At 47.4% G+C, this 69,482-nt stretch overlaps 1 protein-coding gene across 1 annotated transcript; it reads left to right on the forward strand.

Moving 5' to 3' along the window:
* The first annotated feature begins 28,009 nt into the window (after positions 1-28,009).
* LOC130266460 (TOG array regulator of axonemal microtubules protein 2-like) lies at positions 28,010-60,168 on the forward strand. The gene is made up of 22 exons (XM_056515727.1): positions 28,010-28,240; positions 29,430-29,644; positions 31,178-31,338; positions 32,554-32,600; positions 34,894-35,102; positions 36,633-36,793; positions 38,004-38,050; positions 39,971-40,255; positions 41,607-41,701; positions 42,661-42,811; positions 43,914-44,072; positions 45,791-45,923; positions 47,601-47,706; positions 48,459-48,694; positions 50,192-50,344; positions 51,458-51,575; positions 52,530-52,633; positions 53,984-54,182; positions 55,543-55,759; positions 56,835-56,921; positions 59,045-59,493; positions 59,949-60,168. The coding sequence occupies exons 1-21, from the start codon at positions 28,201-28,203 to the stop codon at positions 59,314-59,316; spliced, it is 3,195 nt and encodes a 1,064-aa protein (XP_056371702.1). The 5' UTR covers positions 28,010-28,200; the 3' UTR covers positions 59,317-59,493; positions 59,949-60,168.
* Positions 60,169-69,482: the final 9,314 nt, after the last annotated feature.

The raw sequence follows: 69,482 nt of genomic DNA on the forward strand, positions 1-69,482 counted from the left end.
GCGCGGGGCCGTTCCCTTCCCACGGCGCCCCCAGCGGCAGCCGCCCCTCACTGCAGGCGCGGAGCAGCGATCGGGCCCGGCTGCTCCTCCTGCCTCTCGCCTCCCTTCTTTTCCCACACACGGAGGCTGCAAAGGAACCGTTTTCCTGCCGTCTGCCGCTGCTTTACTTTGTGGGGGCCGAAGCTGTGTCCTGAAGGCGGCCCTAGTGCGTCCATAACTGCTGGTGCAGGAAAAGGCCCCCTCGTTCTCCCGCCAGTTGTCATTCCTGGCTCCAAAGCATCGCCCGGCTCTGGCAGGAGGAACAGCCCACGGCACAGTGGGTGCCATCCCTGCCCAGCCGCGGCTCTCTGGCAGAGCAGCAGCGTTTGCTTTGGCTTCACCTGGAAAGCCAGAAGTCTCTGTAACACTTCAGTGTCCACATCAGTAGGAGTAAAGGGATCACGGTGTATTTTCAAACTTTGCATTTCAGAGGCTTTAATCAGATAAACGTTGAAAACTTCAGACAGAAGGCTCATTGTTTATTTCAGCCAGTTTAGAATATCTCCTTCAGAACCATACTAATTCAGAACATTGTATTGTCTAATGGTCTCATTAATACATTTGAGGTTTGTTTTAAAGAGTTAGATTTCAATTGCCTTCAAAATTTATTATTTCTCCTTACGACAGCTGGGGATGTGGTTCAGAAGAAATATGGTTCAAATTACATGTAAATCCCTGTCCCTCACACTGCTGTCTGTCTGTCTGTCTGTCTGTCTGTCTGTCTGTCGAGCACCACACCAGCAGCACACCTCTGGCTCGCTCTCTTCCTCCAGAGGCCAAAGGGGAGGCAAAGGACAACAAACTGATTTACCAGAATGTGAGGGCTGCTCTAATACCCATATTCAACTCTGACAGACAAAAGACTCTCTAACAGTTCAAAGTTAGAAAGTGTATGTTTGTTCAGCAGCTGGGCAGCAGCGTGAGGTAATCCTCTAATACACACTGCAAAATCACAGGTGATCACAGAGTTTGTTGACAAAGGATTCAAACAAATACATATTCATAATTAGAGTCCCTCCCAGCACCCGCTTCCTATGGTAATTAGCAGAATAGCTATTAAGCATGCATGACTGACTTCTTAAACTAAGTCTGGGTCATTTTCATGGGGAGGGGTCTCAAAAAGAGGAAGAAATGCGAGTCTTCCTCACCCTAAACTCTCCACCTTTTCTATCAATGACAATACAAACGATTTCTGGGGATAGTCCAATTTTTCAAAGAATGGGCTTCTCGTTGCATTGTCTATGTTTCTTTGGGTCTGCTCACTAGTTTTGTCTTTTCCTATTGTAAGCACAGCTGAGCAAACATAAAATGACAGACAATGAATTATTTAAGTTTCGAAGAACTACTCTCTTCTAACTTCAACTTTTAATAAAGGTAACTAAAGGTAACTAAAGGTTACTAAAGGTAACTAAAATCCTAATTTTCTAAGATTAGTGTTTCAAACTGGGGCTGCAAAACAAATTTGTTATATTAATTGCAGAGTCAAATAGTACATACCAAGCTCTGGATTCCCAAAAATCTTCTTAGCAGGAGAAAGAGATGGAGTGTGGTGCTCAGCAGGAGGGACAAGTGGGCAGTGAACTTTCAGGACATTGCCTAGATCAAACCAGTATGCATCTTGTCCTTCTCACCCCTCCACCCCTGAACAAGGCCTTTTGTCTCCTGCTCAGGACTGGAATTTTCCCAGTTACAGCTCAGCTCACACATGGCCATCGCGTGAGATGAGGCCACGATGGCTCATGATACTGACTCCATGCCAGCAATGGCTCCATCAGGCATTGTTCCTTTTCCAAAGGTGAAACGCCCACTGATTCACCAATACATTGTTTCCCTTTCAAGGGTACAGTTCCCACCCGTTCAACAATAATGTTTTCTTCATTCTCTTGTCAACCTGCTCAAATATGGATCAAGTATGGCAGGGCCTCAGCCACGACTCTGGTCCCTGACACAGTGGTTTAAGTAACATCCCATTCCTCAAATTCTCCTTTGGTGGTCAAGAGCTTCCTAAAACCACTTTCATCCCTTGAATGCATTTCATCTACCTTCTTAACAGGACCACTGTCTTTATTCTCAAGGCAAAAACAGCCACTCGCACAGAATAATCACTGCAATGAGAAATACAGGACTAAGCACTCTGTGTTAAAGCTAAAGGAATTCATAAAATTAAGCCATATTTGTTACACTTGAACATTTGCCCAAAGCCTCTCCTCTATTCTCTAGGAGTTTATGACTAGACTTTGGTTAATATACCATGCAAGTGCTGTGGTTGAATGAAGCCACATTGCATCTTTCCTTCAGGAAGGAATAAAGCAATTACAGATTGCCTGCCAATACCCTTCTGCTTCCTTCCAAACCAGTTGACTACTCAAGCCTAAACCTCAGGCAGATGCCAGTATTCCTTCTCTCCCAGAAGCTCTGAGCTGCCTTGCACAGTGCTTGCTGTGCTCCAGAGAGCACAAAGCAGGCTGGCCTGGTGCCCCTGACTATTTCTGCACAACACTCTGCATTTCACACCTTTGCTCTGGCTCAGTGCACAAGTGCAGGATTGCAGGCGCCTCCTGCCAGAGCTGTGTGAGGCACTGTCTGCTGCAGATGTGAGCTGACAAGCTGTCGGTGCCTCCCGCTGGCCTCGGTTCCCTGGCACAAGTGCCGTGCCCGAAGGACGCTGCCCTGTGCTGGAGCCTGCGGAGCAGCCCGGCTCCCTCCCGCTGTGCCAGAGTGCTGCACACACTGCTGGCCCTGCCCAGGAGTGACAGGGCAGCCGGCACAAGAGCAGCAATGCTCAGCCAGGCCAGCAGCCCTGGGCTGCTGTTTGCCTTTCTCTCCTGCTGGGCAGCCTGCAGACGGCCAATGCCAGCAGTGTGTGCTGTGCCCAGCACGGCTGCGCTTCCCCTGGCACCAGCCAGCTGCCAGTTTGGCTCTGAGAGCAGAGGATTCGCCCGGTGCCAGCAGGAGGCACCCAGGGCCGGGCTGCTGCCTCTGGCAGCTACAAGGGCCTCCTTCCAGCCTGCCTCTGCACAGGCACCACTCAAGGCCTGCACCTGCCCTGCATGTTTGGGCTGGCCCACTCCTTTGGTTTTGCCTGCAAATTTCAGTGCCTTTTCTGCCTTAAAAAGAAGCACCATGGCTGGGCAAAACCTGCCAATAGGCCATATTCCAAAGGCAGTGTGGTTTGGAGACAATGAATGAAGGAGAGCCTTCCCCACTTTCAAAGCACACCAAGGAAGCCAGAAATGTCACTTTGCTGCATTAAGAAACAACTGACAATTCAGAAGGAAATGTTGAGCTTTCTTACAGGGTCAGAAAGAGGGGAATCTTCCAAATGAGTTGAGGTTTCAGAAACTTTATTTCTTTTCAATCCTAGTCTATATTCCTTCTCTGGAATCCTTTTCAACAATCCTACAGTAAGCTGATTGTGGAGTTAATGGTCCTGATTTGATTCTCACAGTCTTCTCTCTTCCTTTCTCTTCTTCACTGAAATTTTGATTAGAACGAGGATGGAAGGAGGTTTAGATAATGTTACAGGTGTCCAATCAAAAAACGCTCCTGGATTTCTTCAAGTACACAGTGTCAACATCATTGGCGTGAAGACAAGTGAGAAAATTCTAAAATGCTGTTCAAGGAAGAAATGGGCATTCACAGCCCCTTTGAATGTTCCCAAATATTGTCCTTCCTAAGTCCCCAGAAAAAGCTTATGGCATTGCTGGCCACACCTCTACTCTACTCAGTTGAATAAATAAACAGCAGGAAACTCAGGGTAAGGATTAGACATCAATAGATGGTCGCATAGGTCTGTGTAGGGATCAACATCTATGTCACTCTGGAAAGACAGACTGGAACAAATTATTTAGGAGAAAAATACCAAACTGCTAGAGTTTCCATATGCACACATTCAACCAATTTCTCTTTAAAATCTGCTGAAATACCTTGCCTCCAACACTTTTCTATGTGTTTTACAAAACACTTACAAATATCTGGATATTCCTTGGCTCACTGACAAGGAGAAACCAAGGTCTACAAGCAGTCCTGGGAGGTGCTCCAGCTGACATCTTGGAGCAGCCCATATGCATTTCTCTGTAACCCTCCAAAACAAGGTGATTTGGGGATGGGGTTGTCCAAACTTCTACACCTTTGACAGCATGAGGCAAAGAGTTTAAATTAACAAGACAGTTCAGAAAACACCCCTATACTTAACATAAGATTTTGAGCTTGCCACTCACTTTTCTTAAAATGTGTACAATTTTATAGTAGAGGTACTGGGCTTCCACCGTCTACTGAAAAAGTTTATTTCAGTGGACAAACCTAAGGCTTCAAGAAAAGAATTGACCAGAACAGCACCACTCCAAATGCTGTATAAACAACAATGAGAGAAGGAGTTATCAACAGTGAAATTTCTGTATTGTTAAAGGTCAAAACTAACTTCTTTCAACTCTTTCAACGTACTAATCTTCTTTGAACTAATCGTACATTTTAAAGAAACAATCAACTTCTCAGTGCAAATGTAATCTACTATAAATGCTAACTTAAGTAATCCTAAAAAAAAAATCTTAAAATTTGAAATAAAAATCCAAAGTTCAGAGATTTCATCAGGCTGAAGCAGATGTGTGTTTCCAGGACTCCACGTATTCCTTGTCAAATTCAGATATTCGTTTCTGAATATGGGACAGTTTTTGTGGAGGTACTGGCACCTGCCCTTCATTTCAGAGTAGCTGGGGCTACCCTGTGAAGGAGAAAGCAAAAGAAAATTAGACCATGCAAACATCTCTGCAGAGTTTAGAATCGGATGTACTTTACTTTAAAAAACCCTTGAGCCAGACTCAGCAGTACCCACGGCCCTGCAGGTCTGGTGCCACACATACCTGTTGTAACTGCTGATAATCTGCTAGGATTCAATGAAGCAGCATCTTCAAGAAAAAAACCGTGAAGAATGTTTCATTACCACTATAAAATGCAAACCTAGGTAAAACACTAAAAATACCCTCATTTTGACTTTGGAGATTTTCTTCTTTGTGAGCCACCACTCTCCTGGAGGTTTGCAAAAACAAATCCCCAAATCCCAGCATCAGCCAAGATCTGCAATTAAGCCTCTCAAAAAGGAATAGAAGGAGCACATGCTCTAAGACAGTGCTTGGGGCACACCTCACCTTAATGTTTGTTCATAGACCCCTCAAACTGGGTTTTTTTTTGAGCAGGGTCTTGCAAAAATCAGACCTAGCCCAAGCAGTGTCTGAGCATATATGCCAATTCTGCAGTTTCCATTTGTCCCACTGAGCAGCTCCAGGGAATCCAAAACAAGATTTGATGAGGCACAGCCTTCATGGTTTTATCCTTCTTTACCAGGCTTTGGAGCCTGGAATCAGAGACTTCCTCTGTCCCTGAAACATAAAATATAAAATCCTTGTTGATCTTGTCAATCTTAGAATGTAAATTGCTGTATTGAAGTCATCCTTGTAGTGGTAGTGTTGCTCCAAGGGGACTATGACTATGTATTTTCAAATGGAAAAAATTAGACCATTTTTCTGTGAGTGAACTCTAAAGAACACTCTAATGTGTTTCTCTTCCATAAAGCACATGTGTAGTGTTACACCAAGCCTGTCATATCCTGTCCAAGTTTAGGACAAAATTGGGGGAGAAAACCTCCAAAGGAGCCCCCCAGAGAATAAGCCCCCCTCACAATTCCTCCCCCCACTGGGCTTGGAAAGAATTTTACTCGGGGGGAAAAGTGGAAAAAACCTAATTATTAACAAACACAAGAAAAACACTTCCCAGCAACAGGAAAATACAATCTCAGATGACAAAAAACGTTTTCACCAAAGTGAGAGACAGTCGCTGCTGGGAAGGGCGAAAAAGCCTCTTTGGCAGGCTCCAGAGGCAGTCTCTGATGTTGAGGTCCCATCCGGAGCCGATACAGATCTTCGAGATGAAGGGGAGGGGTGGGGGGGAAGCAGCAGCCGGGGCAGCAGCAGCAGGGCAGCGGCAGCCGGGGCAACAGCAAGCTGGGGCAGAAAACAGCGGGGCAGCAGCAGCAGCAGCGGCAGCCCGGGCAGCCCGGCAAGCCAAGCAGCACAGCCCCGGGGCACCAACCCCCGGGCGGGGGAGAAGGGCACCGGCGGCAGCTCCATGCAGACAGAGAGGTGTGGGGACAGGGAGAGGAGCAGACACAACACCGACCCGGGACAGAGTCCAACTGTTAGTGAAGAACCCTGTTCCAGAGAAATGTCAGCTTTTCTCAAGGAAGTTGAGCAGCAGGATATCATGGCTCATGTAGCTGGCAGGTATGAAGCAGACAAAGGGACATTTGTAGAAATTAACCCTGTGACTCACTGACGACAAGAGGATGAAGAACCCATTTTATCAGACTCTGGATCTTAGTAAGAAATGAAGAGGCCTCTGTTTATTATATTAGGCCAAGTTGTTCCTTGTCAGGTGGTAGCAGCTGCTTGGCAGCAGGCACTGCTGTAACTTCAGCCCATCACATCTGGAGGCAGCCCTAGAAGTGCTCTGCACCTCAGCTGGTGCCAGAGCACAGGGACACCCAGACACCTTCTTTAGACCCATGTGTGCCATAAACTAAAGGCATCTCCCCAAACCAAGCTATCCAATCCAGCACTTAGCACAGAATATGTCACTGCCAGGGATGTCAGCATACAGAGAAAAATACAATTACAAAACCTATTGGGGATTTGATATAATACAGGAAAAATTCAAATGTTGGTGCTAACCTTCATAAATGAGCATATATACTAGCTGTTTTCCTGAAGTGTAGTTAAATAGTGTGTACTTTCCATAGCAGTTAAATTCTTCACTTCATGCATTCACAGCTAGCAGAGCTCTCACACAACTTGTGTAAGGAAGGGCTTAGTTCAAATGAACCGTGCTACTTCCTCTGAAAGATACAAAATTATGGAAACAACAGATGCAAAGTCATAGTGTTAGTGTAGAAACACATAATCACAGGATGATTATATGCAGGTGCATTTATTGAAGAGCTCTGGGAATCAGGGGTACAAACCCAAATCTGACTCTGACATGGATTTGGGATGGACATGTTTTTATACCCTTTTTGTTACATAGCTATGTATTAATTATTGAACCCATATTGTTCTATTGCATACATTGATTTTATCCAAGCATGTATTCTTGCTGTTTTCATCAGGACCCCCAAACATCCTTTCTCATGGTTCTTGTTACAATTCCATTGTTTCTCATGATTCTTATTCTGATTAAACAATAATTATATTCAATTACCAAACAGTCATTATATTTAACAATCATATTATTTATCATATGATGATTTCACAGGTGTAGACAAAGCTCAACGTTCATTCCCAGGGCTGAGTTTCCTTTCCCAGCCCTACCAGACTGCAACTTTTCTTTCCACCCCCTGAATCTATTGTATACAATTCCCATGTTTTAGAAAAATTTTAACCCTTCACTATCACTATTACCAAGAGCACAAATATTAGCTGATAGAATAAATCATACTGCACATGGATAATCAAGAGATTTTATAATGCACTCTAAACAATAACAAATCTTCAATATTGAACTACATTGCTGCTGCATCAGCAACTCTCACATGAATGAGGACAATAATCAACTACATCATACACTGACTTTTTCTGCCTTTCAAAACAGGATATGGTGACATTGCCACTTGTGTTTACCATTCTGCATCATGTGGTTAATTGTCATTTTATGATTTCTTACAGTATCTCTTAATATTTTTTTTTCTAATGGCTCATTTTCTGCTTTATAACCATGACTATTTCAGAGATTTGTTTTGCTCTCAGCAAATCTGCTGACAGACAGCAAATCAGACCTATGTTTACCTGCAATGTTCAGTAGCTCCTGGGAATACCTTACAAAGGCAATTTGTCATTCACAATGCTTTCTGATACTCCAGTGACAAATCAAGTGCTACTGGTTCAATACTGCAAGCTGTAGCAAAATGTGTTTATCTTTTAAATCTGTGGTCTGAGACTAAAATGATCAGCATTAATTATTCAGCAACATAAAAGAAGTGATGAGCTTTCAATCACTATGAATCTAATCCATATAAAACACATTTTAAGTATAAAAAAGATGAGGTAGATAAGTTTTAAATGTTATCAAATGATTTTTTAATCTTCAGGATCAGGGTCTCTTATCTCCATGATTTATGAGGTCTTCACATTAACAGCTATACAATATTCCACAGATACTTTGTGCAACCCTTCAGTTAATAATGTCTGTTGCTCACCATCGATTACATATCAATTTTGTTTTTCTTCGGCGACACAATTAAAATTATTGTTTGCATGCTCCTAAACCAAACTTTATCAAACTAGTAAATTTTTTACCCAATTGATTTTTGAAAGAACAGTAGAATTTCTCTTCCTGATTTATCTAAGAAAGAACAAAACATGAGGCTAGCAAAAAATGTCGATGAGAATTTGTTTCTTTATGAGCATTTATTCAGCTGATACTTCATACCTGTACATATATACATTGTTTATAGATAACAGTGTATTTAACCAAGGGTTTACAAAGTGATGTGAACTAACTATCAGGTCATTGCTTTAAAAGATTTGCTCTCTTCCTTTCCTTTAACCTTTCTGTTCCTGAGAACCATAGGGAGTTGTAAATGATAAAGAAGTTCCATGGTATCAATGAGTCCAGTGGATTACTGAATTAAAATCAAAATCAAAAGTATACACATGCCTTGTTTACTAGAAAAAATGAGAACAAAAGAGAAATCTCAGTTTTCATTCCTGGACATTAATCAGATTTAAAGGAAATATTGCACAGAATGAAATACAATTTGGAATAAATTTTAAACTAGAACTGCAATTTTCACCCTTAATCGTTTTAGCAAAATGTCTTCATATTATAGATACTTTAGAAAATAATTAGAAATAATGTTCTATGGAACCATGCTGTCATAAAACATCTACCCTTTCTTAAGTTCTTCACAGAGAAGAATGAATATTCTATAAATCCAATAAAGGACAGAATGCATGGTTTAAAATGCTAAGCACTACCTTTTGAGACACAGAAGGTACTTAATGCAGAGATAGTCTAAGAAATTCAAAAACCAGTATTAGCAGTGGGGCAACAAGTTCTGAACTCTTAGAATTGGTATCATTTATAATCAGGCCTGCTCTCTGCAGTGGTTTGAGCTCCAAAAGGGCCAAGCAGAGCCTGCAGGACAGGGAGCTGAGCTGTACCTGCAGTTCCAGGAGGGGTCCCGTTGGTGGCTCAGGAGCAGCTCCGGTGTCCATCAGCAATGTGCCCGCTCCTCCCGCCTGCTGCCAGTCCTTCCCTTGCAGTGCAGCAGGAGCTGCTCCCTGCCCCCAGCCAGCTCCTTTGCCTGCAGTCCCTTCCAGTGCTGGCACTACAAGCTTCACTGCCAAATGCCAAATGCCTGCCTGCACCTTGGGCTGCCTTTGCCAGGTCTCTTTTCCCAAGAGAAGACTTCATCGCCAGCCCATTGTTTATTTCCATCACCAAGTAGTTTCACAGGATGAACTGTTTCGCTTTTACCTCAGAGGTGAATCATTGAGATTGTGGTGCTTTCTTGCACCAATGTCCTGCTAGACCAAGAACAAGCTGTTTCTGCAGCTTAGTTTGTGGCTATTTCTACATCATTTTATTCCACACTGAATGACTAAAGAAAATCTATCCTTTTCCTTGCTAAATTGAGGCTGCAGCTTATATGTGTGTGTCCTAGTTTGAAAAGACAGTTCTGCTAGGGAAAAGCAGGGCCTTCCTTCAAAATGGAGCTAATAAACCCTTCCCTCTGAATTAGTATAATTTTGAAATTAAGGGGCTAATCAGGCATAGATATGGGAATAGGAATAACAGTTCTTTACTAGTCTATCTAACAAGACAAACAAAACAACCACAACTATGAAATCAACACCAAAGAGAGCAGTAACCCAGTTCCAGCCCTGCTTGGCCGCAGGCTCCCTTCCCTGTGCTGCAGCTCCCGGTGCTGGGCAGGGGCAGATCCCGCGCAGCTGCAGGAGTGCTGGGGGTGAGAGCGGGGCTGTCCCAGATGGGAAAGGGATGGAGGAGAGACTTTTGTTCACAGTGTCGGTCGTGGTGCTCAGCAGGGTGCTTGGAGACAGCAGGCTGAAGCGAGAAGGCAGCAGTGCGGGCTCCAAGAACAGAAAAGGGGCTCCCGGCGTTGGGATGGCGGGGGTCGGGCAGCAGCAGCGCAGCAGCAGCAGCAGCAGCATCCTCTGACTGCAAGAGCGAGCGAGGGAGCAAATGCCTTCCCCCTTCTTTACCTGCTTCTGATCTTGTCGGTGTTTACCCCTTTCTCCCCATGCCTTCGAGAGAAACTCTGAAAAAACATGAATTGGAGTAACCCCCTCCCCCTAAAACTTACCATCAGTGCTGCTTAGCATGTCAATGGGAAAAAATTCCACAGAGAGGTTAGGAAAACAAACCAATCCCAACAGTGTGAAAAGAGAATAAATATCATAATCCCTTCACATTTTTCTCGTCCCCTGCCATGGTGCTGCCTGGGGGGTTCTAGTAATGGATCACAAATCACAAATAACCTCAGTGAGATTCTATTACCCACAGATTGACAGACCTGTGAGGAATTGGCTGCCACAGCCTGTCACACACTCACCAGAGCTTAAGGATGAGTGAAAAAATAGGGACAAATATTGATGTGGTCGCTCATCATGGAAATGAGAAGTGCCCCAAAGCCAATGTCAGTTTCAAAGGGAAATTTATCACAGATTGTTACAACTGCCCTGCTTATATATGATGACCAATTTCAGTTCACAGATGGCTACAGAATGGCACAACTCTGCTGACTCTATAGATAAAGACAGAAATATCCATTTCAGTTCCCACAATCAAGTGTGTTCCAGGTCACTAAGTACTGCCCACATATATTTCTATAAATGTGTATATATGGATGTTTGTATATAAAGAACCAAATATCAATGGAATGATCTGAAAATCCACAGAGCAGGAGTTCTTCGCTCATTGGAGTCCCGGAGTTTTCTCAGCTGCCTTTGCCTGGCAGTTCTCAGCCAACGTGTGGCTCTGCTGCCATCCCAAATCTGCGCTTCCCTTGCCCAGCCTGAGTGCACGTGGGGCACGAGCTGGGCATGGCTGGAGATTTCCATGGCCAAAATCCCCCAGCACCATCACCTTTACATCTGCTCATTGCTTTGGATGGCACAGAGCACACAACACCCATCTCAGCTGGCAAATGTCATTTCTTGCAGATTGCTACAGCCCCACTGCTGGTTGACAAATACACCAGAATCGATTTCAGTTGAAAAATGTCATTTATTACAAATTGCTACACCTGTGCTGACAATACAGAATATACAAATCTCAGCTCAAGTTAAAAAAAGGAATTTATTACATTAGTATAACAACGCTATGCAAAAATACACAAATATCAACTTCAGTTAACAAAAACTTAATTTATTGCCAAACTCTACAAAAAATTTTACTAATTTTAATTTTTACTATTACACAAAGATCAATTAAGTATTTAACAACTTAATTTATTACATACAAGGGCACAGCCCATATAGAAACACAAAAATATGCATTCCCTCTCTAAATAGCCCTAGACTAATGACCCAAGAGATAGTTATACAACTATACTACTTCATACACGTTTAAATAGAATTTAATACATATGTACTAATACATAAATAAATACATATACAACTATAACAATCTACAAGCGTAAATAAAGGTTAAACATTTCATATATAAATACATATATACATATATACATATACAAATATCACTGTACAAATCTAAATATCCATGCAACTGCATCAATACAAATATACAGCTATACATCTCCACACATATGTAATTGCAGTTACACATGAAACTAGATGAATATACATATTAAAAGGTAAAAAACCTAAGGAAATAACAATATACCCATTTAAAAGAGTCATATACCTATAACTGCATCAGTACAAATGGACACCTACACAACTGAAAACCCAGGAAATAGAACTAAAGTCAGATATAACAACGTAAATGCACACTTAGATGCATATATACATATGCATGTAATTACGCATATATATGTATATATACAAAAATATACATTGCACATTCATAAATATAAGACATGTGGAAACATTTCTATACAAATACCAATTTGCACATGTAAATATCCATTTAACTATCGCTCTATCCATGTGCAAGTTCATGTATCTTTAAAGAGAACTCGAAGCAGAAAACGGGATTCCAACAGTGCCATCTTCAAAGCTTCTCCCTCTGGCTCTTGGTCCTGTGCAGAGCAGCTCTCCTGGACAGGGACAGCAGATGGCACATCTGAGAAGCAAAGGGAACACTGAGTCAGAAGCAGGGCCTTTCCCCTGGCAGCACCTGCACTTCCATCAGCAAAGAGAAAATCTCAGCGCCTCCCCAGGAGGGCAGGAAAGGAAAAGCAGGCCGAGCGGGCCAGGGTGTGGCGAGCGCAGCGCGGCGGGACTGTCCCGCAGCCCCCGGCAGCCCGGCACAGCCGGCACAGCTCCCGGGCCCTGCCGGCACAGCTGCCTTGCCCCAGGACAGCCCCTGTGCCGGCCGGGGCCACAGCCCACGGCACCCTCACCCCACCCTGCCTCACCGGCCCTGGGGCCTCACCCAGGCTCTGTGCCAGCAGCAGCTCCCTGCTCCTGCTCCTGCTCCTGGCCTTCAGCCTCTCCCTGCTGGATCCTGTCAGTCCTCCTGCTGCCTTCAGGACCTTCATTGCAGCTGTGGCAAATCGGAGGCTCAGGAATTGGTTCCAAGGCCTGGCAGAGCTGCAGTCCCGGACCCCTCTGTGCTCCCTGCTGGCCACTCCATCCGCTCAGCCCCGCCATGCTCTTGGCAAACCCCGAGTCCCCTTCAGTTTCTTCAGACCCCGCAGTCCTCTCAGCCCCCTCAGTCCCTACTCACCCATCCCATCTCCTTAGAACCACCACCTCCCTCAGCCTGTGCCACTTCCCTGTCACCTCAGTGCCACCATCGCCCTCAGCTGCCCCACACCCTCAGCCCCAGCAGCACCTCAAGGTCACCGTCCCTTCAGTGCCAGCGCCTCCTCAGCCCCTCAGCCCCCTCAGTCTCACCGTCCCTCAGCAGCTCCTCAGGGGACACTGCCTGCGGCCACCGGCAGCTGCCACCGCTCCAGGGACACCCGGGGCTGGAACTGCTGCTCCGCCCGGCCCGGCCGCCAGCTCGGACCCAGCACAGCAACAGGAGACAGAGGGAAAAACAAGAGGTTAAGAAGGCATCCGTGGAGGGAAAGAGGTAAAGAAAAGGCCTGTAGTTATACAGATATCAATCTTTGCTAAAGATTGATACTTAATTAAACTCCCAGATACAAATACAACTATACCTATTTATAACCTTAACTATGTATATGTAAATATAACTATGCATGTGTATAAACGCATCTAGGCACATCTATAATTTCACATATAAAAGTATAATTATATACATCTATAACTCCATATAAATTAAACTATACAGACTAATCAATACAACTATATAAACGGATAGACATAACAATATAGACATATAATTACACCTATATAAATCTATAAATGTAACTATATAGATAAGTATAACTATGCATATCTATAAATGTGACTATTGACAGAGAGATTTCACCTGCCTGATGGTCACAGGCCCTCCCTCTGTCTCTTCCAGCCACACAGGGCAGCCCTCCTGGAGATGTCCATCAGATGGGATCTGGGAAGCAAAGGGAACACTGAGTCAGTCTTGGCCCTTGTGCGTGTTTCCCTTGGGCACCAGCTGTCCTTCTGACAGGGAATGTTCAAGATGGTCTGAAAGGCAGACTCTCACTTGGAATTTGTAGCCTGATCTTTAGAGAACAGGGACCCCTCTAAATGTTCAAAACACTGTAAAGCATTGAAGTATCTTGATAAAGTCTCAGCACTCGCAGTGCAAACGGCACCCATGAGAGCTTGAAACACAGACAGACCCAGCTCCCACAGAGAAGCCCAGCCTTGTTCTTTCTCTGTGCTGACAGACAGACCTTAGGTCTCACTAATCTGGGGTCATTCAGGCTTCTCCTTTTGTTACTGCATTTGCGATTTTCAACTGCTTGGCCTCTGATCACCTGCTCCTTGTTTTTCTTGTGTCTCATAACATTTACCAGCAGACTGCTACTACATTTAGTCAGTGATTTTTTACATCTACCCTGACTTTCTGCTTTTTTTTCCCTTCCGTTCCTTCATGAGTCACCCAGTCTGGCCTCCCCTGTAACCTTGCAGCAAACTTATCCACAGAACTCAGTAGAAAATTGTGACACCAGGCTTGCTGACACAGCTCCCACAAGGTCAGCTTTATTCCCTGCTCTCTTGCCATAGCACAGGACTCAGTGTCAGAGCCTCTGGAGAAGCGTGGAGGGCAGGGCTCGGGGAGGTTTTGTCAGTGCAGGATCTGAACTAAAGGCACTGGGAAGCACCAACTCTGCAGACAAGAACCCAACTCTTCTGATCTCCCTTCCTGTCAGAGGGAGGCTCAGAGCAGCTGTCTCACACCTCTCTAAACCCATGGGGGCTCTCTCCTTACCAGGCTCCTCACGCTCTGGGGAACTGTTCCCACAGCTCTCGGTCCCGCATGAAGATTCTGCTGCTGCTGCTGCTGCCCTGTTCAGAGCATCCTCTCGTGAACACTCAGGGGCAACATTACCATTTCCCTTTAAAGAAAGAAAGAAATCCAGAAATCACTCACTATTTTCTTGAAATTTTAACAGGGATACAGGAACTCTCCTTCTCCAATCCCAGGGCACATGGAGCACAGGGGTGGAACACTGCCCACACAGTTAACATGACAAGCATTTTAAATTCAGGATTTGAGTGGCCAAGATGAAACTGAAGCTCTTACAAAATGTCCCTTGAGGCAAAATGCAGAAAACCAGAAGACACCAAGTGAGAGGACGTGCCTTCACCTTCTCACCCTGGCTCATCCCACGAGCTGCAAGAAATCAGCCAGCAGAAAGCCACGGGCCCTCCTTGTTGACAACATGGCTGTCAGCAAGGGCAGAGCTGGCTCCCAGCACTGCCCAGGGCTGTGTGCTGCAAACCCACATGAAAAGCACACATTTCATTTCTGTCTGGGAATCTCACCAGCCCCACACAGCCGCTCACACAATCCATCACCAGGTGCTGCTTTCTGGAGCCCTCTGCTGCTGCCTCATGTGTATGACCCTGGCAAACATTAAGGCACCTAGGATATTTCCAGGATCACATTCTCCAGTGCCAAAACTCTGTAAATTTTTATGGTAAAAAATAAAAAACCTAACCCAACCCATCTCTTCTGCAATAGCCCGTCTATCAGAATCCTACAGATTCTAAAGATGGTTCAGAGCCTGCAATGTTTTCTTTTAGCATGAAATAAAATGCTTTTGAAAACTGCTATCTGTGAGTTTACAGAAGACAAAAGACATCCCACTTGAGAATAAAATATAAGTATTTCCAACAAATCCCACTCCCAAACTTGAGTCTGCCCTTCCTCAGTCATGAATGTACTGCAGCCAGTGGGGTCAGCACATCAATAGAAAGAGAGGCATTCTTTGGCCAACATGTATAACTGCTAAAAGGCCTTTGCAACACTTCAGGCAAGTCTGGGAAGAATTTCTTCCAAAGATTGAATCTGTCAAACAAAAGGACAGAAAGCTGCAGCTCCAGCCCATCCCCAGACACGGCTCTGGGAGCGCCTACACGCACGGCACGGCTCACACAGCAGCAGCAGCTGCAGCCCAGCCCTCGCTTTGCCTTGGCCTTCCAGCACAAAAGAGGCAGAGCCCACATCTGCTCCTGGAACTGAGGCACCTCTCACATGCCCCTCTCTGCACAGGACACCTGGCCTTCAGTGGCATTCTCCAAACACTCTTCTTTCCCATCAAACAAAGCCTGTTACAACCTACAAAGCATCACCATAAATGCTCCTGCATGAGGCATTCTTCCCAGGAAAAGGAGGAACCAAAAGTGGCCAACACAGGCTCACATCTTTCAGTAAGGGGGGCAGACTTTTTCACCCCTACTGTTTTAAAGGTCTTACTTTACCAAAAATAATTAGGTAGCTCTGTGAAAATGAAAGAAATTAACTTGAAAATGCCTTTGCTTCTCAGCCACATAACACGGTTCAAAATCTTTCAGTCCAGCCTCTTTTATTCCCATCCAGTGGGGTTACCTGAGCAGAGGGAAACCTTTGAGGCAGGGATCTCCTGATCTCCCGAATCATTTTTTCTACTTCATAGGCTAATGATGATTCCTCTTCCGCAGCAGCAGGATTCCACGCTGAGCTGGAGGCCATCGATGCTGCACAACCAGCACTACCAGTAGGAACATTGGGGGCTGAAGTGCCCGGTGTGGCTGCAGGAATCCAAACACATTGGTCAGCCTCCACAATGTGGCTTTGGGACACAGAGCTCTATTGCTACCTCGGATCAACCATCCCAGGAAGCACACAGGAAGCCCAGCACAGAAACTTTTGGACTTCTAGGTCCCTCTTCCTGGTAGACATGAGAATTTTTGTCTCACAATGACAGAGAATTGTGGAAAAATACTTAAAGCGCTCTCTTTTAATGGCGTCTTGGAAAAGCAGGGCTGGAACTCTTTTCTCACCTGGCGAGTTGTAGCCTGGGGGCAGCAGCTCCCCGTAGAGCTCCTGCAAGCGGCTGGGGGCCCCTTCCTGCCCGAGCGGCAGCGGCCGCTCCCCGCGGGGCCCGAGCCAGTGGCACGGCGGCTCCCGGAGCAGCTCCCGCTCGGCGGGCAGCGGCCGCTCCCCGTAGAGCTCCTGCAAGCGGCTCTGCCCCTCCCGCCGGGCCGGCAGCGGCCGCTCCCTGTGCAGCAGGTGGAAGCCGCAGGGCGGGCGCCGCACGAGCAGCGGCCGCTCCCCGGGGCGCTGCTGGAAGCGGCCGGGCCGGGGGCTGCGCAGCTCCAGCTGGGCCGGCAGCGGCGGCCGCTCCCTGCGCAGCGGCTGGAAGCGACTGCGCCCGTCCCGCCCGGGCGGCAGCGGCCGCGCCCTGGGGAGCTGCTGGGAGCCGCGGGCCGGGCGCCTGCGCCCCTCCCGCCCTGCCGCCAGCCGCTGCCTGTTGGCCGCGCTCCGGCGCTGCAGGCGCAGCAGCAGCTCGGGGCGGTCGCGGCGAAAGCAGGGGCTGGTATAGTGCAGCCAGGCCCCGGCATCGCCCGGCGCGGCTGAGCCGAGCCAGCCCGGCACCTTGCGGAAGCCGTAGCGGTAGAGCTGCCGCACGAAGCTGCGGAACTGCGTGGCCCTGAAGGGGCGCGGGGCCGGAGCCTGGGCGCCGCCCGGGCTGAGCAGCTCCCGCTCGAACAGGGAGCGGTCGATGAGCAGCCCCTGGGCCCGGCTGTCCCAGCGCACGGAGCGGACGCGGGGGCTGTTCGCCAGGCGCCACAGCTTGGCGGGGAAGGTGCCGGCGTTGAGGCCGGCGGGCAGCGGCAGCTCCGCCATGGCGCCGATCGCCGACTGTCGCCACAACGGCCGCGGCTGCGGCGGCGGCGCGCGGCCTGAGGGGGGCGCTGCGCTCGGCCCCGTTCGGGCCCCGCGCGGGCCGGACTCGGCGGGGCCGAGCGCGGCAGAGCCGGGGCTGCGGGCCCAGCGCGGGCGGGGCGGCTGCCGGGGCTGGCCGGGCACCGCGGGCAGCGCGGGGCAGCTGCAAACCCTTCCTTGTGCCTCTGCCTGCAGCCATCCTGCTGCCTCTGCTCTGCGGCGTAACCCAAAGCACGAGGCACGCGCAGGAACTTTCACAAGGGGCTCCGAGCTGAGGAATCCCGTGGGAAACTCTTCCTCTCTGTGCGGTGAAAGCAAAATCACTCCGTGTTCTGCATAGCTGAAGGGAGGAAAACGATGTTCGATTGGGTAGCTTCACTGTTTTTGTTGGGGTTGCAAACAGAGTTCCCCACTTGAAAGCAGACAAGGTCTAATGGGAGAATGGGAAATGAAAGCAGAGAATTGAAGACATTCTTTTTGCCCCTTTTCCTGCCAACTGGCTGGTTCTTTCTCGCTGTCCCTGCCTGTCTTCAGCAAAGTTGACTCTTTTCTCATTCTTTGGAGATAGAAGCAGCAGTAGGAAGGGGCAGCAATTTTGTCAGCATTTTCATCAGAGCCAAGTCCTGCTGACTGGAAGGATGTTGCTTTACCCGAGGGATTAATGGCTTACAGTGATAGTGAACTCACACTGGTGTCTTCGCCAAGGGGTTTTGCCTTCTTCTTTCCTCAGTAGCTATTTATGCTCTTTGTTCTTTTTCTTTTTTTTTTTTTTTTTTTTTTTCCACATTCAGGGCAGAGTTACAATGTAAAATCTCTCCCACAGCCACGTCTTTTCAATAGAAAGTAACAAAAGTGATCTTGCAATGCTCTGTTTAGTGTCACTTGTTTTATTTTATTTTAACTTGTCCCTTGAACTGGAAACAGTTTCCAGAGCAGGGAAAAAAATAGACCTATTTCTTCCATCTCTCTTAAATCCTGCCCCTTTTTAATGTTTTTACCTGGTTTAACTGTGAGGGCTCATGTGAGTATATTGGAGGGCTCATGTGAGTATATTTGGTGACACGGCAGAAGCTCACCCCACACACACAGTGGATATTTTCCTTATATCCAGCTTGTCCTGAGTTCTGGCTTACACTCCCTTCTCTTGCCTCTTTCCAGGTCCCTTTGTGAGGAGCCCAGCTCTGTCCCTTCAGTCACTGCCCTGTGGGTGACGTGCTGACACAAGGATTGTTGGTCTCATCACATTCTGGAGCAGTCTTTTGCAGTGAGTGTTTTCCAGATGCATTGTCACCTTTTCCTCTGTGTGCTGGCTTTCTCAGAGAAACTGAAACCCACTACATATAAAATGTCTTCTTATTTCATCTTAAATAGCTTAAAACAGAACCTGAATTAGGAATGCTCTGCCTCGGTGGGATGGTGTTTGTCTTTCTTTAACGACAGTGTAAGAAACCTGACAGAAATTATCCCAGCAACTGAATTGTAATGAAATTTGTAATGAATAGGCCAAAAGGAGAAGACAGGAGTTTAGATAAGAAGGCACATCTTTCTCCATGTTTCGTGGCCTTCATTTCCCACATATCTGTCTACATGCTGCTTCATCAAGAAAAGCCTTTTTTTTAAGGCCTCCTTGGTAATCTCTGTGGTCATGAGACACACACGAATCCTGGCCCAGTGGACTACTGGAGGATAAAGGAAAAAAAAAGAAGGAACCCTGGAGCTGCTCCTGAGCTGTTTCACAAGAGAACTGCCACAGCTCAAGGGAATTTTGGAGAAGCTTTTCTGGGCAACTCTTTTCTGCAGCCTTATGGGAATTAGTGCATACGATTTATTTGGAACCAAAAGTACATGAAAGAGAAGAGAACAAAAGGTGCTTTATCTGTTGGACAGGAACACTGAGTGTTAAAGAACACTTGGCATTTTTTTCATGAGTTTGCATTAATTTACTGTTAAAACAGGCCAAAGTATAGGCACAACAAAGAATATTGTCCTGTTCTCTTTTTGGCTGTGTGAAAGAGCTGTGTCTCCTGGAGGGATGTTTTGAAATGGAAATGATCTCTCTTTGGTTGACCTGTTCTGTGGGATTCAGCAGCCCAGGCAGTTTTCTCAAATAATCTGGTTCATTTTCTCTTACCCTCTGCAGGTCACCTGAGCCAGGTATTCAGATCCTGAGGTGAGTGAGAACGGAACATTTGATGTTGCTGGTGTTTAAGAATTGTGGAGTAAGCTGTGAGCTTGAGCTGTGGTGGTGCAGGGCCAGCTGGGTAGTTTGATAGAAAATCCACTTCCATTGCAGCAGCAATAGCAAAGGCATCGCTGGCTTTTTCCTAATGTTCCATTTGAGAGCTTTTAGGGAACTAAAAGCCCAGTTTTACAGAGAGAATGTTGCTTCCAGATAGTAGCCGGGGTGGAATACCTAATTCAGAGCATTTTGCATTTCTGTTGAAGAAAAAGAAAAAAACATGTAGATAAAGAAGAAAAAGAAGAAAAAGTAGAAGAAGAAGAAAAAAAAAAGAAAAAGAAAAAGAAAAAGAAAAAGAAAAAGAAAAAGAAAAAGAAAAAGAAAAAGAAAAAGAAAAAGAAAAAGAAAAAGAAAAATGGAAAAGGAAAAAAAGAGAAAGAAAAAGGAAAATAAAAAGGAAAAGAAAAAATGAGAAAGGAAAAGGAAAATAAAAAGAAAAAGAAAAAATGAGGAAAAAAAAGGAAAATAAAAAGAAAAAGAAAAAAGAGAAAGAAAGAGAAAAAACAGAAAGAAAGAAAGAGAAAGAGAAAGAGAAAGAGAAAGAGAAAGAGAAAGAGAAAGAGAAAGAGAAAGAGAAAGAGAGAAGGAGAAAGAGAGAGAAAGAGTGAAAGGAAAAGGGAAAGAAAAAAAAGAAAAAAAAAAAAAAAAGAAATACTTAAGAAAAACTAAGAGAAAAAAAACAAAAATAAAGAAGAAAAAAGAAAAAAAAAGGTAAAGAAAATATAGAACGAGAAGAAAGAGAAAGGGAAAGATAAAGAGAGAAAGAGAAAGAGAAAGAGAAAGAGAAAGAGAAAGAGAAAGAGAAAGAGAAAGAGAAAGAGAAAGAGAAAGAGAAAGAGAAAGAGAAAGAGAAAGAGAAAGAGAAAGAGAAAGAGAAGAACAAGAACAAGGATGAGAACAAGGAAAATGAAAAGGAAAATGGAAAAGGAAAAGGATAACGAAAAGGAAAAGGGAAAAACCAGCAAAGAAATCCTCAAGCAGTGCTGCTTGCCATTTCCTTTACTAACCAGGGCACATCAATTTTCCTGCATACTGTAATGTCTTACCCTTGGCTGTTTCTTGGTACTTTACCAAGTTGATGAGCTGCTGTCAGGTGCCTGTGGCTGGGATCCAAGGGATGTGGTTGATGCCAGTGCTGTGTTCCTTTCCTGCAGGAGCTGGGCCATCCCTGGCTTGCACAATGACAGTGAGGATTTCAGCTCCCCACCATGTCCAGTGGCTGAGCCCAGCTGCAGAGGGACAGGATAAAACCCCCTTTGTAACTTCTGGCTGTGTGGAAGAAGTGAAGGAAATTTTGCTCTGGCTTGAAGAGGAAAGTAACAAAATCTCTGATCACCATCTATTTCAGTAACAGCACTGACCTATTACTATTGGGGCCAGTGTTTTCATGGAGACTCCAGGGCCTCTTTCCATTGCTATTTCTGTCTGTTTTAGATGGATTCCACATCTCGAATTTTTTCAAGAAGAGAACAAAAAAATTGATTTTTGTTGAGTGGAAACAGTGCTAAAGGGACCAACAAGCAGTGCAGAGATTCCTTTCATGTAATAATCCTTGAAAATAGTATAGATAGAGCAAACTCCCCTTCCAAATAGCTTGTACAGCTGGTGTGAATCCTCAGAGCAATAAAACTTACTTTTAGTGATGTACTTCCCACTAACTAGGTCAATGAAATCAGCTCACAAGGCAAGATCTCCTGGATGTTAGAAAAGCTGTGGCTGCTTTGGGGTTTGGGTGTTTTGTTGGTACAGGAAAGTCATCTCTGCCTCTGTGCCAGAGCAGAAAGTGCCAGTGCAGAGTGGAGGTTAAACAATGGGATCTGGGAGAGCAGTTACAGATGGGAAAGAAGCAGGTGGAGCCTAGTGTTTCCTTTTTCTCCAGGCTCAACTCCTGACAGGCACAGGAGGGACCCCAAAGCTGCGGCAGCCCAAGCTCTTCTCGCCTTTGCTGTGGGACTTGCTGAGCTGCTGCCTGCAGACAGACGAGGCGCGGCCCTGCTCTGCCAAGCAGCTCCTGCAGGGAAAATGCAAAGGGGCTGCAGCTGAAACAGTGTCCCAGGGATGGGCTCCTCCTCCACTGAAGTCCAAGGCATCAGATGAGCCCCCCTCCTCCCCACCTCCAATCTTGGTGCTGATCAAGTAAAAAGAGCAAGGAATCCCAGACTGGGCTGGGCTTGTTGCCATTAGGAGCTGGAACAGAGATCACACAGAGTTAGGGGAAATAAATGGGTATTTATTGAAAGGCCTTCAAAGGCCACACCCTGGCAGCAACAGTGCCACAGCGTGGCCCCTGCCCTGCCCAAGTGGCTCCAAGATGGATGCAAAAAAGGGCTTGGTTACATGATTTCACATTTTTATAGACTTCAGTCCATTTACATACAGGAGTCAACCATCTAATTAATAGTCTCAAATTGTAAGGTGTCCTCCTCCTCTTCTCCTGGCTGGCCTGCCCTCGTCACGTTATTTACACTTTGGGCCTGGAGTCTGAAAAAACTGTCCTTGGGCCCATAGCTGGTATCAGACTATTTCGCCTTTATCACCCTAAAGCACAACAGAAAGCATACCCAAGCAGAACAGAAAACTTGGATCTTAAGGCATCACTCCAGCCCTCCCAGACTGGCAGCCCGAGCGGTGCCGTTTCCATGGCATGAGGTGCTGGTAGCCTGGGCAGAGAAACCAGAAAGCCACGGTCAGTCACAGCAGGCTCCTGTCCCCTGTGTCCCACCACGGCCTGTGAGTGGGCCAGGCTGCTGGCTGTGCTCAGAGCCCAAACCTCCCGACCCATGCTCTCATTTTTAGAGGAGAGCCTCAAGGCAGGCCACACTCCACCTCTTCTGCTTAAGCACAGCACAGCAACCTCCTCAGCAGCTGCAAGAGCAAGATTCTCATGTGTCCGCTGCCCTCTGCCCCACGCCCTCCTGCCACCTTTGCTGTGGAACCAGATACCCACCTCTGGAGACCTGCTGCCAAGAGAGGAACTGATCCCACACAAGGTCCTTGTCCTTCCTGAAGGGGATGTCCCTGCATACCGTGGTCCCCCAGGGGTAGCGCTGGCACAGGACGGACTCCATGGACGGTGCCAGCGCTTCCCCACCCTGTCCGGGCATCAGGTGGAATCTTCCTGGAAAAAACAAAAGAACAATTGCATGAAAGTCAATCCCAAACAAGACCTAGAAACAAGAAAAATCGCCAAAGGTTATCACCATTTCACAGCTCTGAAAGGGTCTGACCACTCCATGCGAGAATGAAACCTATCCATGGGTGGGGAAAAGCCCCACCCTTCCCACCCCTAAGCCCATCCCTTCCTCAAGCGCCTGCAAAGCAGAGCAGCTGGGGCCTGGCTTCAGAACTCATCCCCCTCTGCCACTCCCCATCCACACTCATGGATGCTTTGGTCAGGCTGGCTGTCCCCACCCCAGCCCGTGGCAGGCATGCTGGGAGAAGCTCCCAGGGAGGCCAGGAGGCGGTTCCTATTCCACAACACGCGTCCCCTGTCCTGCCAGAAAGCAGCTGGGTGGGCGGCAGAAAGATTAATATTCCCCACTGCTGCCGAGCGGGGAACCTGCAGTGCATGATCTGGCCGAGCCCTGCTGTGCATGGAAGCACGAGCATCCCCCCGCCCCTGCGCCAGCTTGGGACTCATCTTGATTTCCTCGGGGTGCAGAGCGTGTCCTCCAGGAAGGGGCCACAACCAAAGCCCTTTGGCTTTGCCCCGCCAGCAGCCAGCTCCAGGATGGTGTTCTCCAGCTCCGCGTCGTGCTCCACAAGAACACGCCAGCTGTGCCTCACCTTGCAGGGACATCGCGATGCCATTGAGCTGCAAGGGGGATGTTTCCCTTTTTCCAGTCTGGGGCAACTTCACCGCACTGTGCCACAACTTCTCCAACAGGACAGGGAGCCCTGAGCCGCTCCCTCCACAACTCGCCGGGGATGCGCAGAAGCATCTCCTGGGCCGCGCTCCCTGCTCCGCGCCACGGCCGCAGGGAAACGCTCTGGGCATTTCTCTGAGCACCACGAGACACCAGCAGCTGGTGCTTGCTGGGCTCCTGGATCCTACTGTGCACAGGGATGGATTTCTGCTGTCTCCTGTGCCATGTGGGGCGTCTGCAGCCAAGAATGCTCTACAAGGTCTTCCAGGCATGGCCTGTCTGTGGGCTCCATGCATAAACACCACCTGATGAGGTGCTGGCACTCTGCAGAAAGAAACCACAAACCTCTGGTCAGCTCCTGGCCATGCTCCCCCAGATTCCATGGTGCCCACGCCACTCTAGGAATGCTCAGAGCTGCACCCAAAGCTTCCCATCCATCTTCTCTTTCAGAGGTGAGCAGCACAGAGGCACACGTGCCACCTCCTCTTGCTAAGCCCAGGAGATCAACCTCCTCCCTAGCTGCAAGAGCAGGACGCTGATGTGCCAGCTGCCCACTCCCAAACCCGCTCCTGCTCCTGTTCCTTGAAGGCACATCCCCACCTTGAGACACCCGGGGCAGGAAGAAGAGCTGGCCCACATGATGTCCTCTCCAGTTTTGAAAGGAAGGTGCCTCCACACCAGCTGATAGAGCAGGATGCCCAGGGACCAGACGGTGGCTGGCTGGCCGTGGTAGCAGCCCTAGAGGATCCACTCCGGCGGGTAGTACTCTCGCCTTCCTATGGGACACGGGCGCAGCTCATCAGGGCGATGCTGCTCCCACCATCCCAGCCAGCTCCACAACAGCCAGCCCCTGCCCCCGTCCAAAACCAGCTTGGCTGCAGCTGGCTGAAGAAGGATTCCCCCTCTCTCCCTCCTCCCTCCCTCCCTGTGCGAGCGTTACAAATGAGCTCATGTTCCGAGACAGGATTGGGGGTTGTTGGTTAGTTAAATCGGAAACCGTTAATTAGTTGTTAATTTGTAAGTGGTTGGGGAGGTTGCTGTGGGCGGGGCCATGGGATGATTCCCTGTCAGGGGGAGAGTTGCACTGTGGGTGGGTCCATCAAGGGGAGGGACTACAGACTTTTGATTGGCGGTTCAGCTGGAACCTTCTAGAAAAGTGACATCACCAAGTGAGCGCTCCAGCTTCAACTATGATTGGATGGCTTGTCAACCTATCAAAACAGCCAGCAAAGAGGGAGCCAATCCCAGGAGGGATTGAAAGATGCGCCAATCAGCAGAAAGAGAGGGGTATAAAAGGCTGCTCGTGGCTCGGAGCCCCGCCTTCCAATAGTGTTCGGAGCCAGAGGGAACGCCCGGTGTTACACTCTGTTACATTGTTTTTCGGTTACAATTTCTCTGGCTTTCCGCCTGGGAATCAGGCTCATCTTGAGTCCCCGTTTTCGGTTGTTGATTTTAATAAACGAGTTGGTCTTTTTGAAAAGATGCTAGCCTCGTTTATAACACCAGCAAATGGGAGAACCTCTGCTGCCCGGCTGGGCCCCGGCTTTGGGCTCACCTGCCATCCAGGTGTAGAAGGTGTCCTGGAGGATCGTGCCACAGCCCAAGCCCATGAGCTTCGCCTCGCCGCTGGCCAGGTCAACGAGGACGTTCTCGGCCGTGATGTGGCGCTGCAGGACGCCGCGGCTGGTGCGGAGCCGCACGGCCTGCAGCACCTGGCGGAGCAGCCCCCGCGCCACGGGCTCTGGCAGGAACCCGCCCGCCTCCAGCAAGTGCCACAGGTGCCGGCAGCGCTCCGCACGCTCCATGAGCAGCCCGAAGCTGTCGGCAGCTCCAACCAGTCCAGGAGCCGCACGGCGCCGCCCAAGCCAGGGCACGACACCATCCAGTTGGGCACCAGCTCCAGGGCCACAAGGGCGCCGTCGTGCTGCGGGGGGACCGCGATGCCGTCAGCGGGGCCGATGCTGCGCCGCGCCTTTGGCACCCCCTGCCCGGCCCCGCCGCAGCTCGCCACTGCCCGGCCCGGGACGCTGCGCTGGCAGCACCTGGGTGTCCCTGCTGGGCTCCTGCTCCAGCGCGTCGCTGTCCTTGCCGGCCGTGCAGGGGTGTTGATGTGGAATCAGATGAAGCTGCAGAGTGTGCACTGAGCATGCCACACTCGATTTCCTGGCCTTCTTCTGAATTGTTGATAGGGAATTAGAAGTTATAGATCAGGTAAAAAGGACAAAGTGAGTGAGGTGTACACACAGCTTTACAGTCAACCCATCAAATGGGTGGCCACTAGACAGCGGCCCAGCTCCCACCTTACCTCTGTGTGAGGCTGAGCCCTGCTGGCCCTTCCCCTTGTCCTCCTCCCTGGCAGTGACCCTGGGGACAGCACTGCTCTGCTGCCTCTGCTGGGGCTCCTGGGCCAAGGCCCCCTGAGCCAGCCGGGAGCCCAGACCTCCATTCCCAAGGCCAGGGTTCCACACAAAAGTGTCTATGCCAAACAGGGCAGCAAGTTTCCCTGGGAACAGAGGCATCCATGCTGGGTGGGACTGTTGATCTGCTGGAGGGTAGAAAGTGTCTGCAGAGACATCTGGAAAGGTGGATCATGGGCTGGGGCCACCTGTATGAGGTTCAACAAGGTGAAGTGCCCCGTCCTGCACTTTGGCCACAACAGCCATGGGAGGCTACAGGCTGGGGCAGAGTGGCTGGAAAGCCGCCCAGCGGAAAAGGTCATGGTGGTGCTGGTTGGCAGTGGCTGAGCGTGAGCCAGCGAGTGCCCAGGTGGCCAAGAAGGCCAAGAGCATCCTGTCCTGGGATATGCTTTAATGGTGGCCCTGGCAGTGTTAGCTGTCTCAGGTTATTAGGGGGATTCTCTGGCCTTAAAGGGGTTTTCGAATGGAAACAGTTCTGCAATTCTATACTTACATTCCTTGTTTTGAAGGATGCAGTCCCTAACACACCTGCATTTGTACTTTTAAGAAGATCTACCTTTCCTTGAATATAAAAGGATTCAGGCTTTAAGTGCTGCCAAAACACTTTTATTCCTTGATCTTAAGCTGTGTGTTTGAATTGAGCTGCTTTTGTACAGAAAGGTTGGACCACGGGATAAATGCAGGCAATTTAGCTGCAATGGCACTGGTTTTATCTCCTTTTTTGCTTCCTTTCCCTATGGAAGGCAGATTTGGGAGTATTTGTGTTGTGCTTTGACTTCTGCTTCAGACTTGCTCATGGATGCGTTGTGAGATCTTATCTACATTGTTCTCCTGCAAAAATCTTGAGGACTGGTGGGAATTGCTAGAGACAAGGCTTATAAACCAGTTCCCAGTATAATTAGCCCAATGTCCCTGCTTAAATACAGGCACGCACACATGTATTAGAAAGGAGCAAATTACTCAAACTTGCCTACCCACTGTCCTCCTACTTGTTTTTTTTTTTTTTTGGCTCTTGGGCCAAGTCCTGTATGCCATTCCAAGGCTTTGTTATCAAATGTGTGAAGTGATGTTGCTGCTGTAGCAGCAGCCTGAGTTCAGTGGGAGCAACTCCAGAGCACGTGTGCCAGAGCAGTGGGCAGGGTGAGAGACTTGCCTCCTCTGCCATGGCCATCCAGCCATGGGGAGAGCAGCTGCTGGGGCTGCCCCCAGTCTGCCAACAGCATTCTGCCCCAACATGTGGACTGTGTGGCCATTGGTTTTGACAGAATGTGGAAAATCCATTGTTTGAACCTATTTTTATATTGCAGAAAAGCTGCATTCAAAGCACTGATCGTGAGCCCCCAGAGCCACTGGCAAGTGCAGCAGCTCTTCTTCATTGTGTGAAGTGACAGTCCAGCCTTGGAGCCTGTCCCTGGGAACAGGGAAACCAAGATCAGAAATGTTTTGTTGCAGACCTTGTTTACGTTTGGTTTCAGTGTCTTGGCAATAAGGAAAGCAGGGAATAAACCACTAGAACAATAAAGCAGAGCAAAAGTGGAACTTGGATGGCAAATTTGTTCCCTAAAGATATTGGCCAACTGAATTCAGGGGTCATCTACTGCGGAGTGCAAAGCTTCTTTTACTTCCAATGTCTGGCGCCATTTTTTGTGTCTCACCACTTTATTTGTTGTGAAGAGAAATAAACAAAATCCCCAACCTACAAGCTGCAACCCAGAAGTGAGTGAGAATTCCAGAAATCAAGGCCTTGACAAGAAGCTTTGGAAAACGTCAACTTTTTAGACAATGTCAAACCCTCAGGCCTGGCTGGGCCGGGCCCAGGGCTGGCTGCCCTTGGGAAGGGAAGGGAAGGGATGGAGTTGGGGTGGGGGTTCTGTGGCCATGGAAACGAGAGAACCACGGGCGAGCGCGTCACAAAGGGGCCGCCCCGCGCTGGGGCTGGGAAGGTTGTGGGTGACACGGACACAGCAGCGGGAGACGCGTCTGGCTCTGCCTGTCTGTGCCCACTGCTGGCGATTGGAGTCACCCCACCTTGTTCTAGGGCTGGGGACCAGGCTCCTGTCACTGTCTACTCGGAGACCGTTCCCAAATTCAAACCCAGATACTTCTGTGAGACAGAAGCACGGGGTCAAACATGGAGTTTACTGGAAAAGGAAAGACCACTGAAGGAAAAGGTGAGGATAGAAAGGAGCTGAAAGGCCTGAGCCAAATGAAAAAAAACCATCAGATTTCAGGGAAAACTGGTCCATGGTGGTCAGTACTGGCTCTGTATCAGAGTGGGTGGCTGACAGTTACAGGTGATCCTGCAAGGACAGCCATGGCATCACAACATTCTGTCATTAGTTTTCTCTGCTTCCTCCTTTTGGACAGCAGCCAAATCACTCATAGTGTCAGCCGGGAACGGGTCTGTGGCTACAGATGAGCACAAATTGGACATGGTCTGGAGATGCAAGTCCTGTTTCTTTGTTTGCCATCAATGTTGGGTCTCTGTACAGATAAATTTCCTGTTCTTCCTCTGCTTGGTGATTGGGTCCAACCCTGATGATGCTACTGCAGTGCTATAAAAACACCAGCAAGGACTGCCAGCATGCTGAGAGCTCTCTGTGGTTTGCAGAAATCCCAGTCACAGCTGTGGGGGTCTTTTCTGGGTATTCACAAAAGGCCAATGTCAAGAAGGAATCTTTGTTTTCCCCTTATCATTAAGATCCTTCAACATTTCCATTCAGACATGTTAACTCAATAGTGATTAGAGGAATTAGACATGGGCTATTTGAAGAAAAACAAAACTAACCAAATTTTCTTAGGAGTTAAATATCCCTCAAGTGCCTCACCCATTAGATGTGTTGATGGTGGTATAAAGGTGTAAGTTCACCTAAGTCACTTGTTCCCTTGTGAGCATGGCTCAGCCTCACACAGAAATAAGGTGGGAGCTGGGCCGCTCTCTGGCAGGAGGAAGGGTCTTGTGCCAGCCTGGAGAGCCTGTGCACATTGCCAGGGAGCAGTTCTGCCCTGCAGGTGCCCCTGCCATCAGCTGTGCTGCTGCCAGTGCCCCATGGAGCTGTAGGGCTGCTCAGCTGTGGGGCAGGGAGAGGAGCAAGAGGCTGCATGTGCAGCTGAGCCATTGCTGGAAAGCACAGGGCTCTGGGCTCCCTGCTGTCCCAGGGCAGCCCAGAGGCCAGGCTGTTCCCTGGCAGCTCTGTGCAAGTGGCTCAGGGCGTGCCCCTGGCCTGCCTCAAGGGGCTGCTGGCAGGAGCATGTTTCCTTGTGCAGCTATATAGAAGTTTCCAGGAACGGAATTTCCCATGGAATATGGAGTTTCAGATGCCTTAGGTTTGCAACGCAGCGTCTGTTTCTGTTCTGCAGACCTCACTGGCTACCCTCTTGCCAAGAGGTTTTCCATGGCAAATCCCTCTGTGCTCCTTCCCTCCAAGCCGTTGCCTCCCATCAGGAAGAGCTCTCCTACTGCTGGACCAAGCAAGATCTTCAGTGGAGAGCAGGACAGTGGGAAAAATGGCACTGGCTATGATGATAACATCAGAAAACAACAGGAGCTGGATTCAGAGGGAAAACTACATAAGGTGAGGAAATCAAGAAATCAAGTTAAGTCTTGTGTGATAGATTTTCAGATTATGTGTTGTAGGCAGAGATCAGAGGCCATTTCCCTGTGATGTGACACCAGAGAAGCATCTGAGCCAAGGATGAGCTCACCTGGACACTGTGCTTCAGGCTGTCTTGCACAGGGCATATAGTGCAGACTTCACGTCCTCAGCGTGTGTCAATAGCAGGAGAGGTCTTTGAATGATTTCTGGGCTCTGTTGTGCTTCTTCCTCTGTTTTATGGACAAGAAAAAGCAACAGGGAGTCAGAGTAGCTAAAGTTCTGGGCAATCAATCAATCCTTCTACCTTCAGTAACCTATGGATATCTGTGAACCATGTCTATGTCTTGGTGGTGTTTTCTGTCAGCTGTGTCTTCATTAAATAGAAAAGGAGTTCGCTGGAACAGTCAGTCCTGCAAAGTCAGTTCCAGGTTGTCTCAGCTTTTGAGTTGTACAGCCATGGCCTTCTGCACAGCTGTCTCTGATGCTATTTCTAGAGTTCTCAGCTTCTGGGCAGCTGTGTGCTCTGGCATGGCTTTGCCCAGAGGGAAGGGTTTGGAGGTGAGTGTGTAGAGAGCAGCCCAGAGCCCAGCCACACGATTGCCTTTGCAGCAGGACCAGCACCTGCAGTTGTTTTGGGTTTGCCTTGGGGTGCAGGAGGAGGCAGATGAACAACATCTTTGGTAGACAAAATGTCCAATCAAAGGCTTGTGTTCTTGATTTCAGCCTAGCTGACGAAGGGCCCAATGTATCCTTGACAGAAACTGACCTGTTCCCTAGAGTTCATACAGGTCCTGATTTGGCTCTAGACTGTGGCAGAAATGATGGGACACTTAAGGAATGCTGTGCATCTGCCCCAGCTGCCTACACCCCGCTTTGGTTGCCATGGCATAGGGGCCCTGGAGCAACTTGAGCAGACAGAGACCTTGCAGAGAGCAGGAGGGCAGGGAGTTCTGCTGAACTTCCTGAATGCCAGTGAGCCTGAGATTATGGATGTGTTGGAGCTGGACAGCACCAAGCATCCCAAGAACTCAGCAGCTTCTGGGCTCAAAGGCTGTTGGGGAAGTGTAAGAGGGAAGGGCAGCAGCAGAAGAAATGAGGGGCTTGAGAAAAGCCAGTTGTGACATCCTGCAGAGTGGGTTTGTGGGGACTTGGCTGGAGATCAGCACTGGCTGTTTGGTACCTAAAGAGAGACTAGTGATCTAAACCCATTCCCATTCCATCCCAAAGGCCAGTGCAGGCAGTGGCACCTCAGAACATCTTGATGGCAAACGTGTGGATTCCAGCTGGGAATGTAGCCACACTTGCGGAATAATGAGCACTAGGAGAGAGGTGGCAAATGTGTGACAGGATCTCTCCCTCAGCAGTTCCCTTTCCTAGTCCACCTTTCCCCATCCTAGGCCAATCTGCTTCATCAGTTTGACTTTTCCTCTCAGGGCATATCTAAATGTCTTGACCCATGAATGGGGGCAAGGCTGGATGCTTGATGTGAGCACTGTGTTCCTCTCTTTCCAGGCTTCCTTGCTGTATGCCACAGAAGGGGATATGAAGAAGGGCTCATTGGGACTCCCTCTGATCCCCCCTATACGCAAGGCAGTCAGTCCCGTGGTTGGCAGTGCTGCAGGGTCTCTGCACAGCTCTCTGCAGCTGGATGTCCAAGAGTCCCAGGAGATGAGGTAAGCCAAGCTGTCTGCTGCTCCACTGTACTGTTCTGCTCACTCTTCTTGCCTTGTGAGGTTGTTTTGCACAGCCAGCGCTCCCATGCATTTAGTCAAACCTCTGTGTATTCACCATTTTGCCCATCTCTGATGATGCTGCTCAATGTCAAACCCCACACCATATGCCCCAAGAGCAGAGGTGGTGGTGGGGAAGAGGAGGCAGGGCTTAGAAGCACCTCAGGATGAGTCCTCTGATGGGCTGGACTATTGAGTCCCTCTGTAATGTCTGTGGTGTCATTTGGGAACTGTATTGCATGGGTCTGGATCCTGCTGATCTTTGAACACTGTGATCCTTGACTGTACACTTCAGCATCCAAAATAATATGTTTGGGGCAGATACTGACTGCTGGACAGGTGTCTGCAAATTCCAGTGCTGCATCTGTAAACATCAGGAGTAACTTGTCTGTTTCTTGGCCTCCACTGTGAAATGAGATCCCAGATAAATTTTGGGGCACAGATGTATACTCCAATGTTTATTATTTAGGTCTGGGCTTAAAAATCAAAGAGGGCAAGATGCTAGAGAAGATTTATATGACTGTGTTGATGGAAAGATATTGGCTTGGATATGTGTGAGAAAATGTAGCTGTCAAGCTTATCTGACTAATTACAATAAAGAAGGGCTCACAGAAGCATCATTCCAATTGAAACATTTCTGCAAGGTTTTAAAGTGCAATTTGAATATCCTTGCCTAGCAGCTGAGTTGGAAAAAGCCTTTTTCTTCTTGAAAGAATAAGGAGGTGGAATATCCTTCTCAGGACACAGCACTGCTTTTACCAGCAGATGTATCACGAGCCTGGCACCAGTGTAAGGCATGAGCTGGAAGAGTCAAGCTTTGGCAGCAGTACCAAAGCAGCTGCCCTCCATACAGACTCGTGTCTCAGCTTAGCAGCTCTTGCTGCTTCAGAGAGGCTGTAGGAGCCCCTTGGCTCCAAAAGGAGAGACAGCAGGATTGGGGAGTTATGATGCAAGTTGAAGAAGGCCAGCTCTGTCTGACTGCAGCAACTGAAAGCTTAAGGACAATTAATCAGCTTTGCATCTTCTTGGGTTGATGTGTTGCATTCTCCCCTCCATCAGAGTGACCATGCAAAGAGGATTGCCTCCTTTTATGCTACACATCTTCCCTCCCTTCTCCTTCTACCTCCTCATATCTTCTTTTGTCCTCATTTTCTCAAGGCCAAGATCCAGCAGCAGAATCAAAGAGAAGGACTCTGAACATACAGGTAGGTACAGGGCATGTGTGTCCAAAATGATCATTGGAATCTTGATGCAGAGATGGCATTTTGAAAGCTTGGTTAAATCCATTCTTTTCAAAATCTCTTCTCATTTATTTCAATTCCTTGGTGGGCTCCATAGACTCTCCCTGAGCCCAGAGTCGCTTGGAGTGAGCTCTGTTGATGCTGTGCAAATTCCTCTAATGTGAATGTTAGGTGGCAGGAGCTGGAGTGGTATCTTGGGGCCCTGGAAATGCAGTGCAGGAAAAGGAAACATTCCTCTCTATCCTGCACATGCCTTTTATCTCCCTGCTGCCTTTCTAGTGTTACAATTAGCAGTGATATTCCCAATATTTCCTCCTCTCCTTAAAGTGGAAAATATTTCCTTGGGGCAGTTTCTGAGCTGAACCCTTTGAGATCTGAAGGAGATTCTTGGACATTGCCTGGTTTTGCACTGGGAGAAACAGGGAAACCTCCTCTGACACAAAATCCTTGTGAATTTTCCACTTAAGGAGATGGAGACTTCCAAATGAATGCAGCCTATGCATGGCCTGAGTTTGTCATGCTCTGACAGCACAAGCCCAAAGCCACCTATGGCAGGTTCACAGTGACAAATCTCTTGCCCAACTCTCTCTGCCTGTGTCAGTGTTGCAGGCTGAGGCTGGGGGAGGAGGTGCTTTCTGCCTTGTCCCCTGGACCTGCCCTGCCTGATCCCTGACAAATAGAATTGTGCCAGACAAAATGCAGTCTCTGGTGCATCTGTGGCAGCCAATGCCTTCAACCTGAAAGCCTCAATCAAAGCCTGTTGCTCCTTTGCCCTTTCTGGGCATGCCATGATAGGAGAGATGAGACTTGAAGAAATAATTTTGCAGTTGCAGAAAAAGGGATCAGGTCCTCTGGTCTCTTTTTATAGGGTTAGTTCTGCCAAATCCTGGGTAGAGCCCCTTTGGAATGACTCCTTAATTGCTGATATGCAGTTGGAATGCTAAATGCAGATAGGGAGAAGTATTGCTCGCTAATTAAGGTGACATTTTTGCTGGACTAGTTCATTATTAGACATGAGCTAAATCATTAAACATTACCATTTGCACTATTATAAAAGACCTGCTCCTTTGACAGGGATAAAGAAATACAGATTTACAAAAGGTCTTCTTTTTATGATCTGCCCTATGTCCTTGCCACCAAGAATATTTTGAATTGGCTTTAACTGCAATGATCAGAAATGTTCTGATGCAGGTCATGTTTATGTTTGGTTTGGGTGTCTCTACAGGAAAGAAAGCAGGGAACGCGTTCGAAAGCCGATTCGTCCCCTATGGATATGGGGTCCCTGAATACTGGGGACATGTAATGGGGAGTGCAGAGCTCCTTTCACCTCTAATGTGGGGTGCCATCGTTCATGTGCCTGCACTTCCTTTGTTGTAAAGGGAAATGCAAGCAACCAACAAAACGAAACCCAGAACTGAGTGGGAGTTAAACAAGTGCCATGAAATCTACATTTGGAAAGCAAATATTTCCCAGGTGTAATTGTCGAATTCTGAAGACCACAGTGGGTTGCCAACTGTTTGGAAGGAAAGGGATCCCGAAGTAGTGGTGGGAGGAGGTGGGAGGGTGGAGAGAATGAGGAACACATAAGCAAGGCAGTAGAAGCTCTCTCCAGGCTATCCACTTCCATACAGTTCACAGTAATTATAGTGATGGAAATATCCTGAAAAAAAACGACAGTGTGATCTTCTGAATAATTTAGAAAAACTCCTGGATACCTCATCCATTAGATGGATTCATTGTAAAGGTGGGAGTTCACGTAACTCACCTGTTCCCTTGTGAGCATGGCTCAGTCTCACACAAAGGTAAGGTGGGAATTGGGCCGCTCTCTGGCAGGAGGAAGGGTCTTGTGCCAGCCTGGAGAGCCTGTGCACATTGCCAGGGAGCAGTTCTGCCCTGCAGGTGCCCCTGCCATCAGCTGTGCTGCTGCCAGTGCCCCGTGGAGCTGTAGGGCTGGTCAGCTGTGGGGCAGGGAGAGGAGCAGGAGGCTGCATGTGCAGCTGAGCCATTGCTGGAAAGCACAGGGCTCTGGGCTCCCTGCTGTCCCAGGGCAGCCCAGAGGCCAGGCTGTTCCCCTGGCAGCTCTGTGCAAGTGGCTCAGGGTGTGCCCCTGGCCTGCCTCAAGGGGCTGCTGGCAGGAGCATGTTTCCCTGTGCAGCTATATAGAAGTTTCCAGGAAATGTGTCTGATGGAATATGGAGCTTTTGATGCTTAGGTTTGCATCATAGCCTCTGTTCTACTTTTTGTCTCCACATTGCAGGCCTGACTAGGTTCATATTTTCCAAGTCGGTGCGGCCATCAGCCTGCATGTTCCTTCCATCTGAACCATTGCCTCCCATCCAGAAGAGCTCTCCTGCTTCTAACACAATTAAAATCTTCAGTGTGGAGCAAGAGAATAGGAAAAATGACACTGGTGATGATGGCAGTAGAAACAAGCTGGAGCTGTGTTCAGAAGGAAAAATGTGTAAGGTAAGGAGACCAAGCTAAGCCTGGTGTGACATATCTTCAGATTATGTGTTGTAGAGAGACATTTGAGATATTTTCCTTTGGTATAGAGCAAAGGAAGCAGCTGAGCTAAAGATGAGCTCAGCTGGACACTGTGCTTCAGGCTGTCTTTGCAATGGGTGTGTAGTGCAGACTTCATGTCCTCAGCGTGTGTCAATAGCAGGAGAGGTCTCTGAATGATTTCTGGGCTCTGTTGTGCTTCTTCCTCTGTCTTGTAGCTTAGAAAACACCAACAAGCAGTCAGAGATGCTAAAGTTGTCCACTCCAGCTAAGCAAACCTTCTACCTTCAGTAACCTATGGATATCTGTGAACCATGTCTATGTCTTGGTGGTGTTTTCTGTCAGCTGTGTCTTGTTTGGATGGAAAAGGTGTTTGCTGGAACAGGCAGTCCTGCAAAGTCAGTTCCAGGTTGTCTCAGCTTTTGAGTTGAACAGCCATGGCCTTCTGCACAGCTGTCTCTGATGCTATTTCTAGAGTTCTCAGCTTCTGGGCAGCTGTGTGCTCTGGCATGGCTTTGCCCAGAGGGAAGGGTTTGGAGGTGAGTGTGTAGAGAGCAGCCCCCCAGAGCCCAGCCACACGATTGCCTTTGCAGCAGGACCAGCACCTGCAGTTGTTTTGGGTTTGCCTTGGGGTGCAGGAGGAGGCAGATGAACAACATCTTTGGTAGACAAAATGTCCAATCAAAGGCTTGTGTTCTTGATTTCAGCCTAGCTGACGAAGGGCCCAATGTATCCTTGACAGAAACTGACCTGTTCCCTAGAGTTCGTACAGTTCCTGATTTGGCTCTAGACTGTGGCAGAAATGATGGGACACTTAAGGAATGCTGTGCATCTGCCACAGCTGCCTACACCCCGCTTTGGTTGCCATGGCATAGGGGCCCTGGAGCAACTTGAGCAGACAGAGACCTTGCAGAGAGCAGGAGGGCAGGGAGTTCTGCTGAACTTCCTGAATGCCAGTGAGCCTGAGATTATGGATGTGTTGGAGCTGGACAGTACCAAGCATCCCAAGAACTCAGCAGCTTCTGGGCTCAAAGGCTGTTGGGGAAGTGTAAGAGGGAAGGGCAGCAGCAGAAGAAATGAGGGGCTTGAGAAAAGCCAGTTGACATCCTGCAGAGTGGGTTTGTGGGGACTTGGCTGGAGATCAGCACTGGCTGTTTGGTACCTAAAGAGAGACTAGTGATCTAAACCCATTCCCATTCCATCCCAAAGGCCAGTGCAGGCAGTGGCACCCCAGAACATCTTGATGGCAAACGTGTGGATTCCAGCTGGGAATGTAGCCACACTTGCGGAATAATGAGCACTAGGAGAGAGGTGGCAAATGTGTGACAGGATCTCTCCCTCAGCAGTTCCCTTTCCTAGGCCACCTTTCCCCATCCTAGGCCAATCTGCTTCATCAGTTTGACTTTTCCTCTCAGGGCATATCTAAATGTCTTGACCCATGAATGGGGGCAAGGCTGGATGCTTGATGTGAGCACTGTGTTCCTCTCTTTCCAGGCTTCCTTGCTGTATGCCACAGAAGGGGATATGAAGAAGGGCTCATTGGGACTCCCTCTGATCCCCCCTATACGCAAGGCAGTCAGTCCCGTGGTTGGCAGTGCTGCAGGGTCTCTGCATAGCTCTCTGCAGCTGGATGTCCAAGAGTCCCAGGAGATGAGGTAAGCCAAGCTGTCTGCTGCTCCACTGTACTGTTCTGCTCACTCTTCTTGCCTTGTGAGGTTGTTTTGCACAGCCAGCGCTCCCATGCATTTAGTCAAACCTCTGTGTATTCACCATTTTGCCCATCTCTGATGATGCTGCTCAATGTCAAACCCCACATATGCCCCAAGAGCAGAGGTGGTGGTGGGGAAGAGGAGGCAGGGCTTAGAAGCACCTCAGGATGAGTCCTCTGATGGGCTGGACTATTGAGTCCCTCTGTAATGTCTGTGGTGTCATTTGGGAACTGTATTGCATGGGTCTGGATCCTGCTGATCTTTGAACACTGTGATCCTTGACTGTACACTTCAGCATCCAAAATAATATGTTTGGGGCAGATACTGACTGCTGGACAGGTGTCTGCAAATTCCAGTGCTGCATCTGTAAACATCAGGAGTAACTTGTCTGTTTCTTGGCCTCCACTGTGAAATGAGATCCCAGATAAATTTTGGGGCACAGATGTATACTCCAATGTTTATTATTTAGGTCTGGGCTTAAAAATCAAAGAGGGCAAGATGCTAGAGAAGATTTATATGACTGTGCTTGATGGAAAGATATTGGCTTGGATATGTGTGAGAAAATGTAGCTGTCAAGCTTATCTGACTAATTACAATAAAGAAGGGCTCACAGAAGCATCATTCCAATTGAAACATTTCTGTAAGGTTTTAAAGTGCAATTTGAATATCCTTGCCTAGCAGCTGAGTTGGAAAAAGCCTTTTTCTTCTTGAAAGAATAAGGAGGTGGAATATCCTCCTCAGGACACCACAGTGCTCTGACCACCTGTAGCACGAGACTGACACCAGTGTAAGGCACGAGCAGGAAGAGTCAAGCTTTGGCAGCAGTACCAAAGCAGCTGCCCTCCATACAGACTCATGTCTCAGCTTAGCAGCTCTTGCTGCTTCAGAGAGGCTGTAGGAGCCCCTTGGCTCCAGAAGGAGAGACAGCAGGATTGGGGAGTTATGATGCAAGTTGAAGAAGGCCAGCTCTGTCTGTCTGCAGCAACTGAAAGCTTAAGGACAATTAATCAGCTTTGCATCTTCTTGGGTTGATGTGTTGCATTCTCCCCTCCATCAGAGTGACCATGCAAAGAGGATTGCCTCCTTTTATGCTACACATCTTCCCTCCCTTCTCCTTCTACCTCCTCATATCTTCTTTTGTCCTCATTTTCTCAAGGCCAAGATCCAGCAGCAGAAGCAAAGAGAAGGACTCTGAACATGCAGGTAGGTACAGGGCATGTGTGTCCCAAAATGATCATTGGAATCTTGATGCAGAGATGGCATTTTGAAAGCTTGGTTAAATCCATTTTTTCAAAATCTCATTTATTTCAATTCCTTGGTGGGCTCCATAGACTCTCCCTGAGCCCAGAGTCGCTTGGAGTGAGCTCTGTTGATGCTGTGCAAATTCCTCTAATGTGAAGTGTTAGGTGGCAGGAGCTGGAGTGGTATCTTGGGGCCCTGGAAATGCAGTGCAGGAAAAGGAAACATTCCTCTCTATCCTGCACATGCCTTTTATCTCCCTGCTGCCTTTCTAGTGTTACAATTAGCAGTGAAAAAGAAGGCATTTAGTATGAAATGAGAAATATTCCCACTCCTCCCTCCTGTCCTTGAAGGAGAAATCCTTTCCTTGTGATAGTTTCTGGGCTGAACCCTTTGAGATCTGAAGGAGATTCATGGACATGGCCTGGTTTTGCACTGGGAGAAATAGGCAAACCTCCTCTGACACAAAATCCTTGTGAATTTTCCACTTAAGGAGATGGAGACTTCCAAATGAATGCAGCCTATGCATGGCCTGAGTTTGTCATGCTCTGATAGCACAAGCCCAAAGCCACCTATGGCAGGTTCACAGTGACAAATCTCTTGCCCGACTCTCTCTGCCTGTGTCAGTGTTGCAGGCTGAGGCTGGGGGAGGAGGTGCTTTCTGCCTTGTCCCCTGGACCTGCCTTGCCTGATCCCTGACAAATAGAATTGTACCAGACAAAATGCAGTCTCTGGTGCATCTGTGGCAGCCAATGCCTTCAAGCTGAAAGCCTCAATCAAAGTCTGTTGCTCCTTTGCCATTTCTGGGCATGCCATGATAGGAGAGATGAGACTTGAAGAAATAATTTTGCAGTTGCAGAAAAAGGGATCAGGTCCTCTGGTCTCTTTTTATAGGGTTAGTTCTGCCAAATCCTGGGTAGAGCACCTTTGGAATGACTCCTTAATTGCTGATATGCAGTTGGAATTCTAAATGCCTATAGAGAGAAGTATTGCTCCATATGTAAGGCAACATTTTTGCTGGACTAATTCTGTCCTAGAAATTAGATAAATCATAAAACCTTTCCTGGTGCGTTTTTGTCCTTATCATTCTACTGGGGAAATAAAATCCTTATTTGTGAAAGTTCTTCCCCTCTTACTGCTTGGCTACGAAGTGATTTTATCCTCTGTGAAGCCAGGTACTAGTTTTCTTAGTTTTAACAGGTCTGTTGGAACGGATTTCAGAATGACCTGCACTCTGCTCTTTCCATTAAGAAAATTTTGAATTGTCAGCACTAGCCATGATCAGAAATACTTTGAGGCAGATCATGTTTTTGTAGGGCTTGGGTGTCTGTGCAGGAAAGAAGGCAGGGAATAAACCCATCGAACTGTGAAGCAGAGCAAAAAGTGAAATTTGTGGATGACCACTTCATTCCCTACAAGTACAGGCTTGCAGAACACTGAGTACATCTAATGGGGAAAGCAAAGCTTGTTTTGCGCATAACACGTGGTGCCATTTTTTGTGTCCCAGCTCTTCCTTTGTTGTAAAGAGAAATAAAAAAAAAAAATCCCCAAAATGCAAAACCAAACCTATGATTGAGTGGGATTTATTGAAATAATGGCCTTGAAAACTTCTTTTGAAAGCAATTACTTCCTAGACAGTGTCAAATTATAGAGACCACTGTGAGTTTCCAACTCTTTGGTAAAAAAATTCATAGAACCTTTCTCTCCTGGCTTGCCAGCTCCATATTGTTCAGAGAAATTCAAATGATGCCAGTGTCATGAAAAATAAAAAAAACAAATCTTTTCATTAACTGAAATATGCTTTGGATTCCCCACGCATTAGATGGGTTGATTGTACAGTGTGAATTCAATGAACTCACTTCTTCTCTTGTCCCTGATCTACAGCTTCTTCTGAGTCTACAGCACAAACTGAGAGGATGGACGGAAAGAGCTCTGGGAGTGTGATACGACCTGGGATGCCTCTGTTCCCAAGGAAACTCGCTGAATTGTTCAGCCTGGGGATTGATATGCGGAACACCGGCCTTGGGAATGGAGGTCTGGGCTCCCGGCTGGCTCAGGGGGCCTTGGCCCAGGAGCCCCGGCAGAGGCAGCAGAGCAGCGCTGCCCCCAGGGTCACTGCCAGGGAGGAGGACAAGGGGAAGGGCCAGCAGGGCTCAGCCTCACACAGAGGTAAGGTGGGAATTGGGCTGCTCTCTGGCAGGAGGAAGGGTCTTGTGCCAGCCTGGAGAGCCTGTGCACATTGCCAGGGAACAGTTCTGCCCTGCAGGTGCCCCTGCCATCAGCTGTGCTGCTGCCAGTGCCCCGTGGAGCTGTAGGGCTGCTCAGCTGTGGGGCAGGGAGAGGAGCAGGAGGCTGCATGTGCAGCTGAGCCATTGCTGGAAAGCACAGGGCTCTGGGCTCCCTGCTGTCCCAGGGCAGCCCAGAGGCCAGGCTGTTTCCCTGGCAGCTCTGTGCAAGTGGCTCAGGGTGTGCCCCTGGCCTGCCTCAAGGGGCTGCTAGCAGGAGCATGTTTCCCTGTGCAGCTATATAGAAGTTTCCAGGAATGGAATGTCCCATGGAAAATGGAGCTTCAGATGCCTTAGGTTTGCATTGTTGCTTCAGTTACATTTTGGGTGTCATTCTGAAGACCTGACTGACTGCAGGGGTCCCAAGGAGGTTACCCTGGGGTCAGTATTTTCCCTGCCAACTTCCCAGATGCCCTTACCTTCCAAGGCCTTGCATTCCATCCAGAATTGCCCTCCTTCCTCAAAGCCCATATCTAACTCTCCTTTATTATTCAGCTGACCATTCAGCAGGGGCAAAAATCCTGATTTATGGCATTGGATTTTTTCCACTTTCCTGACACTTGATTTTATCCTCTGTGAAGCTGTTTTATAGAATGACTAGTTGTCTGAATTTTAAGAGCTCTGTTGGAGAGTATTTCTGAATAAGTTACATTCTTAGACTTGCATTAAGAAAATCAGCCTTTAGTCAGGCTGGCCCAAATGTGGCCCAATCTCATAGAATTTAGAATAAAAATTATTGGGGGAATTGAATTATCTAGTGTCAAGAAAACAATTTACATTTGGGTAACACTTCTGCAATCCTAAGAATTTAATGTCCTCTAAAATATTCCATCAAAAGAAGAAAATATTAATCTAAATGCATACAGGTATTAGAACCCGGGACTTCTTTTAGGAACAGGAAAGAAGACGTTTGCTGAAATCAGCATAAGGGCAGATAAGAGTCTCTGTCAAGAGCAAACCCCATCTCTGCCCTTCTCTATCCAACACAGGGGCTCTCCAGCATCAGGGAGCTGAGCCCTTCATCATGCAGCAGGTTTCAGTCTGCTGGCCAACACAGTAATGTCATGTCTGCTGCCAGTAGCCCATCCATTGGGAGAGGGTCTAGGCATATACACCTTGCTGCTTTCCTGCACCATCTCTGTGTTTTATGAGAGCTCTGCAGTCTTGCCTGTTGCCCAGCATAGTATTTTGGGGGTTGAAGTCTGCCAGAGGTTTACATGATCCTTTGCTTCCAGTACCAGGCCTCCCAGTGAGCCAGGCCAAAGAGATGGATCATCCCACCAGTCCTGGTCTTACAAGTGACAAAAACCTGAGAGATGGCTTTGGAAAGGTAAGGGATAAGGACAGGGATGAGCAGACTTCCTTTCCAGTGGCTATTTAGTTCTTGGCCCAAAATGTCCCTGAAAATAACAATCTTCCACTCTTGGGGGAATGGGGATTCTTGGAAATATATGTGGCAGCCTTAGAGCAATTGCTTGGCCATTTCCAGTGGTGCCAAAGTCACTGTTTTGCTGATGGTGCTAAAGTCATGCCTGAAGCATTGTTTATGTGCAAAGGCCATTTTAGAGAAGTTCTGAATGGCAGAGCAGGCGACACGCCAGTGAATGTGGGCAAAGGGCACCCTGAGAAGCAGAGGGGCAAAGATTCTAATGTTGAGTATGAGCAAGTCTGCAAAATAAAATGGGAGAGTTGGATTTTTCCTGGTTACCTTTCTGGCTCTATCTTACAGCCCTCTCATTCTCTCATTTTCTGCTCATTAATATCAATGCTTCTGCAACTTGTTTTCACATGACTCCTCCTTTTGGTCTCCTGGTCTCAGAGACCAAGTCGTTCAGAGTCCTTCAGAGCCGAGTCCTTCAGAAGCAGGGAAGTGAGAAACAGTTGCAATTCCTGGCCATGAGTGTTGTGCAACAGCTAATTACCCCTCCTTGCTGCATATTGCACATGGTTTCCATTCTCCTGCCATGGCCTGTAGGAACTGAACTGCCTGCTCACTGGTCATGGGAGCTCTTCATCTTTCTTGGAGCATTCCTATGACTTTCATCTTCAAGCAGGGCTTCCTGGCATAGGTTGCAGTTGGAGCAGTGTAAGGTTGTGGCACTGAAGTGTTCCACCTCACTGAGAGGAATTGCCAAGGTGAAGATGGGAGACATTCTGCTGAAACTATGGGAATGTATATGGAGCTGCATTAAGCGTTTTGGCACTCTCTGGACTCTGTGCTGCTGATGAGGTGTTGTGTCTGGTTTCTGTGTCTACTTACAGTCTCTGATGTATTTCCATTGCAACTAGATCCGTGCTGCATTGTGCCAGCTGGCTGAGAAGAACTTAGAGCCGAAGGATGCAGAGCTTTTTGAGAATGAGATGCAGAAAAGGAGACAAAACACAGCATCCTTGCAGCTGCCTCCACAGACAGTTGAGGCCAGGGATGCAGCTGAAGCAAGTAAGTGGTGCCTACACTTGTGGTCCTTTCTTTTCCTAGACTTGCTTGCCCTTTGCACAGTGTTTCAATCAGACTGGGTGTCTGTTCCACTTGCACCTGAGTGGAAGCTTGCATAGGATTGATTTCCACTCCCCAAAGAAAAATCCAGAGGCATGAAATCTCTTGCCCATGGCCTCACTGAGTCAGTAACAGAATATCAGCTTCCACCTTTACCTCTAAAGTCTTTCAGACTAAAAAAATTCTGTCTTGAAAAATGACTGGGGCTTCAGACTCCCTCCTGGAGAGCAGCTTCCAGGGAAGATGAGGCCAAAATAATATTTTTCAACCAAGGTGCAACATGGAAGAAACCAAATTCAGCTCCTTCTAATGGAAACACCAGAGATCCTTCTCCTGCCACTCCCTGCCGAGGAGCTGGCGCTGCAGAGCTGTGCTGAAGCCCCGAGGCAGTGCTGCTGCTGTAGCCCAGGAGCCAGCAGCATTCCCGAGTGAATCCCGGCTGGGGGCTCTGGCTGCAATGCTGTGTGTGCTGCCCCGGGGGCAGCAGGGACCTTGGGGACAGCACTCAGCCCCAGGGCATCACGCAGGGTTATCTGCACTTTCTTTTGGGAACTTCCCCAGCCAGCCTCTGAAACAGGAAAACAAAAGCAAAGCAACACTGGGTTTTCCTTGTTTCTTAGGAAAAGCATCACTGCAGTTGGTTTTTAACTAGAAGAAGGTAGATTTAGATTAGATATTAGGGAGACTTCTTTTGTAGTGAAGGTGATGAAATGCTGCAAGGGTATGCCCAGAGAAGCTGTTGTTGCTCCATCCTTGAAGGTGTTCAAGGCCAGTTTACATGGGGCTCTGAGGAACCTGATCTAGATATAAATGCCCCTGCTCCCATGGGTTGGACTGGATAGTTGCTAAAGGGACCTTCCAACACAAACACTTCTAGGATTCTGTGATTCTGTGATCCTTGTTCAATGTTAGTGTGCCAGTGTTCTACCTGAAGTTCTTTGGCATAACAAAGAGATGTTACCCATCTCCAGCAGGTTTTCTGGCTCTTTCCATCGTCACCCTGTCCAGCACTCTCCACTTACAAGCTCCTCTTTGGTCCCTGCAGGCTTTGGCCTCCCACCTGTCAATGGCACAGCTTCCAGCACACAGACAAAACACCCTGGTAGTGCCTTGAAGAAGGTCTTGAGGAAGCAGGACAAGCTGCCCTTACTGCTCAGTGTGCCCATCACCCATGAGGAAGGCAGTGTCCCATGCAGCTCCTCAGGTAAGCCTGCTCCGTGGCAGCTTTTTCCCACACGGGATTTTCCTTGCACAAGGAGCACAAACTGCCTCCTGCCTCAGCCAGCACAGCTGGAATCTTTAGTCCATAGGCTGTCCTGAGAATGAACAGCAAATCTACTTTGGAGTTACTCCAACTTGGTAGTACTCAGCAGTTGGTTCTTAGAGCTCCATCAGAAACTTGACCTGAATAAAGCAGTGGTAAAGGCCTAAGCTCTGTCTTTTGCCCATCCTCCTAGTCCAAAGTACAGTGCTGGTGCCAGGAGGCAGCTGTAACTGCAGGATCAGCTGTGGGACAGTGTGCCAGGCTGTGCTCACTGTGCACCTACAAGTACCACCACGATCAGTTGTCCACTCACCATCAGGGCCCTCTGCCTGTGCTGCTGCCCAGCTCTGCAGCCAGATTTTCTGCTATCCCAGCAAGGGCTGTCTCTGCATGGCAGTCAGTGGCTTGTGCCATCGTGCTGCTGCTCCCAGAAGTGCCCAATGGCTCCTGGCTGCTGCCATCCCACGGCCTGCAATGCCAAGAGGGAACAAGCAGTGCCTCCTGTGTCACTGCACCCAAATACAGCAGCTGGGTGCAGCAGGTGACAGCCTGGAGGGGCTGCCTGGTGCTCCCAGGCTGTTTGCAGCCTGCAGGAAATGCACAGCAGACAGTCTCTAGTGGCTCTTGTCTCTCCTTTGTGGGTAGCCTGCCTGTGCTACAATCCCAAGTAGGGTGAGATAAGAAGAAGAGAGCTAGGAATGCTACTTGGAATGCTCCTTTCTAGTGATGATATTTCCATGTTCAGAATTGACCAGAACTAGCTTGACATGAGTCTCCATTCCTAATAAATCTAGATATGTTTGTCTACATACTTCTGCAGTGACATCACTGATGTCAGTCACTGGGGTACATCAGTGACATCCAGATTAGCACCCATCTGAATATTTTTGATGTTATGTTTCCTCCATAACAACATTCTCCATGTTTGTGGGAATATGCAAGGTACCACAAAAACCCTACCGAGTCTACAGCACTTCATCTAGATTCTGTGCAATATTTATGCTTCATCAATTTAGTCAGCTCAGATGTTTTCATCTATACATTAGAAAATCTGCTTTTGAATGCATGACATTTTTGATTGACAGTGCATTAGATGACAAATGTTTTCATAAGAAATGCATTTTCATCTGATATTTCTCATACCTTTTGAGCAGAGGTGCTGTCAGGGATGAAGGGTCAGCTCTGGCTGTTCCCTGGGAGTTGCTCCATGGGGATTCAGCCGGGCCCAGCAGGGCTGGGCTGTTCAGCTTGGCTTGGTGCTGTCACGAGGCAGCTGCAGGTCTTTCCTCAGGGTTTGCACAGTGCCTCAGTCATCAGGGCTGGGGAAATCAGGGTGCTGGAACAAGAGAGGCCCCTGGGGTTCCCTCCTGGGCTCGCCATTCCCGCTGCTCGGCCCTGTCTGGCAGGAGCGGGAGCTCTGCGGCCTCAGGAACCTGCCGCTGGCTGTGCTGCCTGTGGCACTGGGGAGCTGGCAATTGCTGTGCCCAGCTAGGGGGCTGGGAGAAAGCAAGGAGCCCCAGGAGCCAGAGAGCAGGCAGGTGTCTGAGGCAGAGCCATTTGCAGCCCATGGAGCCCTGGCTGGAGCTGGGGCTGCAGCCGCTCCACGGCGGGTGCCTTGCCCGGGGCTGCAGCGCTCAGGGCTGACCCTCTCCTCACAGTGACCTCGCAGACGGGCCCTGGTGCCCAGCGCCGAGAGGAGCTGCTCCGTGGGCACGGGCACAAGGACACAGCCTCTCCTGAGCCACAGCAGTCCTTGCTCCAGGCACTCTCCTTGCTCGGCAGCCATGACTGGTAAGAAAGGCCCCGGTCACTCTGTCTCCCCCTCAGCGTTAAGGGAGGTTAGAAGGGAATCTTGCTGCTGCCTCTGAGCCCCGACAGCCCAGAGGGCCACAGGGCACTGGGGAAACCACTCCAGAGCAGTGAGAGGATCAAGATTTGAGAGCAGCCTTTTCTTGGCCTTGGTCTGCAGCTGTGCTCAGCAGGTCTGTGCTGTTTCCTTGCTTTGCTGCTGCTCCATGGAGCTGCAAAGGGAATCTTGAGCAAAGAGAGGAAGCTGTGGGATGAGATGATTTGCTGGCTGAAGGCAGAAGCAGGATGGCAGCAGTTTTGAGTGTAGAGATTTGGGTGCCTTGGGGCACTGGCCCAGTGAGATTAAGATTTCTCTCTGGTCCCACTGCTGGCAGCAATGGCAGGTGACAGGGTCTCCCCGTGACCTCCTGCACGTGAGTCCCAGAAGCAGCTCCAGCTCAGAGTCCATTCCTCTTTCTGAGAAGTGGACTGAGATGTGCTTTCAAGTCCCTCAGCCTGTCATTACTCCTGAAGGGCTCATGGCAGAAGAGAAGGAAAAAGAAATGAAATCCTTTAGGAATCTTGCACTTTTGGAATGTAACTTCTTCCTTCTCACTGCTACATATGGACATGAGATGTTTCATGAGCACTCACCATGTGCCCCAAAATTAGACACAGACAGATGGAGACCCAGAGGTGATAAGCATAAAAATATTAGGTGATATTGGTTGTATTTTGATGTCTGGGTTAACATCCACTCACTGGTGGGTGCTTCATTCCTACAGGGATAAGGACATTCACCCTGGGATAAGCAAGAAAAGTCTTCCACGAGGCATCTCTTTGTGTAGTCCTCTTTGCTTTGCCCTTTCTCTTCTGCTTCCTCTTCCCCATTTCTCTTTGGTGCCCTGTGAGGTGCAGAGACCTTCTGCAGGTGTGGGGGGTCCATGTGACACTCAGGGGTGTCCGTGGGATCGATCTCCAGCCCTGTGCTGCAGCCCTGATGCCTCATGCACCTTCCTGTAGCTCAGGGCTTGCACAGAGCAAGTGCTGAGACAGAGTTATATGTGCCTTTTCAATAACATGTTGCTGTTGTGTGGGGTATTTTAGGTATGGAGTTTTGGGAAAAGGCAGATTTTAACTGTTCTTGCCCTACTGTGGAATCTTCTGGGATATCCTGCTGCTTTCTTGGGGAGTGTGCAGGTGGAGTGGAGTAGGTGACAGGCAGACCTAGATTGTAGAGTGGAAACTCAGCTCCAGAGGGCCAGTGCAGACTCTCACTGCTGAACTTCCTGCTGGGGCTGGCAAAGAAGGAAAATGCCCCAGTAACAGCCTGATGGGATTGTGTCTCAGGGACAGGTACAGGGAGGTGATGAGAAACTGCAGCATGGTTTGGTCTCACAGCTTCTAGGAAGCAGTGACATTTGCCAGACATTTTGGAAAGGCTGTCTTGTTAAACAGCCACAAATGAAGACATCAAAATTCCTCTATTTGCCTCTTGGATTTGTGTATGCTTTTGACAGCCACAGCATCCTGTGGCAACGAGCTCCATGATTTCATTAAGCACTCCTTGAAGAGCACCTCCCGTTGTTTGACTGAGCTGCCGGACTGGTAATTTCAGAGGGTGCTGCCTAGTTCTTGGGTGGAGAAAAAAATCAATCTTTTTTGGTATTTGCCTTTCAGGGAGATGAAGGAGAAGGGACTCTTCAGCATCAAACACCTGGCTGGGTCCCATTCACAAGTCCTGCTCTCAAGACGTCATGACATTTGCTTGGCAGTTACCAGTGAGGTGAGAACATTGTTCTAATTGTCCCCTGTACTACATGCACGGTGTGTAGAGTAGAAATGTGCTTGTTCATCTCATATATGTGCTCAAGAACTGCCTTCATTTTTGTGTAAAAAAAAATATATATTTCTAATGTCTGTCAGCTATCTATAGGATCTTTGTGTACATGTAGCTGTATTTCCTGGTAGGTCGGGTATCTGATACTCATGTTTGAGTGAGCTGCCATTATAATGAAATGTGCAAATACAGAAACAGATACACTAATTATGTTATTTGCCAGAATCCTAATCTCTGCTTGAGCTGTAATTCAACACTGCAAATTAGTCTGTAGACCTGAGCCAGAGTTTTCTGTTTCCTTGCTGACTGCTTCAACTTCTGGTGTTGCTTTTTGAACAGGAGCACATGACTCTTTTTTCCTTATGACTTGTGTCTTTATGGTTTGAAAGCAAAGCTTGCTTTTATTGAGTTCTTTGTTTTTCAAATAAAAGGACCTAGAATCAAAGCAGTTGGCATTCTAGAAGGGTTAAGTAGATCACTTTAGTAAAAATGGGGTTTTAGGCATACAGTAAGCAGGTCTGGGGCCACAAATTGCTCCCAGAGTAAGTGCCTTTCTGTGCTTGTGCTCTTCTGCTCTTATTGTGCTTTTGTGTTCCTCTGGACACAGTGGGATATGTTGTCATTTCCTGGGACTTTTGTCACAGGCAACTGGTTTTCTTTTCAAGGTGATTCTTATGTTTCCCTTATGACTTCCCCAGGTGACCAGCCTCCACACAAAGGTGTCCTATGCAGCCATTGTCACTCTGGGAGAGCTTTTTGCCACCTTGAAGACTGACATGGACTCTGAGGTGGATGAGGTGGCTCGGGTCCTTCTGCGGATGGTGTGGAACTCCCCAGAGTTTGTTCAGAAAGCAGCCAGTCAGACCCTGGGGATCATGGTGGAGAATGTGACTCCTGCACGAGCAATGACTGCTCTCCTGGACAGTGGAGTCCAGTAGGTTCTTCTTCTTGCAGTGATATTCTTCACCTTCTAGTGTGCAGGTGGGGGAAGGGATGAGAGGAAGAATGGGAATGGTGGGAGGGAAGGGTGCTGTATCCTGCATCTTCTGTCAACTCAGTGACTGGATTCTCCAATCCACCTCATTTCTTTCCTCTTGTTCCCTGTTTCTGCACTCCTGCAGCCTATTAGTTGTCAGAGTCACAGAACTGTAGAATATGGGGAGTTGGAAGGGGCCTATCAGGATCATGGAGTCCAGCTCCTGGCCTTGCACAGAACAGCCCAAGGGTCACACCATGTGCCTGAGAGTGTTGTCCAAATGCTTCTTGACCTTTGTCAGTCTTGGTGCTGTGACCTGCCCTGGGGAGCCTGTTCAGTGCCCAGCCATCCTCTTAGTGAAAAACCTTCTCCTGATATCCAACCTAAACCTCTTCTGACTCAGCTTCCTGCGCTTCCTGGAGTTCTCCCAGTCTGTCAGAGTAGCCTAGACCTAGTGAATGGTGGGGAAATGAAAGTGCCTGCAAGGACTAAAGATAGAGTCTTGTGCTTTTGTGGGAAGAGGGCCAATTGCATTTGCAGCTGTGAGCGCTCTTTGATATTTCACAGCACTAACCACAGAGACCCCTGGGAAAAAAAAATGCATCTTTACTATGCCAATAACTTGAGAAATAAGAAGGGTACTTGCTGCACCATGGAGAACATAGGGGAGAATGTGCTGTGGGTGGAACAGCCTGCTCAGCCAAAAGGAGACTTGTATGACTGTCCTGGCCCTAGAGCTCTACTTTCTCTTCAAACTGATGTTTCATGTTAGCCTTGAGATGATGAATCACTTCATAGGCACCTTCACAGACCACTGCCATGGGACAGCTGAAGCAAATGCTGCCTTAAGTGTTGGTGCTGGGCCTGATAGTTCCCAAGAGACACTCTCTAGGACAACCTGGCTAAACTGACTGCCACCCTTTCCTCAGCTGTGGAATAGGGTAACACATTTAGATGTATCCCTTGCCAAGTCTCACAGAAGAAACAGGCTGCATTGCTGTATATTCTACAACTTCACGGACCACAGTGTGTTTTCCCTGCATTTGTTTTTTTCCAAAGGTTTGCAGATTTGGGGATAAATGGCTGGAAAGAGCCTCAGTCCCGCTGCAGCTCTGTGTAGTGGGTGCTCTCTGATGGGTCAGCATGAATTGTCTTTCATTTCTAAGAATTCATATGTAATCTATTTCTTGAATCTTTCTCAGAGGAAATTGTGGGAAAGAAATTGAGTATCCGATCGTGCAGAGAGACTGAATTCCTCCCTCTTCCTTGCAGCCAGTCCTTCTGTGCAATGCTAACTTTGGGTTTATGTGAGGACAGAAGCTTCTAGAGGTGTCTGAAGTTGCAGGAGAGCCCAGGCCTCCTTCCCCCAGCAATGACAGGGAGCAGGCTGTGGCCAAGGCCTGTGCTGCTGTGGCTCCTTCTCCCTGTGCCCCAGTGTTTGCTCTCCCTTCCCAGGAGCCGCCACGTCCAGGTGCGGAAGTGTGCGGCCGAGCTGCTGCTGTCCTTGCTGGAGAAAATTGGAGTCACGGAGCTCGCAGGCACAGCCAGGGCTGGGAGGCTGGCGCACGCGGCAGGGACGCTTGCTCAGGACTGTCACAAGGACACAAGGTAACCATCTTCAGTTCACCTCCTGGGACAGGAAAACTGTTTGGGGTCCGTCTGTGAAGGTGAAACCACAAAAGAGTGGAAACTAAAGGAAATATTAAGTTACGTCACTGTGTGGATAAGGGCCATAGAATCATGGAATACCCTGAGTTGTATGGAACCCATCAGGGTCCTCGAGTCCAGCTCCTGGCCATGTGCAGGACACACCAAGAGTCACTCCATGTGCCCCAGAGCATTGTCCAAACGCTTCTCCAGCTCTGTCAGGCTTGGTGCTGTGACACTGCTCTGGGTTGCCTGGGGAAATGACTGTACTGAGTAACATGAGGTTGTCCAGCAAGAAGGAGCATTGCCAACTTCCTGTGACTTGAAGGATTCTTTCCGAGATAAAAAAAAGCTCCGATTAGCAAGTCAAACAGTTTTGTTTGGCCTTAGGTGCACAACACAAAGCCAAAGTCTTGGCTAACGTTCATCAGTGAAGGATCCCAATCATCTATTTCTTAAACTTAAGACTTTCCTAGAAATATTTCAAGAGTCTTTAGCCAAAGTATTCAGTCTTTCTAAACCTCTTCTGCAGATTTCTAGAATGCTGCTGTCTGTGGCTTAATGACCTCCAAATTTCTTCTTGAAGAAAACTGTGGTTTCATAGTGCCAAAATCAACCTAAATCACCAAAATCCCCTTACTTGAAAATTAAATTCCCATGAACAAATTCCCATTAATAGCTGCCTAGAACACATCAGCAACTAGTGTCCTGTGCATACATATAATATAGAATAATCAATAGGAAGCATGAGATGTTTTGTCCTGGCTTCCCTGCTAGTTAAAGGAAGGCAAATTATTGTGCAATGGCAGCAAGGCACTGCTAATAGGACCTGAAAGCAAAGCAGATGTGTTTCACTTGTTCCCTGGGATCCTTTGATCCCACAGAAACACTCCCAGAGTTTCAGAGTGAAAGGGTATTTTTCTGTTGCCCCACTTTCTCCTCTTGCAGTGACAAGTAGGGGTAAATCTCTCTCTTCTCATCAAAGGATTGCACCTGATGGGTTTAGGCATCAGCTTATTCTGTTAACAGCCTTCTTCTGTTTGTTCACTTTCTTTTCCTTCCTTCCTTCCTTAGGCATTACGGACAGGAGATGGTGAAGATGTTGATGAATCATCAAAAATGTAAAATGCTTTTGGAGCAATCTGTTTCCACCTATGACCTGGAAGATATTCTGACAAGGATTAAGAAGCAAGTAAGTGCTTGGCAGGAGATATGTCTCCTTTGTGCAAATATTGCCATGCTAATAGGAGATCAAACATACCATATCTGTCTTAATCTCATTGTTCTTCCGCTGAATCATTTTGCTGCTGGGATTGTACTGTTAATCCCCAGCCTGTTTATCTGCAGACCACAAAGGAACTGATACTATTAGGGAAAAAGAGGGGTTTTGAATATTTTGAATATTGGTCACAAACAGGGAAGGGGAAGAGGAGAAAATGGGTTTACATTTAGGTGTAACCCCCACTGCGCTCTCCCTGCTCTACCCCCAGTAAAGCCATTAAGTGAGAATGGTGCTTCTGAAGATAACAGAGTCTGTGCAAAAGACACCAGAAATAGTAGTGCCAGGAAAATTTCCAAAAATACAAAAGATGTCCAAGTCAATCCTAATTACTACAATTACTGTCTATCTTCTGAGAATACTGCCCAGCTGTCAAGCCCTGTAGATCTGGAAGAAACTTGGTGAATTCAGCAGCATCCAGTGGAAAATCATTTAATTGTTTGGAGGGGATTTTATTCTTTTTGTCTGCATTATAGAAGGGAGTGTGTCTTTGTGCAGGAACAGGAAGAGTGAGTGTTGAATCAAATCATCTTCCAACAAAATAGCCCATCCCCCAAAGAGTTCATAGTTTTCTGTAACTTTCTTTAAGAACACTCATTGTCTACCTGTTTGCTGTATTCCCTTCTAAGCTGGACTAATGAATTTGGGATTTTAGACTGCTGCTCATTATGGCAGCACCCATAACCTGCCTTGGGCTATTGCAACAAAGATTTGGCATCACTGAATCTCTGGGCTGTTTCCTTCTGTCAGTTAGGAAATGTTTCCCTAAGCCTTGGTAGCAGTGATCCTGGTTCGAACTTGTGCTTTAAACAGGGAATTTCCTATTTGATATTCAAAGATTCACAGGGTTTCTCTATGTCTTTGTAGGGGATGGAAGAGCAGAAGGGTGAACGCCCATCTGTCAAGAGCCCTGTGAAGAAGAGGAGCAATGTCTCGAAGAAGCCCCAGGCCACATTGCCTTCTAGTCAACGGTACTGAGCACTTTTGTTAGATGTGACAAAGCACACGATAGGCTGGACATGTCTCTTCCTTAGGAAAGCCTTTCTGGCAGTGATAACCTGTGCCAGAGGTTGTTTCCTTTCCTTGCAAATGCTCTATGATAAAAATGTCTACATGTCTACATCTGCATTGCAGTGAACAAACTTCTCTGGAGGGGTTTCCACAGAAATTGGGTGACAAAAATGCATCCGTTGGTTGCAGCTCAGACAATGCAGTGCAGTGGCAAGGGCAGTGTTGTGGAGGCTGGGAGAGGGCCATGTCTCTGATGCCTGACTTGGGACAAGTCCATTCAACCAGGGGTTTTTTCATCAGAGTGGACTCTTTCTCAGATGCGTGTTTTGATGAGAAATCCCAGTCTAGAAACAAGATGCTATTCTCCAAACAAGCAGTTGCCATGCAAGTGGTTTGGCCTGTCTGAATCAGGATTTTCTTACCCTCAAACATTAACAAGTTTGAGTAGTATATGGCAAGGCAATTCCTAAGGAATTGTATTGCTCAACATGGTGAATGGTGTCTCAATGGGGACTTTTTGTCTTGATATTCCTGTCCTTCATATAGTTTGTTTGATGGACAGCGTGTTTGGTTATTTTCTCCCTGTGCTGCAATCTGCATTTCAGACAGGGATTTGGTCCTCTTGATGCCAGTGGCAGAGCTACTTGTACCTGTTCTCCTCTGATAACAGAGGGGATTTATTTAGCTCTGTCATGCTCAGCAGTGGCAGGAAAGTGACCACATGCCTCAGTGGCCTATGGAGGAGACAGGTTGATCCAGGAGAATTGCTCCCAGTGAGTTTGTTAAGCTGTGGATCTAGACTCTAGGGAAGCAATAATGTGAGCATAGTTCTGGGATGTCTGGCTTCTGTTTTTATCTGTGCTACTGATTTTCTGGATCTTTCGGATTTGTCCCTGTTCATCTGCTCCGATTCATCTGAGCTCCTGTTCCAGCTTGTCATGCCTGGTGTGGAGACACTTATCCAGAGTGATGAATTCCCTTATTAGAAGACACACACCTCCCATATGAGGAGGCATTTGAACTTGGCAGTAGTGTCTCTCTCCACAAAGCAATGTGACCTGTGTGCCAGGGAAGCCATCTGAAGATAGATCAGATGCATCTCATCCTTGGTTTTCCTGAGGGAGCACTGGCAAGAATGTTACTTGTAGATTGTCTCTCGTCATGATTGTCATGAGGTCTACATTGTTTTTCAGAGCCTCATGATTTTCTAGCTTGAAATCACATCATTAGGAAAGCTCCTCTAGACGTTTTGCTCGCAATTATCTACAGGTATTATCATCAACAAGTCGTAATTTGGTTTTATTTTCCAGGGTGAAGTCTGATGGACGCCTCCTACAGCGTCCAAAAGCCCAGGTCACGTTACCTTCAGCTGTGGATGAAACAGAGCAGCTCCAGAAGCTTTCCAATCTCCTGGTAGCCAAGGGGTTTGAGGCACGGATGGAAGGAGTGGCACTCCTCCTAGACCTGTGCAAAAACAGCCCCCAGCTCATCGCCACAAACATTGTCCAGGTATGTAGGGTGTCTTCATTGCTCCCTTCCTTAAGCTCCTCTCCCAAGCCTGTAGCAGTAAAGTGAATTCAGTGTGTCTTGGCACTACATCCTGGCTGTTTGGGACAGGCTGGTCCCTCTTAACCAGACCAATTGAATTCAGGTTCAGGCTGAATGGACCTTTTCTTTCAGTCCAGCTGTATTTGTCTGGCAGGTGCCTATTGGTGCTGTTCATCAGATGATGACAGAATTTTCCACTGGTGTAACTTCTGCTGTCTCCTACTCCTGGTTGGGTAAAGTGAAGGCAATCCAGCCACTGAAAGCATGGCAGTTATTCTCCAGACAAAAAAATGGGTTTGGATGGGGAAGAGAAGGATCAGACCGGGTTGAATTAAACCAAATGATTTTGAATGGATACTTCTGTAAACTCCATCTTGTCTTGCACAGGCACAGCTCTGGCTACTCACATCCATTCTTGTCTCTATTCCTCTTGGTAAAGATGGTGCTCACCCTTCTTGTCATTTTTTTTTTTATTATTATTTTTTTATTTTTTGTTTTTGTTTTTGTTTTTTTGTTTGTTTGTTTTTTTGGTTTTTTTTGTTTTTTTGTTTTTTTTGTGGGTTTTTTTTGGTTTTTTGTTTTTTTGTGTTTTTTTTTTGGTTTTTTTTGTTTTTTTGGGTTTTTTTGTGTTTTTTTTTTTTTGTTTTTTTGGTTTTTTTTTCCTCTTTAGAAAAGGAGGAAAATGACTAGGGACAGAAGTCTTCCTTCTCCTCCCCGTAGCTGCTTTTTCCCTTTTTCCAGAAAATGGTGCCTGATAATGTTGCTGTCAAGGGATTGAACTTGCTCTAATGAGAATTGTAAAGCACATTAAATTTCACAACTCTATCTGTTAGTTAGACAAAAGTTCTGGATTCTGGAAGAGTTGATCACAGCCCTGCACTTCTCCAGACACAGATTCTGAGACAGACAAAAGAAAATTTCACTCTCCTCTGGCCATAGTTTTGGCAAAATCATAATTGCCCTCAGTACTTGAGGCAACTGTAGAGAAGAACAGGCATTGTAAATATCTGTTTCCATACTTCTAAAGCAAAGATATCATTTTGCATTAATAAATGGGACTAATTTAATGATGTATAGGTGGAGAGAAACACCATAGAAACTATTCTTTCCCCAGCCAAATCTCTTAAAAAGAGATGAAAATCTTTACACCAGCATGAGATTGCACAAGCATTCCACTGAGTGGCCCACAGGAAAACAGTGAAGTTGTGCAAGCAAGTGCTGACCTGACAGAAAGGATCACTTTCATCTTGTACATTGCTGAGTGCTCATTTCAAACAAGGACATTTCAATCTCGCTTTCATGTTGTTTGTTCTCTTCCCAGATTTTTGATTCTTTTGTCCTGAGAGTTGCTGAGAGCAACAAAAAAGTGAAGCAGAAGGCGCTGAATGTGCTGGCAGAAATCATAACCATCCTGAAAGATGCCATGAACCCGGTGATTGTCCTTTTGGTGGAAGGAATTACAAAGAGCTTGAACTCAAAGGACCCCAGGGTTCATGCCGCAGCTGTGAACGCTCTGGAAGAATCCATGGCTCACTTAGGTAAGGCTGAGTCCTGACATGTACTCTCCTCAGCTGTGTCTCTGCCTCTCTGACACAAGAGAACACTGAGTGCCTTGAGAGCTTCTGTTGCCTGTGGAATGCTCCAGCTGACATCCAACAGAAACTGTGGAAGTGCAGTCCTTACACACCAGTCCCCCAACAGGCTTGACTGTGCATCAGCATTTCCCAAAAGTGCCAGGAGCCCTTGGCTCTGTGCTGCTTGTCTGCAGAGGAAGTCCTGTACTACAGCTTTGCTACAATTCTGAGGCAAAGGGGTTTTTGAAGTTTGCGTGGGCCCCAGTTGACTTCATAAATGAATGGCTCTACTGTTGGCATGAAGGGACACTGACCCATCAGAACTTCTGCAGAGTAGCCTCCTGGAAGGCTCCACATTATAGGCAATAGCTGCCTATTTTCCACCTCTTTTCTTAGTCTTATTTTTCAAAGGGGAACTTATGATTCACCAAGTTCATTTCTTTAGAACAGCTAGAAATCCAGCTGTCAGTGATGCCCTGTTCCACATGTTGTTTTGCATAGTGCAGGATGACTGTAGCAAATACCTACACAGGCAAGGGCTGCTCTAATTCCTTTGCTGCAGAGATTTATGTCAGCTCTGAAAATGCTGCACTGGAGAAATATGCCTGAGAAATAGAGTGTTGAAGAGGCAGGTCTTCAAGGGCTCTTTCCACTTTCTGCACCTCAGCTGTTCTGTGAACTCATGAACTGCCTGAATCAGTGCCTTTCTGGATCCCAAGTCTGGGCTTCTTCCTGTTTGCTCTGGAATGCAAAACCCGTTAAATGCTTCCGTGTGATTGAACTCTTGAGGTCCCTGATCTAAACCATTTAACATAGCTCCTGGTGGAGCAGACAACTTTGCATTTACTAATGTGAAAGGAGAGCTTTTCTTTGGGAATTTAAAATCCTCCCAAGTAGGCTGGAAGGAAAGAAGAAATGGATGCAAAAAATCAACAGAAATTTACTTGATTTCATAACATAGGGTTGCCCCTGCCCTTTCCGTCCCCACTCTCCTTTCTCCTATGACCACAGAAGAGTGAGCAATGTGTTTCTCTTGTAGATAAAGTATCACTGATGAAAGAGTTCAGCTACCAGTGGAATCAACTGGGTGGCCAAGCTCTGCTGGATGTCACAGAGCGTATCACAGGTATGGGCTCCCCTTCTAAGCCAAGAGCTCTTCCCAGGGAGTATGTACAGGGAATGCCTGTGAATAGACAGTAGAGCAGCTGCTCCAAATTGAGGTGCTGAGCTTGTCCCTCCTGCCCCATCCCCATGGCAGATGTGTTTGGCAGGTTTTCCCTGGCTGCTGCAGAGTTGTGCAGCACCTGAGATGGGACAGCGCTTGGCCTGGGGGCTGAGCTCTCACTGGGGCATCTCAGAACCCACCTGCAGGAAAGGCAGGGGCTAAAAATACCCAGCTGGCTCCTCTCTTGGAAGCTCAGGGACATCTGTGATCCTTTAGGGAAAATGGTGGCAAGTGCTGTTGCAGGAGATCCGTTTGTTTTGTCCTCACGGCTGAACCCTGCAGTGCCTGGGGGTCACAGCTTGGGTCAAAACTCAGCACACAGATCAGAGGCACAGATTTGGTGCAAAGCACTTTGGGGGCAGAGGGGCAGAAGCAGAGTGCTGAGGCTCTCTGCCTGTGCTGTCAAAGTGGCACTGGACTGAGCATTTCAGGGTGTGTAAACAGTGTCGTCCTGTGTCAGTGCTGTCCAAAAAGCTACAAATGCAGCTGATAATTGATCCCTCAGAGGAGCTGGCTATGGCAGCAACAGCCAATGAATGGAAAAATGATCATCTCAACATATACCAGAGAAGATGATTTATGGCCTTGCTTTAACTGGGGCTAAGCCCACTGCTAACTATGCCAGCATCTTTAAATGCAAGGTTTAATACACTTTGTGTCTTCGTCAGAAATCTCAAAAGGGCATATTCAGTCATTGGGAATGTCAAAGGCCCTTTAAAGAGCATTTGAATAAAGTAGATCTCCAGGAAGAGGGAATTTATTTTTGCAGTCTTTTTTTCTTTTTTTTATAAGGAGGAGTTAAACATGAATTAGGACTACTTTAAAAAAGGGCAAATGTTCTCTCTGAGATTTAGTGGGAGCAGACAGCTCCTTCTGTGCTCAAGTTCCATAGTGACCAATGCCTTTAATTGCATTTAAACTGAATTTAACTCCCATTTTTGTAAGGGTACCATAACCCTTTCTCTGTTTGGCAGAATTGGTTTTGGGTACTCTCAGGAGCTGTTTAAATATTGTTGACTGTGGGTGGATTAACAGCATAGAGAAAATGAAGTCTCTTCCACCACAGGATAATAAATGGCTACTACTTTGCATGATCAGATAATAAGAATGGTCTCCTGACCATTTCTGGGTTTTGATCTCTCAGCCAAATCGGCCATGCAAGGAGCCTGCTGGTAGTAAATATTTGTCTGTTTTTTCTCCAGTTCAGTTCAGAAAATGAGCAGAGAGCAGGCTTCAGAGACAATGCGAGAAAACGCTCATGTGTTGGTTAAATTTCAGTCCCCTGTGTAGCATTTTTCTCTCTCTATTCTGCTTTTTCAGTGCACATTGTAAGAAAAATGCCATTAACATTGAGAGAGGAAATGCCATTAAAATGTGGCAATACACAAATACCACAGCACTGAGGTCTGGGAAATTATCTACGACACCCTAAGGTTGGAAAGAGCTGTTTGTTGGAAGCCACAAAATCATTCTGCCAAAGACACCAGCTAGTCACTGATGTTTCCAGTCCAGCTGTCAAGCAGCACCCATCTCTGCTGGGCTGGAGATTGGAAGTGTGGTCTAATACTGCTCTTTGTTGTGTGCCACTGAGCAAAGGGAAAAGCCAGATTAGACTTCTGGCATTTTGCATTAAAGGTCAGAAGAATGGAATCATCCTTTTTATTAGAAATCTCTCAATTGCCTCTCTACGGTGCATTTCCAAATCATCAGGGTGGGTTTAGACAACTTCTCAATGGAAATAAAAGGCAAGTTGACATTTCAGTCATTGTTCCTAGAGAAACAGTTTGTGAAATTATTTAGTAAAAGTATAAAATCTCCCACAGTTACAAGGCTCTGTTTGGAGAAATTAGAACTGAGGGGTTGCTGGTTCTGTTTTGGGGAGGATCAGCTGCTTTGGCCATTTCTGGATCTGTGTGTAACTTTGCTGCTCTTAGCCAGAGAGGCTTCCAGGAAGCAAAACTAGAGGTAGATCCTTGTTTGCATGGAGGTTGGTGGTTAAGAAGCTTGTGTCCCTGTCCCGGCAGAGCTTGTGGAAGAGGTTTATGCCAGCAGCCCTGAAGTTGTCCAGCAGTGCGCCCTGCCCGTGCTCTGGGCCTGCCTGGAGAACAAGGCGCTGCCTGTCCGCAGCGCCAATGTCCGCACGGTGGTCAGCAGGCTCGCCTCGGCCCTCTGCGAGGTGATGGACACCAGACTGAGGAATGTGCTGCCAGCCAGCCCCGACACGTGCAGGAAAACCTCTCCAGCATTTTGGGCTGGTGAAGGCTTCATGTTCTCCAGCAAGCTGAAAAACTGCTAGGATGGACACCTCCGGATTTGACTTTCTATCTGTGCCAGAAAAGACAAAATACGAAGGAAGAGTTTGCATCTGTCCCTGCTCTCTCCACTGCCCTTCCTTGTAATGCCATGGGGGGCCTGTAGCAACTGCAGATTGAGGACAAGTGGAAGGGCCAGCATGGCTCAGCCTCACACAGAGGTAAGGTGGGAGCTGGGCCGCTCTCTGGCAGGAGGAAGGGTCTTGTGCCAGCCTGGAGAGCCTGTGCACATTGCCAGGGAGCAGTTCTGCCCTGCAGGTGCCCCTGCCATCAGCTGTGCTGCTGCCAGTGCCCCGTGGAGCTGTAGGGCTGCTCAGCTGTGGGGCAGGGAGAGGAGCAGGAGGCTGCATGTGCAGCTGAGCCATTGCTGGAAAGCACAGGGCTCTGGGCTCCCTGCTGTCCCAGGGCAGCCCAGAGGCCAGGCTGTTCCTCTGGCAGCTCTGTGCAAGTGGCTCAGGGCGTGCCCCTGGCCTGCCTCAAGGGGCTGCTGGCAGGAGCATGTTTCCCTGTGCAGCTATATAGAAGTTTCCAGGAAGTGTGTCCCATGAAATATGGAGCTTTAGGTGCCTTAGGTTTGCATTGCAGCCATCGTAACTCTTCTGTTTCCATTTTGCAGACCTGACTGGCTACCCCCTTGCCAAGAGGTTTTCTCTGGACATTCCTTGTGCATTTACCCACAAAGTCCTTTCCTCTGCTCCAGAAGAAGCTGCAACCTGCCAAAATACTGATTGAAGAATAGGATTTATGCATTAGGCTTTATAGTTACAGATGTACATATGTTCTGATATTTAGCTGTAGGTTTGAATAAACTGGTTTTCACTGTATTTAAAATTCTGGTTATTGACACTGTATATATTTTATTTTGATTATATCATCTGCGGTTTTCTTGTTTTATTTTTTGTTTTTTATTTAAAATAAACTAAACTTTTAAAAATACAAGCAGAGAATCTGAGACCAGGACCTGCTAGTCTAGAGGAGATATGCTCTGTTTAGGAGAGTGCAGCTCACTGGGTGTGCCAGTGTCTCACCATATTCTTTCTTCACTTGGCCTCTCCTCTTCCTTTTGCCTTGTTATCTTTGTGTCATTTGTGCTGCTGTTTATAACTTGGAATTCTAACAGGGCCACCCATTGACATGTTTGGGGGGCAATGGACACAACACATCCTGTAGAGTCTAAAGCTTTCTAGTTAGATGTATTCTGTGCTCACAAAAGGCCTGAGCAGAGAAACAAAGAGAAGTGTGCCCAAATCCCAAAGCTTTGCTCCTTTGCAATCTCACCCAGATCTGGCTCAGAGGTGTCTTCAATCACAATTCCATAGGTTAGAAGAGGTCATGGGGAAAGATGCACTGCTTTGGAGAAGTCATGTGTACGTACATTTCTCCAGGACAGCAGTCCAACAGTGTTGTGTGCAACTTGTTTGCAGAGGGATGAGTGGACTGTGAGGTCAATAACATTTGTCAATGGTTCCTCAAATCTATATCCCAGCCTGGGATCCATTTAGCACAGGGGAATGGGATCATTTGTTACCATGGATCAATGCTTGTCTGTGTAATGAATTCCTGAGAAATTATTAGAAATAAAGCAATGTAGGAATAAAGAAGACTGTTGGCTCGTGGCTTTCTTCTTTGGGTGAGACAAAGCATTTTGTAGGGAAGAATTGCCTCTTCTGACAGTTTTGTCAGTGTGCACAGGAGCAAAGCATTTAAATTTCAAGGAGAAAAGAGAGATCATTTCAATATTGTCATCTCTTTTTATTCTCTGTTGAGACAGTTGCAAGTTGCCAAAAGTCATGGTCTGCAATGTGGAACTTGATGCCAAGTCTCTTTTCAGCCAGAAGATGAGGAGGGGAGGTATCCCAGAATCAAGGAGTCATGGCATGCTTTGGGTTTGGAAGGCACCTGAAAGATCACGTCCTTGCACCCCCCGTGCTGTGGCTGGGACCCCCTTGTAGCAGAGAGAGTTGTCCAGAGCTCCATCCAGCCTGGCCTCGTACACTGTCAGGGCTGGGGCATGCTCAGCTTCTCTGGGCAGCCTGTTCCAGGAAGTCTTTTTCTGAATCCCTCATCTAAAGCTACTCTGTTTCAATTTGGGTCCATTCTCCCTTGTGCTCTCTCTGCCTGCCCTTGTACAAAGTCCCTGTCCTGCTTTCTTGTAGGTTGCCGTCAGGTACTGGAAGGCCACAGCTGGGTCAAGCCTAAGCCTAAGTCTCTTTTGCAGGCTGAAGAAGCGCAGCTGTGCCAGGCTTTCCTTGCAGGAGAGCTGCTGCAGCCCTGGCAGCACCTGGGTGTCCCTGCTGGGCTCCTGCTCCAGCGCGTCGCTGTCCTTGCCGGCCGTGCAGGGAGCCCAGCAGAGCCGGACGCGGCCCTGCAGGTGCAGCGCCAGCGGCTGCGGGAGACACGGCCCCGACAGCGGCTGCGGGAGCGGCCATTGGCGATTGCCCGCCCGCTTCCCAGAGAGCCGGGGCCTTTGTGCCTGCCCCTCTCACCGTGCTTTCCTCGCTGCGCCTTTCCCCGCCGCTGGCCCGCTCGCTCGGGGGAAATGCGGCCTGTGCCGCCCCTCAGAGCCGGCCCCGCCCGCTGCCCCGGGGGCTCCCGGCGCCATCTTGAGGGCCCCAGGCCGCGGCCTCCCCGTGCTCAGCCCAAGGCCGCGGAGCAGCAGATAAAAACAGCCAGGGCACAGAAAGTGCCCTGCGATTCCAAGGCCAGTCTTTGGTCTACTGCATCGGTTTGCTTTCAGAGTCTGGATGGGATGATAAAATCATAGGAAAACAGAAATGAACAAGTTCTGCCTTGGCAATACCTCAAGGCTTTGAGGGACAGGGTTTGTGGTGCTTACTTGCTCACAGGGACACACAGAAAGTGTTGAAATGATAAAAATAGTCAAAACCCTTTAGGAATTGGAGGGAAGAGCTGAGGAAGTGACAGCTAGCACCTCAGAAACACGTGGCTTTTGCTCCTGTATTCTACCTGAGAGCTTCCTATGCAGGGGCAATTCTTCTGCCTGCATCAGCGTGGCCATGGCTAGAAAGGGCAGCGAGCAGATGGATTTAGCTTCTGCTGCCAGCCCCTGAAATCCCAGCTCTCATTTGTGTGCACTGGGTGTTATCAATAACAATCAGATCAAGCCAAATTATGTATGATCAAAAAGCCATTTTTATTTTGTGACCGAAATACGGTCCTCAATAGCCACAATCAAAAAGAACAACGCTGAGCCCAGGATTGGCACCAGGTGAACACACTCTGATCCGACCTCTATCGCATTGGATCCCCCATTGTTCACGAATGTCATCTTGGTCAGTCCTGTTTTCATACAGTTTTTTCTTAGCCTGGAGCTCAAGTCCTCTATTTTTTCGCAGTTTTGCATATTCATGTAGCTTTTCTTTCTCTGCCTTTGGCTGGACAAAACCATTTCTAGGAAGTGATGAATTTTGGTGCATGCAGATTTTGGCTTATGGGAACCAGGCATTGAGATGTAGTTTTCCCTGACACTCCGGTTATCTTGATTATCGATACTTGTCAAGTGCTCATCGCTTGGGTGTTCCCTGGACAGTTTCTGACAGGGCCATCTCGCCACAGCCATTTCTATTAACTTGCTAATTTAGGTTCTTCAGCTTTTGCTGACAGGTGCAATGTTGCAATTCTAATCAGGCATTCCCTGTTCCTCCCTCTGCACCTTATGCTCTAAAGTTTCCTTATTATTTTCTTTATTTATACAAACATGATTTATTTCACATTAATTACAAACCAACAGAAATTATTTTATAACATATATTACACTGGGATTGTGTTTCAGACTCTGCCCTTGCACAGCTGCTCCTCAGGCGCTGCTGGCACACGGGCACAGCCGTGCTGCAGCAGCTGTCCCGCACACAGGGAGGGCACTGGAGCCTCCCTGAGGCCACCAAGGACAGGAGCAGGGAACGCGTCCCCGATCTGCTGCAGTACCCTGCAGTTGTGGGGGACCCTCTGGTCTCTTTGATGGGTGGAGGAGTGGGACAAAGGGAATCAAGATGAGACAGGGATCGATCATCCCCATGCCAGGCAGCGTTTTCTCCTACCAGAGCTCCTCTGAGTTTAGTGAACCAGTGAAGCCCGTGGAGCACATGAGACCGGGAGTGAGGGAAGGGTTGGCTGGGAAGGGTCAGATAAAGCCCATGTGGGCATTTCTCTTTCCGAGGGGAGACAAAGGAGAAAAGAAGGATGTCCCATCTCACGACATCTCCTTTTTCCTTCAGTAGGAACCACTCATACAAGTGGTTCCTTAATCCCTTTGATGCCAGGGAGCACCAAGAACTGGAACCATGCTGGAGTCCAGCCCTGCCTGCTCATCTTGGAGGAGAGGGAAAACATGAAGAATGCGGGCAACCTTTGAGCCAAAATGGCATTTTGCCGCTTCAGATTTCATCCCAGCTTTTGCACTGGGTTGACAGCTCCATCCCTGCCAGCCACTTCCTTTTGCAAGGCACACACAGACCTTGCTGGAAGCTCAGGGCTCTTGAAGGGGCTGCTGCAGTTGGCAACAGGAGCCCTTGTTGAATTTTTCATGTTGCTAAATGCTCCATCCCAAATGCCACCAAGTGGCTGAGTGATGGGAGAAATCTTGTCCGGACAGAGAGAGATCTTAGCAGAGTTTTCACAGAGTCCTCATGGAGGTACGAATGAATCTCTAACTTCCGACTTTATTGCATCAAACCATACATATTTTATAGGGTTTGTTACATTGATCACTCAAATCTACCCCCTTGGCTCAAGCAGTCTAGCAGCCTACTCTACTCACATCCGTTTTACCTATTTGCTACTTGCTATACTTTCCCTGCACACCAATTTGATTATTTGATTCTTTAATGTACCTTCCCATCAGCTTACTGTTGTTACTTTATCATTCTTTCCCATATATTTCATTCAGGACAGCTCAATGTCACCATTCTCCCAGTCATATACAGGGCTGTGCCTCAATGAGGATAGTATGTCCCTATTCAGCCATAATTTCCTCTACAATTTCCCCTTTTTTATTTTTGCACAACCCAAGCCTTAGTTACAACACGTTCCAAACCTTTAGGAATACAGGACAATACACAGATCATCATCATCAAAACCATGAGTATTATGACTAAAATTCTTGCACTCTCTATGACCAAAGATCTTAGCCATCCTGCTATGCCAAATCCAGCTAACCATTTTCCAACTGGATCATCATCTTTTAGGTTGTGTAAGCCACCTTGCAATTGTCTCAACTTCTTGTGAATTGACATTGAGTGATCAGAAGGATTCATACAACACATTCCCTCAATCTCTTCACAGCCATGTCCAAGAGCCAATAGCAAAAAATCAATAGCTGCTCAATTTGCAAAACAGCGTGAGGAACACTAGCAATGTCAGCACAAAGTTCATCCAGCACCTGAGAAGTAATGTTAAGTTCTGAGCGGACCCAACAGGTGAGCCGCTTTACAAGTGCTAAACTTCTTGCAGCAGCTCCTTGTGGAGTAAAAACAGAAGTTGACCATATTGTTCCTCTACCCCAAAAATTAACAGGCCCTAGTTGTGTGCAATCTAGCTCATGGACGTTGCGTCTTTTACCATAATTAGAGTGAGCATGATTTTCTATGTTCATCAATTGGTGTAAGTTTGGGTGGAAGCTTCCCTATATAACAAGGAGCACCATGAGGCTTGGAATCCCATTCCATGCCCTAGCTCCACAAATCAGAAAAGTACCTTTAGGTAATTTCTTTGGTGGCTTTCCTGTACAGTTAACCAGTGACTAAACTCGATGTATGATTTCACTTTGGCAGGGAAAGTCACTGTTTGGGTCTACGGTGGCGCACCATATCCGATTTGTGTTGACAAGAGCTACTGCAAGAGGCTCGGATATAAACCATCCTCCTGGAGTATTAGTTGATCCTAGTAAGTCCAGTTCTTCTGGGTCTCGTATGGTGCTGTTAAGACTTTGAATGATTTTTGTTTGCCAACATGCATCAAGTTGAGCCAATGTAAGACCAACAACGGTTCAACTGCATTCTTGCATCATGATTGAAGAATTAAGTACTGTTTGATTGGCCACCATCCCTGAAAGGATGCGGGCTCCCCTCTGGGACTCCTATTAAACAGGTATGAAACGGGTCGCCTGGTGTGGCAAGGCTCAAGCACATAGAACCTTGTCCAGTTATGTTTGCAAGGTAATCCACATGTTTTGTCTCTTTTGCACTGATGTGAGCAATGCCATTATTGGGATGATTAACCCTAATACGGAGTAAATTGTTGCCCACATCTTAAGCATTCTATACGCACAAGTTGTGTCTTATGTGCTGCTCGGATTTGTTGGATAGCTTTTTTCAAGGCCCACACTTGTTTATACAAATGGAACTTACCTAGACCACCAAATGTGCTGACTCGTACCACCTCAGGGGGGCAGTCATATATTACACTTGCATCCCAAAAAACCTGATCAGAGTTTAAACTATAACAATTATCACACAGGCGTCCCTCTATCGCTACCCTATCGCTTTGCTGTTTCTATCAAATACAATTCCACATTGTCTACAAATTAAATGCAAGTAAATAGGTAAGGGCAAAACACAGTGATTACATCTACGATTCTTTCTAAATATATAGGATTCAATTCCCAATTTCACCAGGGAGTCCTTTGAAGACTGCTCAGTAACTGTGTATATATCCACACAGGTAAAACCTGGAATTTCTTGTTTCGGCAGCTTCGCCACTTAACCAGGAGATGGCTCTCCAGAGTTGGTGGAATTCACAGTTCTTTCCACAGTTTTCTCGCAGTCTTCACAGCAGGCTTGGTCCATCGGCTAGGCACCCATAACTGTCCAGAATCTGCACCGTCCAGGAGAGCTATCTGTAGAGGCTCTCAACATCCACTCAAATATTTCTGTTTTTATTGTGGACTGATATGTTCTGCTTCTGCGCCAGTGATGTCAAGCACTCGTTCCCGTGCTTTCCTAGTAAGATGCGCTATCACCTCTGTTCTTTGCCAAATGCTCATGGGTGGTGTATGTGGTGGGAACACCCATTCCAATATCATTACCTGATTTGTTGCTCCTTGCTTTTTTGATGATTTCGCTGGACACAAGGTAGTTCCTGGTTGCTCCTGCTTGGCACAATCTCCCGTGGGGTCTCCTGTAGGATGGTCTCCTCTAGGATGGTCTCCTCATTTTCCCCATTTTCTTTTTGCAGAGCAGGCTACTGGTGTAAGATAGCAAATGGAGCAACAGCAGAGTGTCAGAAAAGAATACCTAATGGCTCATCTGACGGTCGTCAGTCTGCTGCAGATGAGACTAGATGCTGACTCAGTTTGTCAAGGTAATCACATTGTTTTGGAGAAAGAGCAATTGGAGTATTTGGGTTTGTGCCTTTAAGCAGACTCATAAGAGGTGCTGTCTCATCACTGCGGATTCCTGCAACAGTTCAAACCCACTGTAAATCTCTGATTAATTTCTGGGCATTGTGAAGTGCTGCAATAGTAGCTGTAATGTGCACTTTTCGTGGACAGACAGTAGCTGGGGTTAATACCCAGTCTAAGTACTGCCATGGAGATGGTTTTGTACCTTTTCTGGTGCAACTAGCAAACCTTTCAATGGCAGCTGAATGATAATGTATTGTAAGTATCATCAGTAAATGGTTCTTGTTGACATAGTAGGATATCATCCATATGATGATAAATAATTGTCCGTGGAAATTTACGACGAACAGGCTCTAATGCCCAGGCAAGAAACATTTGACACATAGTAGGAGAATTTTTCGTGCCTTGTGGACTCACTACCCATTCATACCTTTGCAAAGGGCTTTCTTTATTTATTGCTGGTAAGGTGAATGCAAATCACACTGTATCTTCTTTTTGCTAAGGTGTGGCGAAAAAACAATCCTTGAGATCAATAATCAAGAGATGCCAATTCTGTGGTAACATAGTGGGAGTGGGCATTCCTGGTTGTAATGCTCCCATGGCCCACATTTGAGCATTGACTTTTCAGAGATCATGTAGCAGTCTCCATTTGCCTGATTTTTTAGGAATAACAAAAATGGGAGAGTTCCACAGACTAATAGAATGTTGCATATGTTTGGCTTCTAACTATTCCTTCACTAATTCATGGGCTATTTTCAGATGCTCCTTTGACAGAGACCACTACTCACCCATAATGGTGTATTGGTTTTCCATGGTATTTTAGGGTTGGTGGCTGATCAGCAGTGGCCACAGTTAAAAATGTGATGGAGCAGCCAGGCAATGTGAGAGTTGCTCCTAACTGGCTTAATACATCTCTACCAATTAGACCTCCCAAATTTCCTGGTAGAGACATGACATATGGGTGTAATGTGGCTGTTTGTTCTTCAGGAAATCATATTTTATGGCATTGATACTTCTATATGGTATAGAATTACTTCCTACACCTTGTACTGCATCCACAGCTTGCTGAAGAGGCCAATCTTTGGGCCAGCATGCTCTGCTGATGATAGTAATGTCAGCTCCTGTATCTAGCATAATGGTGACTTGTTTTTGAACTGGATTGTAAGGTTACTTCACCATTGCTCTCATTTTCATTTGCTCTACTAGATTTACTACTGTGTCTCCAGTGGATCCAAAGCCTCTTGTTGCTCTTTGTGGTGTAGTTCGGAAGACTTCTTTTCTGTAAGAAGTTTTGAATATAGGATTAATTGAGAATTTGGTTCCCTTGGAAATAGTAAGTGGTGGTGCTAATGTGTAGACACACACTTGAATCTCTCCAGTGTAGTCAGCATCAATTACACCTGGGAGGACGATGAGTCCTGCGAGTCCAGCAGAAGATCTTCCAATACTGCACCAAGAGCACTGTCTGAGGCATATATTGGTCAAGTGACACTTGTTGGAATTTGATACACAGTTTGATTAATAAAAGGAACATCTACTGCTGCTGCCAAATTGATTCCCAAGCTCCCTCTGGTTGCTGGTGGGTCAAGTTGTTGTATAGTGTTGGGCCGACTACTTGTGTCCCCGCGCGGCGGCTCTTCACGCTTTGCGATCCGTTTTTTGCACCCCGACAGGCGGCTGTAGAGTGGTTGTCTTTTTGACACCGATCACACACCATACTGACACTTGGCGTGTCTTTTTGAAATGTCCTTTTGCCCCGCATTGGCAACACACATTGGCCTGGTGTATTTGAAGTTCCTGACTTTTGTTTTTGACTTATTTTGCTTACTGCAGTGGCAAGTAAATTGGTAGCCGGTTTAATGGCCTCTGTTACGGCACTGGCTACAACTTCTCCTTGCTGGGACTGAGACGCTCTAGTAGCCATATCCATCATTTCTGCTACATCAGCACCTTTACCCAAAGTAATCACCAAAGGTCTTGTTTTGGAATTAGCATTTTCAAATGCCAGCATCTTGAACATTTTTTGTCTCGCCTCATCAGTTAAATCATTCTTATTGTTTAAAAGCTGCCCATAAACGATCAATAAAATTAGTATAAAGTTCTGTTATTCCTTGACCAACAGCTGGAAAAGGAGTATGTGACTGAGAATCTGGAAGGACATTAAAGGCCTGCCTAGCTAATTGTGCAGAAAAATGATGCACTCCTAATGGATAACAGAGTTAAACAATCACGTTACTATAAACTCCTAACCCGGTGAGCATGTCTGGATTTATTCCATTTAGGATGTAATTTGGATCCCTAGGTCTACTGTCTTCTATGACTGCCAATCTCATCCACTCCTTTTCCCATAAGACATGTTGAGATGGTGTCAAAAGTAATTTTGCTATTTGTTGACAATCATGAGGTAAATTCACATCAACGGTGAAAATCCAGTCTAGCATAATTCTGGCAGCCTCAGATCAATTCCATGTTCTGTTACAGTTTGCTTGGCTTGTTGCAAAATTTTCCAGCAATGCTGCTCATACCTAGGAGCTTGCTGATCATACATAATTGGACAAGCAAAAACTCCAGCTGCTTGTCACTCTCCTTCCAAACTATACCTGACCATCGCTTTCCTGGTATTTCTGTGGAATGTTGTTCAGCACCAGCTGGGCCTGCAATTGGGCCTGGATATGGAGGCAGAAGAATTGGCATGGAAGTGCTGTTGGCTCTGGTTGTAACATCTGCTGTAATTGTTGAACTGATTGTATAGGATGACTGGGCTGTTCTGGGCAGGCAGTTAGTTATATTTTG

Source organism: Oenanthe melanoleuca, unplaced genomic scaffold (genome assembly GCF_029582105.1).
Source record: "Oenanthe melanoleuca isolate GR-GAL-2019-014 unplaced genomic scaffold, OMel1.0 S051, whole genome shotgun sequence".
Taxonomy (NCBI): Eukaryota; Metazoa; Chordata; class Aves; order Passeriformes; family Muscicapidae; genus Oenanthe; species Oenanthe melanoleuca.

Bases quoted from the DNA above. Each gene is read 5' to 3' on its own strand.
- LOC130266460 (XM_056515727.1), top strand. From the start codon at position 28,201: ATGGAGTTTACTGGAAAAGGAAAGACCACTGAAGGAAAAG. The intron at 38,051-39,970 runs GTAGGTACAGGG...CCTGATCTACAG, and splicing joins GAAGGACTCTGAACATGCAG to CTTCTTCTGAGTCTACAGCA. The intron at 54,183-55,542 runs GTATGTAGGGTG...TTCTCTTCCCAG, and splicing joins TCGCCACAAACATTGTCCAG to ATTTTTGATTCTTTTGTCCT.